General features: G+C 26.2%; 13 protein-coding genes across 16 annotated transcripts; 4 read left to right on the forward strand and 9 right to left on the reverse strand.

Moving 5' to 3' along the window:
• Nucleotides 1-2,063: 2,063 nt before the first annotated feature.
• Nucleotides 2,064-3,530, reverse strand: LOC128963858 (dnaJ homolog subfamily A member 4-like). The gene has a single exon (XM_054310382.1). It carries the CDS (start codon nucleotides 3,284-3,286, stop codon nucleotides 2,111-2,113), a length of 1,176 nt encoding a protein of 391 aa, XP_054166357.1. The 5' UTR covers nucleotides 3,287-3,530; the 3' UTR covers nucleotides 2,064-2,110.
• Nucleotides 3,531-8,229: 4,699 nt separating this feature from the next.
• LOC128964093 (5-hydroxytryptamine receptor 1-like) lies at nucleotides 8,230-11,941 on the forward strand. Its single transcript, XM_054310650.1, has 7 exons — nucleotides 8,230-8,404; nucleotides 8,491-8,615; nucleotides 9,763-9,934; nucleotides 10,103-10,831; nucleotides 11,072-11,102; nucleotides 11,240-11,345; nucleotides 11,639-11,941. Exons 2-7 carry the CDS (start codon nucleotides 8,526-8,528, stop codon nucleotides 11,939-11,941), a joined length of 1,431 nt encoding a protein of 476 aa, XP_054166625.1. The 5' UTR covers nucleotides 8,230-8,404; nucleotides 8,491-8,525.
• Nucleotides 11,942-15,836: 3,895 nt separating this feature from the next.
• On the reverse strand, nucleotides 15,837-23,741 carry LOC128963962 (transmembrane protein 41A-like). The gene is made up of 4 exons (XM_054310514.1): nucleotides 23,644-23,741; nucleotides 16,524-16,686; nucleotides 16,102-16,402; nucleotides 15,837-16,016 (listed from the first exon to the last, which is right to left on the reverse strand). Exons 1-4 carry the CDS (start codon nucleotides 23,739-23,741, stop codon nucleotides 15,847-15,849), a joined length of 732 nt encoding a protein of 243 aa, XP_054166489.1. The 3' UTR covers nucleotides 15,837-15,846.
• Nucleotides 23,742-25,099: 1,358 nt separating this feature from the next.
• On the reverse strand, nucleotides 25,100-26,261 carry LOC128963860 (AF4/FMR2 family member lilli-like). The gene has a single exon (XM_054310385.1). The coding sequence runs from the start codon at nucleotides 26,182-26,184 to the stop codon at nucleotides 25,210-25,212; it is 975 nt and encodes a 324-aa protein (XP_054166360.1). The 5' UTR covers nucleotides 26,185-26,261; the 3' UTR covers nucleotides 25,100-25,209.
• Nucleotides 26,262-30,715: 4,454 nt separating this feature from the next.
• LOC128963867 (uncharacterized) lies at nucleotides 30,716-35,024 on the reverse strand. 4 transcript variants are annotated; one of them, XM_054310397.1, is made up of 4 exons: nucleotides 34,508-35,024; nucleotides 32,215-33,395; nucleotides 31,598-31,711; nucleotides 30,716-31,523 (listed from the first exon to the last, which is right to left on the reverse strand). In XM_054310397.1, the coding sequence occupies exons 2-4, from the start codon at nucleotides 33,092-33,094 to the stop codon at nucleotides 30,739-30,741; spliced, it is 1,779 nt and encodes a 592-aa protein (XP_054166372.1). In that variant the 5' UTR covers nucleotides 33,095-33,395; nucleotides 34,508-35,024; the 3' UTR covers nucleotides 30,716-30,738. The 4 variants fall into 4 exon arrangements, with proteins under 4 accessions (XP_054166372.1, XP_054166370.1, XP_054166371.1 ...); XM_054310395.1 differs by having other exon boundaries at nucleotides 32,215-33,401; XM_054310396.1 differs by lacking the exon at nucleotides 34,508-35,024 and adding an exon at nucleotides 33,896-33,913 and having other exon boundaries at nucleotides 32,215-33,401.
• Nucleotides 35,025-39,204: 4,180 nt separating this feature from the next.
• On the reverse strand, nucleotides 39,205-41,736 carry LOC128964206 (S-adenosylmethionine synthase-like). Its single transcript, XM_054310767.1, has 5 exons — nucleotides 41,439-41,736; nucleotides 41,114-41,314; nucleotides 39,871-40,529; nucleotides 39,668-39,801; nucleotides 39,205-39,462 (listed from the first exon to the last, which is right to left on the reverse strand). Exons 1-5 carry the CDS (start codon nucleotides 41,551-41,553, stop codon nucleotides 39,360-39,362), a joined length of 1,212 nt encoding a protein of 403 aa, XP_054166742.1. The 5' UTR covers nucleotides 41,554-41,736; the 3' UTR covers nucleotides 39,205-39,359.
• A 1,333-nt stretch (nucleotides 41,737-43,069) lies between these two features.
• On the reverse strand, nucleotides 43,070-46,830 carry LOC128964094 (integrator complex subunit 2-like). Its single transcript, XM_054310652.1, has 2 exons — nucleotides 43,642-46,830; nucleotides 43,070-43,507 (listed from the first exon to the last, which is right to left on the reverse strand). Exons 1-2 carry the CDS (start codon nucleotides 46,657-46,659, stop codon nucleotides 43,070-43,072), a joined length of 3,456 nt encoding a protein of 1,151 aa, XP_054166627.1. The 5' UTR covers nucleotides 46,660-46,830.
• A 3,165-nt stretch (nucleotides 46,831-49,995) lies between these two features.
• Nucleotides 49,996-53,148, reverse strand: LOC128964198 (transmembrane 9 superfamily member 2-like). The gene is made up of 2 exons (XM_054310759.1): nucleotides 51,959-53,148; nucleotides 49,996-50,930 (listed from the first exon to the last, which is right to left on the reverse strand). Exons 1-2 carry the CDS (start codon nucleotides 53,121-53,123, stop codon nucleotides 50,032-50,034), a joined length of 2,064 nt encoding a protein of 687 aa, XP_054166734.1. The 5' UTR covers nucleotides 53,124-53,148; the 3' UTR covers nucleotides 49,996-50,031.
• A 2,839-nt stretch (nucleotides 53,149-55,987) lies between these two features.
• Nucleotides 55,988-57,712, reverse strand: LOC128964095 (glycerol-3-phosphate dehydrogenase [NAD(+)], cytoplasmic-like). Its single transcript, XM_054310653.1, has 2 exons — nucleotides 57,572-57,712; nucleotides 55,988-57,121 (listed from the first exon to the last, which is right to left on the reverse strand). The coding sequence occupies exon 2, from the start codon at nucleotides 57,092-57,094 to the stop codon at nucleotides 55,988-55,990; it is 1,107 nt and encodes a 368-aa protein (XP_054166628.1). The 5' UTR covers nucleotides 57,095-57,121; nucleotides 57,572-57,712.
• Nucleotides 57,713-58,226: 514 nt separating this feature from the next.
• LOC128964096 (NADH dehydrogenase (ubiquinone) complex I, assembly factor 6-like) lies at nucleotides 58,227-59,395 on the forward strand. The gene is made up of 3 exons (XM_054310654.1): nucleotides 58,227-58,390; nucleotides 58,456-58,699; nucleotides 58,793-59,395. Exons 1-3 carry the CDS (start codon nucleotides 58,227-58,229, stop codon nucleotides 59,393-59,395), a joined length of 1,011 nt encoding a protein of 336 aa, XP_054166629.1.
• A 158-nt stretch (nucleotides 59,396-59,553) lies between these two features.
• On the forward strand, nucleotides 59,554-60,570 carry LOC128964210 (leukocyte receptor cluster member 1 homolog). Its single transcript, XM_054310772.1, has one exon. It carries the CDS (start codon nucleotides 59,655-59,657, stop codon nucleotides 60,558-60,560), a length of 906 nt encoding a protein of 301 aa, XP_054166747.1. The 5' UTR covers nucleotides 59,554-59,654; the 3' UTR covers nucleotides 60,561-60,570.
• A 434-nt stretch (nucleotides 60,571-61,004) lies between these two features.
• LOC128964204 (mannose-1-phosphate guanyltransferase alpha-B-like) lies at nucleotides 61,005-62,876 on the forward strand. The gene is made up of 5 exons (XM_054310764.1): nucleotides 61,005-61,174; nucleotides 61,236-61,655; nucleotides 61,767-62,257; nucleotides 62,338-62,602; nucleotides 62,752-62,876. The coding sequence occupies exons 1-5, from the start codon at nucleotides 61,135-61,137 to the stop codon at nucleotides 62,850-62,852; spliced, it is 1,317 nt and encodes a 438-aa protein (XP_054166739.1). The 5' UTR covers nucleotides 61,005-61,134; the 3' UTR covers nucleotides 62,853-62,876.
• Nucleotides 62,835-67,386, reverse strand: LOC128964199 (protein ITPRID2-like). The gene is made up of 4 exons (XM_054310760.1): nucleotides 67,126-67,386; nucleotides 64,333-65,381; nucleotides 63,134-64,083; nucleotides 62,835-63,045 (listed from the first exon to the last, which is right to left on the reverse strand). Exons 2-4 carry the CDS (start codon nucleotides 65,336-65,338, stop codon nucleotides 62,971-62,973), a joined length of 2,031 nt encoding a protein of 676 aa, XP_054166735.1. The 5' UTR covers nucleotides 65,339-65,381; nucleotides 67,126-67,386; the 3' UTR covers nucleotides 62,835-62,970.
• Between the last annotated feature and the right edge of the window lie 558 nt (nucleotides 67,387-67,944).

Genomic DNA, 67,944 nt, shown 5'->3' on the forward strand with positions numbered 1-67,944 from the left:
AATAACTTTTATTAAAACAAAGTGTATGTTTGTTATATATTTTTGTTGATATAAACACTTTAATAGTGAAATAGTATATATCATACATCAAGTATTCAATGATTTTAAAGCCTTTCCTATACACATATGTATCCATTTAAACAATCGACCCGTTTTTGTTTAGTAAAGCGAAACCAATTCTTAAATCTATTTGAGACAATGTCTCCTAAAAGAGCTTTTATTTTAGGACTGTTATTGTGTTTCGGGTTCAGGCAATACCAGTTCCAATCGCATCATATATTTCCACACATAGTATGCAATATATAATATTCTATACATTAGATTTGAAAAATCATAAAATGTTGTCTTTCAAGACATTATAGTTGACTATTGAAGTGTCCTTTCTTTCTGATGCCATTAATCCTGTTATCGTTGACAGACAAAAATAACTCTAAAAAATATTAGGTCTGAGCAATCTTTGGGATCACACACACACACACACACACAGACATATATATATATATATATATATATATATATATATATATATATATATATATATATATATATACATAAACAGTATATATATATATAGACACACATAAACACACACATAAACACACACATAAATAGATAGATAGATATATAGATAAATATCATAGATAAGCGATTCATACACACATGAAATTTGACTATTTATGTTGTTCAACACATCCTCATAATAATGATTATTATTTTTTTATGAGTCTTATAATACATTATATCACTCATATGAATAAATCTATAATTTATTTCTAGTTTTTATATCTTTATATATTTGTTGACATTTTTTGACACAAGAATCTGAAAAGTGAACCACAAATACACTGTTTTAAGTATACATTCATTCTATTATTTATTTCATCTGATGTTATATTATTGACATCACAAGGACTTGTTATACACGATAACGAATGGATCAGTTAATTACAACTCTTGTAATATCACTTCACTTAGTCTGTCATTTGCTAACAAATTGTGAGCCATGTATTTCACATATATGTACAGTATATATAGTATATAAGTATATATATATATATATAATTACAAATACTATTTATTTAATTACAAATATTCTCATTATCCAATGTCATCACAAAAAAAACTTTGTATAAAACAATTTTATTAAATTAGATTATTAGTTGACTTTTATCTAAAGTCTTCATTACTTATTGATTCTGTTAGTTATAAATATTATATATATTTTTTGTTTTTATTTTGTTAATTATTTTGTATGATAAAAATGTTAGATATATTTTAACAACATTAAACTAATATATGTACTGCATTTATATTTCATAAATATGTTTAATTTGTTTTTTAAATACAGCATAGTGTATATAATTAAATAGTATAGATAAATTATCTCAAAATGATTTTTTAATGTAACATATTATTTAAAAAATGATATCAATTTTTAATTAAGTTAATATTTTTTTGATACGATATTTTGAATAATTTATTCTTTAAGTTATTATATCACTAAATAATCATTACTTAATGTTAAAATTTATGAAAAGTACAGTTTTTGACAATAGATGTGAACTATCAACGTATGTATGTGTGTGTGTATGTGTGTGTGTGTGTGTGTGTGTGTGTGTGTATGTGTATGTATGTATTTAATACAATGTCTATTTTTAAAATTCAACACTAACTTGTAAGTGCATTATGAAAGCACTAATAAATAAATATGAAAAGTTATATTATATTTATATATATATATACCGTATATATATAAATAATTATGCAAATTCATATTAAACAAATAAAAATCGTTTATTTCTTTATTATATTGTTGTAAACATTCGGGTTATAATAGTATTGTTAAAACTGTTAATCTAACCATTATTCTTGAAACCAAATCATAAATTTAATATTAAATAATTCTTAAATTTTTATTTTAAAATTTTATATTCATTTTATATTTTATTAATATAGTAAAGACAACATAATTAAAAATGTTTAATTAATAATATATTATAACAAACATCTTATTGATTTAATTAAATATTTAATTTTTATTATAGATAATAATTATTTCAATTGTCATTATATTAAATCTGTTAAACAATTATATAATAAAAATGTTTTTTTATTGAGTGGCGCATTGCATGTGTTGTTTGTCTTCATCGTCATAATCATCGAAATCAGTCTTTTGTTGTTCACTTTCAAAATCTTCGAGTATTACTTCTTCGACCGGTTCATCACTGGATGGCAAATCTCTGGATGTTTTATGGGGTAATATATTCTCCAATTGAGGCACAAACTTGGGATTAATTTGTTTGGGAAACTCCACCATAAAGTGTATAATGAGTTTTCCCTTTTCAAATGGATTTTTATGTCGAGGCATACCTTCATTCAACACACACTTAACTTCTCTATCTTTTATGACATCTCCGGGCAATGATTTCAACACTAGTGTCCGATTATCCAGAGTTTTGATAGTTTTTTTAAATCCACACAACGCTTCTGTTAGACTTAGATTGATATCAATTGACAGATCTTGAGTACCAATTATTTTAAAGACTTTATGTTCTTTCATAATCAATATCACAATGACATCACCGGCCACTCCATCATTAGGTTTCATATCGCCCTCACCGGTGAACGTAATTCTTTGTTCATTTTTCATACCTTTTTCAATATAAACTTCAAGAAGTTTAGTTTCTTTGCAAACTTTATTTCCATCGCATTGTTTGCACCGGTCTTTGTATGCAATTTGTTGACCACTTCCGTTACAATCGGAGCAAATTGATTGAAATCTGCGAACCATTCCGGGACCTATATATTCAATACCAATTTGCATACCATTACCGCGACAACTTATACACCGTGCGGGTCCTACACCTGGAGTTTTAATACCACTTCCTTTGCATTGTCCACAGATCACCTTCTTCTGTATCGATAGCTTACGAGTGGTACCATTATACAAGTCTTCAAGTGTTACACCCATTTTATAGACGACAGGTTTTGGACCTTTTTCTGAGTCATCGAAACCAAAAAAATGTTTAAATATATCCATCGGTGACGTCGATCCATTACATCCATCTTTAATGGCCTGTTCGCCGCCTTCATCATAGACACGACGTTTCTTCTCGTCGGACAACACATCATACGCCTGACTAATCAGTTTGAATTTGTCGCCTTCGTCTGGGTTCTTGTCCGGGTGATACTTAAGGGCTAACTTACGATATGCACGCTTCAAGTCATCCGGTGAACAGTTGGGTTTTACACCAAGCATTTCATAATATACCGTTTCCTTTACCATTGTATCGATAAATTTCAATTTAATTTTCTCAAAAAACAAAGAAATAATCAATGATTAGTTTGTTTGGTTACTATAGATTGGTTTAATGACTATATCAATGGATAATATCTGAGAATATGTTAGATTATATCAAATAATATATAGATATGTGTTTGACTTTAATATTGCACAGCATATCGATTATTAGTAATTAATTATCAATAAGTTTATTTTAACACAAGTCAACTACTGTATTGTAATATAATCTACAATATACTGTATTGAGTATATATTATAGCTTAAACTGTGATACACTATAATTTAAGCGGTAATCATACTGTACAGTATGTTCAGTACTTGACATTTATTTGTATGTATAATATAATACATGTATTATATTCTCATATATTTTAACTTACAAATTACAATATAGTACTGTACTGTAAGTATTATACATATAATACATGAATTAAATTTATATTGTTATTTATTCACAAATATGTTACAAACAACTATTACTTACTGTATTATAAATTATAATATCATACCTACTATTAATATTTAAATGTGTATTTTGACTAACAATTTAACTGATGGATGAAAAATTTTTGACATATAAATAGGTTTATGCTATTTAAATCTGGTCTTGTATTGAATAATCTAATATTAAAGCTTAATTTATTATTATAGATTTTGTTGTACTTAACATATTTAAATCTTACTAAATCCTGAATATTAATCATTAGTTATAAATTGGTGTATTAGACATTTGTTTATTTATTAATTTTGTTGTTTTTTTTGTAACTTAATTACAACTTACTATATATATATTCATTGTTATACTTGAAATAGCATATTATGTATAATTTATCAATTTATTAAAGTACGAATAGTCTATGAATGCACTGTATAGTCATAGTATAGTCATTATACTCATCACTTAATGTATAACCTCAGGACATACTGTACTATGACTGCAGTCATACATCAATGGAAACGTTGTATTAGTTTTAAATATTTATACATTTCTCATAACTTAGGAGTAATAAGTTGTTCAACAAAATACAATATCTTACAAATTTATGAAAATGTGGTTAATTATTATGTCTTAAATTTTTAATAATACATTTCATAAATTATATAATTTTTGTCGCGTTTTTTGCTAAATATTTTATTCTGAGGATTTATTATACAGATATACATACATATTGCATGTTTACAATGTAAAAGTCTTTTTTATATGTTATGTTCATCATTCATACGCCTACTTGAAGTTTTTTTTAATGTAAATCCAAACAAACAATTATAATATAAAAGTCACACACACACACACACATACACATACATACATCACATACATACACACACACATACATACACACACATACATACACACACACATACATACACACATACATACATACATACATACACACACACACTCTTTACATTATTATAATTTTCAAACTTTAATTTTATATTTTTCACACAAAAATTATTTAATATTATACTATATCTATATCTAATAGTATATATATATATATTCTAAAAGAATATTCTGTTAGTTTGTGATAAGTGATGTGAAATTAAAGACTATTTATAAGCATAAAAGCGTTGAATTTGTTGTGAAGAGAGTTGAGTTAGTGATTGTGTTAAGAGGTTGAGAGAGAGAGAGAGAGAGAGAGAGAGCTTTCAAAATGTTTATCTGATATATAACGTGACAAAACTATTAATATTCTTATTCTTCCATTTGAATTGAATTTCAAAAAGTTATCGTTTTTTTCGTCAACATATCTTTACTGAAAAAAATCTTTACTATAATCTAATATATACTGTAGTTTTATAAGAAAGATTTAAATGCCTTAAAAACCATTTGTTAAAAAAATGTTTTGTACCACAAATTTTAAAATTAAAATTAGCTATTTGAATAACAATATCAACTATCATTGTATCATTTGCAACAACAAAAATTAAATAGCAATATATAGCAATATATAACATTTATATAAGATTTATTTAATTTTAAATTTTGTTGCAATATTACTATATAGTAGTTAGACTTTCATACTCTACAGTTTAAGAAATATCTACCTATTTATAACGTAAATTATATCTAACATGCAATACTTGATTGTATGTTATTATTGTATTAAATTACTAAAATGTATTATATTAATAACGTTTTTTTCTATAATATTATAATATATATATATATTTCCTGTATTTAGTAAATATATTGATAAAAATTCTAGTGAAGGACAGCAAACTTTACTACCAATTGATTTGTGATATAAAGCGGAAATAAAAAAAAACAAAAAACAACATTTATAAATTAAATGGATTTAAACATTTTTAGTATTTACTACAACCAGAAAAGTGAGAAGTTTTATTTATAGTAAATATTTTTAAGAAAATACTATTAAAAGATTAGTTTTTAGTGTTAAAGTAGTAAAGTTTGATAAGACTTCAATAATACTGTATCTTCAATGTGTTTCTATTTATTACAACACAAGCAAACAAACATAAAAATTTACTTTTTATACGTTATTTTTTAAGTTTAATTTCAAAATATATAAATAACCAGTTGAGAATGCTAGAAAGCATTTTCATACGAACTCCTAATCCGAATTAAAAATTAAATTAAAATCAAATTACTCAGTATGACAAAATAAGTTCAACTATAGTCATGTGGGGTATCAAATGATTCAGTATGACAAAATAAACTCAACTTTAGTCATGAGGGGTCATTTTTTCAAAAAAATCCTGATCTATTATACCTTATTTTTGATGCTCTATACAATTCTTAACGTTAAAATTTTTACCTAAAATTTTTTTACTTGGGTTTACATTTTTTTTATGTTCCCAAAGAGATATCAAAATTTTAATGCTTATTCCTTTGCTTGTTTTTGATGCTTTATTCAAATCCATACTCAAAAAAAAATTTCATAAAATTTTTTTGACTTTGGCCGCCATTTTTTCTATGTTCCCGATGAGATATCAATATTTTAATGCTGATCCCCTATACCTTATTTTTGATGCTTAATCTAAATCTGAAGTCAAAATTTAAAAATTGAATAAAATGCGGACAAAAGGACGGAAATATAAAATTCAGACACGTATTCCTTTCAGGAGTTCGTGAAAACTTCAAATTTAATTATTTAAATGTTTGAATATTTTATAGTATTATATTACTAATTTTGTTTTTGGTATTATGTACTAAATGATGTACTATCACTAACATTAAAATTTTTTGAAAAATAATTTTTTAATAATTAAATTAAATTGTTTTCCACATAATACCCATTCATATAAACATTTAGTCTAATAAAATTCATTCATAAATAATCAAAATCTTGTATAATTAAGTATTTTTAATATTATTATAAATTTAATTTATATTAATTAAATTTAAATGATTTCATTGTTATATTGCTAATAATATGTTAAATATCTTTTGTATTATTTTTACGCTTAAGTAATTATTTTTTAGCAAATTTTTAAGACAACAATTTTGATTTTAAATCTATTTTTAAATATACAAAATATAACAAAATTAAACTTTTATTTAAAGCTCTAATTGTATCTATAAAATCAAATTTGATTAAATAGTATAAGTTAGAAATATGACCGATATTTTAGTTAATTTTAAACAATAAAACTTAAAAAGACAAAAGAAAAATTATATTAAGTTAATTTTTAAGACAATAAAGTGTAAATATATAAAATATATAAATAATAATGAAGTAATTAATACGATTTGTGTTTATTTAAATATTTTCACTATTTTATTAAATAATTTTATGAAATTGAATACATAATAAATAGATTATATTTTATATTAAAATTAATTTATGGGTATATTTAATAATTAATGTAAATATAATTTAGATACAAAAATGGTATTTTACGAGAAAACATAAATATTGTAATACAAAACAAAAACGTTTTTTGATTAAGTTTTGAATAAATATTTTTTGCTAAATAATATTCATCAGAAAAAATTTGTGAATATTTTATTTAAAATAATATTTTGAATAATAATTTTTTGGTTCAAATCTCAGACAATATTATTATCAGATATATGTATACAGTATTTAGTTTTGTTTTCCTATAAGTTTTATGAGAGAGAAAAATATAAAAAACGATAAAATTGTGTCAAATTCTTAGTCGTTTTCATCCTCTTCTTCTTTTTTACTGAAGAAAAAAATATTAAATTTTATGAAAAACTATTGTTTGATCAGAATATCAGTGAAGTTGATGACTAGGTTTCACCAGAAATATAGAAATACAACAGAGATTTTCAAACATATCTTTCTCTTTAATTCAATCACAACTTTGTCAGTATTTAAAGAGATATGAATTAATAAAAAAAATGTTATATTGATTGAATATTTGTGGCCATAAAAAGTTTTTATAGTCGCTATAGTGTGTGTGTGTGTGTGTGTGTGTGTGGCTGTCATTGAATTGATTGATACTTTTCTGATACTGTGTCCTAACATTTAATTCACTATTGACCACTCATTTCAGTTATTTCATTGATTTTTATTAGTTTATTAAATCTATTTTTCTCTAAAAATTAATTTTTTCATTTCAGAATAAAAATCTTTTAAAAACAGAAGAAGAAGAAGATATATTTTGAGGAAAAAATATTTTTGTTGTCCACATATATAATAATAAATGAAATAAATCTGGCTTTTAATTTGTAAACAAGTATACACTCAATAATACATTACAGTATATTGTAAATAATTTATCAAAATATACCAATAAATGAAAAGTTTGGTATAAATAAAATTAAGTTCATATTAAATAAAGTTAAAGTAAAAGATAAATCAATAGATTAATAAATAATATATTATGAATGAGACAAACAAGTAAACGAATTGTCCAGTTGTATGGCCTGTCCTTAAGCGCCAGACAACCAACCAATGGACAGCACAACAAATAACTCAATAAGTATTACATCGCAAATACTGTCGTTATGTGGAGTCAATGATACCGACGCTATCGATGCCGAAGATATTGTGACTAATTTGGAGACCGAAGCCATCACTGACGGCAATCTAACGCTCAGTGAAATCTGCAATACTATCGTTAACTACACATTTCAAGACACCGAAGAAGATCTGTTATCTCCCCGTCAGTCATATTAGCATTTTATAAGACAAATCAACAAAAATTTAAATAATTGGTTTTAATGTCTCCATATTAATGCCCTTATATAGGACTCGAGGCACTGTTAGTCGCATCATTAGGTTTCATGATTGTGGCCACAGTTATCGGTAACATTTTGGTCTGCCTTTCGGTAGTTTTGGTCCGTAAACTCAGACATCCATCCAATTACTTACTCGTAAGCATTAAATTTATAAAATTGTAAACAAATTATTCATAAAAATGCCAAATAATCAAAATATTATATCTATATAATATAAATATAAAATAAAGATAAATATAGACTATATTTATCTTTATTTTATATTTATATTATTCATCTATAGTATCCATGACTATTCTAATAAGTATAAATACATATTTATGATAGATAAATAATAATAATAATGTCAATAGATTTACTATTGATATAATTTTGACAAATATATACACACTATGTATCTTATATAAAATATTTTTACAATTTCTATAATATATAAATATAATGTTAATATTTAATACAAATATGTTTAGTAAATGTCAATTAATTAATTCAATTTTCTAGAACATATTATATTTTATTAAATTTCAAATTTTTAAACTACAATAAAAATAATATTGAATAAAAAATAGAATATAAAAGTTTAAAAACTGAGAAAATATTTTATTTTATTATTTTTGCTGTCATTTATATTATGTTGTGATAAAAAAATACACATAAAAAGATTGTCATCTAAAATAATAATAATAATAATAATAATAATAATAAATACTTATACTGTATATATTAAAAATAGTTGATATAAAGTTATCATTTCAACTTATATTTTTGGTATCAAAATATTTTTATAAATAATATCTTTGGGAATTTAAGTCAAAAAGTTTTGTGTATATATAAATGCAAACACTTTAATCTTTCAAAAAGCATATCACATCATTACATCTCATATATATATATATATATATTGTATATAATATTATGAATAAAATTATTTGAAATTTATACCAATTTTCGCTTTTTAACAAATATATACTTTTTTCTATTGATATATTATATTTAGGCAAATGCTATTTATATATTTAAAACTGGTAAAAAATGACTTACAATTTAAATACGGATTTTACTACTAAATAAAAGCAAACATATATATAATATATATCAATATTTAACGATATTTATTGTATAAAAAATAAATGAGATGACAATGAATAGCAATTTAAAATAAATTTGTTTAAAATGGTTTATTAGTGAAAGTTATATATCAATAGATGTATATATCGACGATAAAATACTTATTATAAATATAATGCTTATGTTTGTTCACATAATTATTACTATGGCTTAGGTATCTCTAGCAATATCTGACTTATGTGTGGCTATTCTGGTGATGCCATTAGCACTTCATTATGAACTGACGGGAACCTGGAATCTGAGTCCAGCTATTTGTGATCTTTGGGTCTCATTTGACGTGACGTGTTGTACCTCATCTATCCTTAATCTTTGTATGATCTCAATTGGTATGAATATCTATTAATAGCTTTTATATCATATATAATAAATAATTTCAAAGTATGTAATACTATGTAAATTATGTGTATAACAAACATTAATGAATATATGGTATTAGATATCTTTTTGATTAATTATAATCACTAATAATGTCTTTATTGTGATTAAACTAAAAGATCGTTATCTGGCGATAACCAAACCGCTCACTTATGGTGTGCGCCGGACAGCCAAACGTATTTTGTCATTTATCGGCGCCGTATGGGTGGCCAGTGTGTTGATAAGTATTCCTCCGTTACTAGTGTCAGGCAACGAGCACGGCACTGATGAATCGGCCACCTGTGAAGTCAGCCAAAACATCGGTTACCAACTATACGCAACATTGTCCGCCTTTTACATTCCGCTGTCTGTTATGATTGTCATGTATTACAAGATCTATATCGCAGCCAAACGAGTGGTTGAAGCGGAACAAAGAGATCAAAGACCGAGTACCACAACAACGCCAAATACAGCCGCACTTAAAGCACAGTTACCATTATTGAAGTGTCAGCAAAACGACAATCATATGAACAAACTAGACATTACTTCTAGTAATACAAACAACGTCTGGACGCGAATCAAAGGATGCGATTGTTATGAAAATACTCAAAAAACGGAAACAATTGCCATCAATACAGACCAATCCTCAAAGGGCTTAAAGATATTGAAACAACAAACAAATGGTATGTCCAGCACAGGAAGCGCCGTATCCACGACAGCACTCGCATCTCAAACATCATCATCTCTGAGGCCAAACATTGAATGCCAACAAAAACGATGGTCAGACTCATCAACAATCAATGCCAGCTCTGTCTATAAGAGAAGAGCATCAAATGCACTGCGAGAGCGAAAAGCATCGTTTACTTTAGGTTTGTCTTCATTTTTATGCATACTCTCCTCGACTAACATTGTTACCAATTATTTGCCATATTATCTGATTTTGTTACATAAAATATAATACTACATAATGACAAAACACAGACACACACCACGCTGTTAACCACACAACTGATCCAAACATATTGATATTTGTCTAAATATATATACCTTATTATGTTTCACTTAATTGACTAAAACATTATTTTCTTTAAATGGTTTACTTTTCATAGGAGTAATAATGACAGCTTTCACTGTTTGCTGGTAAGATTGTTCACAATATATATATATATATATATATATATAGATTACAATTAATTTTATTTCTATGGTTAAAGCCGTAGAGTAGTGTACTTTGATTGCTAATAATTTATATCAATTATTACTATAATTATTTAAAGGCTGCCCTTCTTTATATTGGCTCTATTGAAGCCATTCTCAGCATCGGTCGTACAAATTCCCAGATTTGTTTTGAGCACTACGTTATGGTTGGGTTACGCCAACTCTGTATGTATTACCTTATATTTATCCACTACTTTACACTAATACTGTATTATCGTCTAAATGCCTCATATACTGTATAATACAATATTATATATTAAACAACCTTATAGTATATAAATATAAATTATATATATATATAATAAGATGCCTTTCCATTTAATGCTCTTTCATAATAATAATAATAATAAATAGCAAAAATTTTTAGATAAATAGTCAAACAAATCATTAAAATACTTTTATATTCTTATTATTCTTATATTCTTGAATCCCATTTATACGACACAACCGTCCAATAGATGTTGAATCCAATTATTTACGTAACATTTCATCAGGACTTTCGCCGCGCATTCAAATATCTTCTGTGCCTACAATGCGCTACAATGGGATCACGGCTTCGGGCGGAAGCTTATCAAAGCCAATACGGCACCGAACGGGGCCATTACGTGGCCAACGAGTTCGCCGCCAGCAATGCCGACAGTTTTACGGACAATAAAAATATGATTCATTATAAAGATGAGCGAAGAAGTACTGGTGGTCTATGCAGTAGTAGTGTTGACATCATAGCAAAGGATAGGATGCAAAATGAGGCAACACTTTGATGTCTTCTCAATCGTTGTTTTTTCTAAAATATATACATTTTTATAAAAACAAAAATAACAAAAATTATAGTCTACTAAATTGAATTTTTGTTTCATTTTTTAAAAACTTTATATATCAACAAAAATAATGAATATAAGGTTCACAACAAATACATGTATAAGGATTCATAAAAGTCATTACTTTATAATTCAAAATCATTATTTCGTTTAAAATATTAAAATCAAATCTAATAAAATAATGCAAAAAGTGCAGTGATTTCCAAGTGTTTGCACACATAAACTATTATTTTTTAAAAATTAGAGTTAAAAAAAATAAAAACAATATATTATTCAATTTTTTATAATTTTTATGATAGCTTTACGTTTTGTTGTCAGTTATTAAAAAATATGATTTTATTCTCAAATTTTATTTAAAAAGTCATTTATTATATTTTGTTAGAATTTAATTATATTTAGTTTGAGAATCTCATGAGAATCTTGTCTTATAATTACTTATTCTTGAGACAACATTTCAAAAATTTTTTGGATATTATATTAAATAAAATTAACAAAATAATTTTGGCCAAAAACATACACATTATTTTATTAGTTAAATTTTGGGTAAATATCATCATCATTAAAATTATATTATTTTTTTAATTACTGAAAAAGTTTTTAAAAAATTAATTTAGTTTTTTTGTTAGAAAATATTTAATTTATGTAATGTAAACTATAATAATAGTATTTGTTTTATTATATTTATTTTTAAACAATGATCAGTATTTTTAATAAGTTTATTATTTAATTTGATTTTATCATAAATAAATTAAATAAACAGTAAATATTTAATAAGCAAACATAAAATTTTGCATAAAATGTGATATAATGATATATAATATATGTATATAATAATATTATATTACAATAAATTAAATGCATATACATTTGTATATATATTTATTTGTTAAGTTCTCCTAACATAAAGTAAAATTCATAAATTTAATAAATGATTTTTTTATTAAGACACATATATTTGATTGTAGTTAATCTTATATTGTATTAATATTAATAGAATATATCTATATCTTATAGATATATTAAAATTTAATAATAAACAAAATCAAATATTTTTATTATATAAAGCAATAAAATATATGAGTTTTAATATTTTTAAAAATCTAAACTTTTTTATCTAAATTATTGGATAATATAGTTATTACAAATAGAAATTTTAATGATTTTTGTTTACCAATTAATAAAATATCATAATAATAATAACTATAATAATAATGACAATTAATTTATTTATCATAAGATATAAAACATTTTTATTTTTGACAACAAATGTCAGAGATTGTGGCCAATGAATAGGATGTCATATAAATAAATGACATAAAACTGTAAGTGTTTGGCACCTGTATGTATACAGGTTGTATCATACTATATATATCCAAAAACAACTCAACACATCCTTTATTTCTTTATAATTAATTAGTGTGTTTTGGGCTAAAACTCAAATAATACAATACAATATCATAATAATAACTATTTATTAATAATTCATTGTTTTCTACTTTAACGCTGTTTATTATTATTACTAATACTATTGTTATTATAACTTATACAGTATTTAATGATGTTATATATTTTTGGTGATACATTAAAATTTCATATAAACCATTGTTGTTTTGTGCTTAAATTAATAAATTATTTCTATAAAATTATGATACATAAAGATAATAACTTAAATGTTGTAAATGTACATTAATTTTTGCTATTATATATATATATTTCAAAATTTTTCATATATACAAAATAGTTCAAATTGTTATTATTAATCAATGCTTAATTAAATTACAAATATTTTGTACATTAAAAGATCATCAAACAATCTGTTATTTAAAATAATTTATAGTAATATAATTATTCATTATATACAGTAATGTAAACTTATGTTGAAAAGCAGGGTATAATTAAAAACATTATTGCCTTCTCAACTCATAATTGTGCTAATAATTAACGTTATGTTTAAAAATCAAATTAAATAATTTACTTAAAAATTTATTCTATATAAAAATTACAGGATATATATATATATATACAGGTACTATAAAGTAAAGTACATTTATTTTCAAATACCAATAGTATAGATACATACAGTGAATTTTAAAACTATGTATACAGTATATCTATATAGTTTATAATACTATTAATATCTCGAAAACTACCTACTACATATAAATCAATTTTAGTGCTGTTTAATTTAATTTATAGACAGACTCACCCGATTGATGAATCATAAAAATTATTTTAAACATTATATGTAATTACTTTTTTAAATCAATTTTAGTTTAAATTTAACAGTTTCAGTATTTTGTGATTAATTTTCAAAGATTTTCAAATAATCATATAATTTCAATTATTATCAATTAGTTTTAATTAGTAATTATAACTCATGTCTATTAGAACAAAAATAATCTATTTAAAAATATAAAATCTATAGTTTAAAGAATATCAATTTTTAAATAATATTTATTTTTTATATTTTAACCATTATCTTTTATACCAATTGTTCAAAACCAAATTCAATAGTCATAAATAAATAGCTTAGATCTAATTTAAAATATTTTTATTTAAATATTAAATGTTAAAAATTTTAAGTTTAATTTAAATTTATAAAATAAAAGAAACCACATTAAAATCGGTTGTTTTGGAGATATTAATATTTTTATGTTGATATTTAGATATACAATTAACTGTAAGCGATCATAATTTTTAAGCTTCAAATCAATCAATAATAACCCATTTTTGTCTCATAATTCACTTATTATTAAAATCTTAACGAATCTCTCGACCCAAACGCCAACATATAACTTATATACACCTCTCTTGAGAATATATAAACAAAATTCAAAATTCAATAACATTTCATTGATAACTCATATGATTTAAGTTATTCCTACTAAAGAATAAATTTACAAAAAAAATCTGTAATATCTTAATATTCATCAAAATTTTATTTAAAAAACATGAATTTTGGGCCAAAATATTAAATATAGTGAATATACAGTATAAAATTACATAAAATATATGTATAACTTTTGGGAAATAAGAAAAAATTCATGCAAATTTTTAGGACCATATTTTTGTGTTGGTTTATTAAATTATTCTGGAAATATGTATACGTTATAAATATATACACTATAGGAAAAGTCTAGCATAAAATTTGTGCTCAATTGATATTATCGATCGCACCGATAGCTTGTTTGCCCATAGAATCGACAGTTGCCACGTATAAGACTCCGGTGAATCCTATTTTGCTTTTTTTAGTATTATTATTATTCAATGCTTTTCAATACTTTTTCAATATATAGTATAATATTATACAACAATTTATTATTCTAGTCATTATTTTTCACAACAGAAAAATATAAATATAAATAATTGAATATTTTTAAGATTTTATATTTGCTATAACTTTCCTTTTTTGGTAGTTGTTGTTTTTATTTGAACTTCTAAATCAAATTTAATTGTGTTTTTTTCAATATTATTAAAGCACTTTTCCACTATAGATATCAAAAATAAATAAATTATATTTTATATATTAATTTTTAAACACAGTAAAAAGTGTTTTAATAAAATAAAAATATATTATACAAAATAGCATTTATAAAAAATAAACAAATCTATAAAATAAAAATTATTTATTATCCAAATAAATTAATAAATATAAATGTGATAAAACACACATACACACAAACATATAATATGTAATTGTACATTTAAATTGTATAAAAATAACATCTATTTGTTAGAAAATTAATATAATAAGTCATGTATTGTTGATATATGTATATATATATAAGTTTGTTATTAAAATAAAAGAATTTAAATAAAAATTAACTGATTATACAGTATTATACTATTCATTGAATTTTGTCTTTTTTTCTTTTAAATAAAAATCCGGGCAAAAGAGCAATCATAGCGATGGCAATCAGTTTAAGTACAGTCGATGTGTCCAACACGTCGTCTAATGACTGTAATTGTGATAAAATAGATCCCGTTTGGACACAAACAAAGTTATATGGCATTAGACCTATTTGTTATGTCATATGTATCATAAATATATATGAAAAAAATGTTATCCATTGATATTATGCTAATATAAAGTTTATGCAAACCTATGAATACAGATATGAAAAATAGATGAATAGGTATTTGAATAATAGGCGACGCAATGTTTAAAAACCAATTGGGAGTCATTGGAAACAATCGCAAAAACAGTAATACATAAATAAGTTGTGATCTATTGGCCATCACTTTTTGATGAAACCATTCAACACGTTTCGGGAAATACCTAATCACATAATGTTTACCGGAAATGGCAGACAATGTATAGCAAAACGATGCGCCGATTGCCGTCAACAGACAACACAATGGGAATGACAGCCAAACACCATAGAGAGCACCGGCCAATAGATTCTGGATATTTACAAATACGGTACAAATACAACAAATATTATATTAAAACACAATAATAATACCATTTCATTGATAATTGTGGGCAACAAAAAAGGACATTAGTTGTTGTTATGTAACTGACCAAAAATAGTGAGCCGGGAATTGCAAACGTTTGTTTGAACAGATAGGCTGAACAAAACAGTATAAAAACATATGTGCCGTTCACTTGACTGTAAGCCATCAATAGATCCGATAGTTGTTTCAATTGTGTCAGACTATTGGGAAATCGCAGTGAATCCGATTCGCTTCAATCATTTCAATACATATAAAAAGGATATAAAAAGATATAAATACCAAAAAAATCAATACATTTTTCATTTATGTTTAGATCAAACATTTAGATAATACCCTTAAAAAGAGTTTAAACAACTAAAAAGTCAAGTTTTTATGTTAAAAAGCATATGTTTTCTGAAAATGTATAATAAGGATAGTTTTTACACAATAAAAACATTCAATTTATTAATTTTATATATAAACAAGTAAAACATAAGTTTAACATTAAAAATATATATTATCATAAAGTTATCATTGTAGACACTAGCAAATGTTTAAAAATTTACAATATTAATGTATAAATATTACAATAAATAAACGCATAATGTAGATATTCAAATATACTATATAAAATTATTTATATAAAATAAAAATTACAACTTATTTATAATAATATTAAAACTAAGAAAACTATAATATCCTAAATTTATATTTACTTGTATTTAAATTCATAATACATAATATAAATTTATATTTTGTTACCACATTTTTATTATTAATAAATATATTGAATATTATATTTTCCAATAATTTATCAAATGAGCCAAAAACAAGCTTAATGTTGTAAATAATAAATAATATAAATTAATATGTATGTTATGTGATAAAAACTATCATCAAGAGGATATATACAGTAATATATCATCTAAATTAATAATATGCTTTAATTCATAATAAATACTCTCAAAAAATCAATGTCAACACTTATTTGATGACATGAAATGACATGATTAGCATTAATATGTCATTTGTATAATATATATCACTATTACCCGCTATTAATAGTACAGAAAATATTTAATTAATAAGTTTGAAAAACAAAAGTTTAATTAAATACTAGTTTAATAGGAAATGCCTGACATAAAAATCAATGACTTATTTTAGACAATCGTTTTTTTCAAAAGTAAAACTCAATGTTTCTGACTATAAGCTTAAGTAAAACAAAACATAATTGATTTTACTTAAATGACAAAATTGCTTGTCTTCAACATTATACTTATAATAATTACACACTAATGGCTTAACAAACAATTTATTCCTTAAAATTATCGCACAATTAAGACAATCTTCATGTCTATACTATCTATCTGTATATAGATTACAAATGTCTAACCAATAAAAAATGCTAACTAACCAATCGATATCAATATCACGTACAACACATAAAAGACATTTTTCAAACTTTCAATATTTATAAACAAAAATATCAATAATTTTGCCAAAATTAATTTTTTTTATTTACATTTAGAGTTTAGTATAATAATCATTATAGGAAAAAATATTAAAGTAATAAACAAAAAAAAATTCATAAAATATAAATCCTTTTTGTTTTCATTAGATACTTCATTTATTATAATATTTAAAAATTATAATTAGTTTTTTATGATAATATATTTATTCTAGGCATAATAATTTTGTCATAATTACTGTATTATGATATTCATAAAACCTTTATAAACTAAACACTATAATCTATTCAACAATAATATTGATTAAATATTTATGAATATTACATAAATATAGAGCTAAAACTAAATCTCATTTAATAAAACTAATAACTATAAACAAACTCTAATATTATAATTCAAGCAATTAATATATTTACAAACTTTTAGACTGACCGAGTAATTCAGTTTTTTTTTAAACAAACAAAAGTAAATAAAACATTTTAGTCAACAAATAGCCGTTTGTTAAACAAAGTAAACAATTATCGTTAAACATATACTTTTTATAATTATAAAATCTAATTACATTTTTTAAAATGTTAACTAATCATAAATTATAAATAAAGAATTACATTCTAAATTTCTTTTATAACATTTAAATAAAAAATACTAGATTTTAATATATTTAATATTATAGTAACATGTGATACATATTTTATATAATCACAAAATTCTTTTTAAAAATAAATTTCAACTTTATATTTATAACTAAATTTTAAAAAACTAAATATTTGATTATAAGTAAAAAATAAGATACAATTCAAACAATAAAAAACTAAGAAATAATTTATTAAAAATCAAGATGTTTTGTTTAATGTAAAAATTTTTAAATATATAATTTATGTATAAAAACTAATCATTATATATTTTTAATGTAGTATTTTTATCTATTTTTAATATCATATTTTATCATTAGTTATGCTTAAATAATTGAAAATCCTTTTTTTAATTGTCTAAATTTCTATCAAAATATTGTATTGTATAATACAGTATAATATTTGTATTATATATTACTTTCATTTTGCATAATAAAAACTTGTCAATTATACTTATTAATCATTGGTTTACAATCTTTAAAATACTAGGGATCGCAATTATAAGAGACGCATTCATAACTACATTTTTAAATTAATTTTTTTAAAAAGTTATTGAAGTTTAATTAATTATTTATATGTCATTTGATTCTATAATATCTCTTCATTTGTTATGATAATTTTGAATATCTTCAGTAAACCACTTCTTATGATTTTAAATCGAAAACCCCTTCGATTACCATTTTGGACCCCTTCACAAATTTTGATTTTTTACACTCAAAGAAGTGTTAGATTAATCAAAGCAAATAGTAATTTAACAAAGCAATATATGTTGAATATAATGATATATAAAAGGTTTAATTTCATTTTATAAATCCGTTATTATTTGATATAAATATAATAGTTGCTATATTTTTGCATATGTAGCCCATAGATAAGAAGTAAAAGTAGATAGTACTTAAAGATATTATACATATCTTTCGAAAATTGTTGGCAAATGTTATTTAGAATTTAATAAATAAAAATATAATATCTCTTTTATTTATTTTCAAGAAAACTTGTGAAATAATTTTATAAATTCATACAATTTTTCGATTTTAACTTTTGATATTTTTTATGAACTTTTTTTGTCTTCCACATCTACTCATTCATCTTTTTAGTTTTTTTATTATGTCTGACAAGTCTTCACACATAAGGCTTTAGAATATATTCTATTAATATTTTTGTCGGCCATTGTTTCTATAATTACAGGACAATATATGTTTTTTATGGCATATCTGCCTTAGACGTCATGTGACTTTAACCCATGTAAAAGATTAATAAAAAGATTTATCAAAAATCTTGAATAAGACAATTATAGACTAATGATGATTGTACTTAATTGTAAAAAAATACAATTTGTAGATAACACATGGGTCACACAAAAACAAAGTTACTTTATTATATATAAAATGCGTCTCTTTCAATTGCGAGTACCAGTATAACATTTTTATACAAGTAATTGCCATTAATTTTGAAACAAAAAATACATTACACTTAATATATATTTGTTATTATTATTATATCAGGGATAAGCAAGGTTTTTTGATTTAAAAGGTGGTATAGAGTGGGTATACTTTTTATTGTATTTTAAACGACAATTATCTCAAAATTTTAAAATTCAGGGGTCAAGAGAAAATTCCTAAAAATTCCCAAAATTCTCGTGTAAATGGAAAGATGATCCCAGGAAAGTAGGAATATTACCAATAAATTCCTTAAATTTTCGAATTATTTTCTAAAATTAATAAAAACTATAACTTTAATTAAATTTATAAAAGTAAAAAATAATTCTGCCTTTAAAATGCAAACTAAATTTAAAAATTATTAAATTTTACAGAATATTTAGTTAATATTATCTTAATTATCTTAAAATAATATTCTAATTGTAACATAATTACATTTTCGAACAAATATATAATTATTAAGTTTTTCAGTTAAATATTTTTATTAAAATAATATTATATACTTATATAAAATAGTAAAATTAGTATTAAATTAATTTTTAATTATTTTATTTTTTCTGTTAACTAATTCTTAAATTGATAATATTTTATTTTGAGTAAAATTTAAAAATAAATAATTTTTGTTAAATGTAAAAAATAAAAGTAATTTATAAAAAACATTCTTATATAAAGTAGATATAATTATCATTATTTTAATTATCTTAAAATAATATTTTATTTGTAACATAATTACTTTTTTACCAGTTATTAATTTTAAACAAATAGAGGAAATTAGTTTTAAATTATCAATCATTTTGAATATATTTTATATTGAATACAATCAACTAGCACAAATACTTTTTTAGATATTAATTTAAATAAAGTTTGCAATTATAATCTAATACAGTAGTATTTTGTATCTAATTTATAAAACCATTTGTATAAAACAATTTATGAGTTATAACAGTATCTAAAAAGTATTTGTGCTAGTTGATTATATTCAATATAAAATATGTTCAAAATGATTGATAATTTAAAATTAATTCACCGAATTCTATCAAGGTATTTTTATGTATTAATAATTGAAAAATCCCAATTTTCATATCAAATGTAATCTATGAATAAACTAAATAATTTCAATAAATTTCCTCAAACACGTATCATATAAATTTAAATTATATACAAAATAGTCTAATCAGAATTCCTCTAGGTTTTATTGTTTGTATATGACATATCCCTGTCCTCACATACCTGTGCTGAGTTACATGAAAACTTGTATATCATTATAATTTGCCAGAAATTCCAGTTGCAAGAAAAATTGGTTGCAAACATATTAATATCTTTATATAGTTATTAAGTAAAAACGACTCTTAGCTATTTCATAATTTTATACTAATTATAGTAATAATACTGTATTTTTAGATCTTTTAAATAATTTTTGTCTTATTATTTAATTTTATGGTAAAAATATTTATACATCAAAATTATCTGCAAATAAAGCATATAATATTAGTGCAATAATATTACAGTATTTAAATACAAAAAAAGTTAAATAATATATATAAATGAGAGAAACAATTCAAAATTATTCTCTAAGTTAAATACAAACAAGAGATTATTTTTTTATTTAAACGTTGTTTATTTAGCTGTAATTTACTATAATCTAATTAATTTACTCATAATTTTTTAATTCTGTAAAATTTTTCAAAAAAATATAATTACACATGAATAATATTTTAACTTTAATCTATTTATAATAATAATTTACTGATAAAATACATTACATTGAGTGTAATATTATTTCTTATCCAAAATAAATGTGATACTATATATTATATAGTATATAATGTATTTTTATAATTTATCAAATTATTATTTTAAAATTTGATTCATATATAGAAATTTTTATGTAATTTTTCGTATACATTTGCTAATACAAACATAACCCTTATATTTTTACAGAGTTTTACTGATAAAATCCATAAAATAGACATTTAATGTGTTTCGGAATTCATTGAAAATGTTTTTTATAGAAAATGTTTGTTTGATTTGACTTTTATCTCTGAAAATGTGTTTCCCTTATAACTAAACAAAAAGAAAAATTCAGTTTTTTCCTAAACATTCATGTGTTTTATTTACGCTATTATTACGTATAAAATATAATGTACTAAATGTATGTATTGTTAGTAAATATATATATATATATATATTGTGTTTTTATATCATAAGCCAAAATGTCATATTTTATAGACATTACAAAATTTTATCATTCTTTAAATTACAATTAAATTTATATCTTATTTACTAAAACTTTCTCTATTTTTTTAAATGTCTACTTTTTTAAGGTACAACTATTCTACTATAACTATATTAAAACTTTAATTCAGTTACACGAAAAAACTCTTACTTTACTTTTAAGAGTAATTAAACAAAAATTTTGCTTAAAGGCATTGTAACTATTACTATATTTAACATTACATATGAAATAATGTTTTATACAAATTATATGATATAATATGTACATAATATGCAAATTAAAAGTAAGCTTAAGGGTGGCTTATGCTCTCTAATACAATAATATAATTAATGATATAAATGGTAAGTAAAGTTCATTAATGGATAAAAAGTTTTTATTTATTGAATGAATAAGTTTATATGTAATGGAAACATTTGGTAGATTATAATTAAATTGTCAATACATTATAAAGCATAATACCATTAATACAAATTAATACAAATAGTTGCAAATATTGTATTAATTTTGATAAGTTTATATAATACTTTGACTTTTGTTTTAGCAATTAAATTGTCTACTATATAATTATCTTTTTGTATAGTATTATATCAGTATATAAAATATATAAATTATGTTTTTCATTAAAAAAACGAAATATATATTTGTATATTAAATATTTCTTAAAGTCAATAATTCAATAAATTCAACTGATATACACATGTATATAAAAAATTTTAGTTTACTAATTTATATTTTAATATTATACAACTTATATGTAATTTGTATGTTTATAAAACAAAATAATATTAAATAATTAACATACAATTGATTATTGTTTCAATCCTTATAAGTTATAGACTATAACTAATATATTAAAGTATTTATACTTTTGGTATATTTTCTATTAATTATAAGACAACTTAATTGACACTAATTCTGTATATAATACAAAAAACAAAAATAGCATTAAATAATTAATAAAACACATAAATAAAATATAAAAAATAATAGCATTTATAAAATTAGTTTAACTATATTAAAGTTGTTTTGTGCCTTTACCTAACATACCAGTGCTGGTGGTTAGTTGGGTTAATATACCGGTGCGCTTGTTAATCACATTAGAATATACATTGTATAGTATTAGTACAATTTAATTTAATAATAACAACAAATAATTAGCATGCTTAAATGCTTAAATCACTTTATGTCAAAATTAAACATTTAATTAACTTAATGTTTATCTAATAAACAATTTAATTAAAAAACAAACAATAAATCAAATCTATTGCTAATGTATTATATTATCGCTTATCACACAACGTGTTATGTCATGTTTTATTGTATTTATTAAATAATATAATTTAAATATTTTATATATAAAAGTATAATTAAACTTTTATTGAAAAATAAATTATTTTATTTGAAATTTCATATCAATTTGAATAACTAATACCTCTTATGATTTCCAATGTTTGGGGCGATTGTGACCAATAGGTAGAGCCAACCAATGCTTAACATTAACACTGAAATCGGTATCAAAATTGTCCGCATTATTGATAATAATATACTAATTAATAATAAATTATTTATTAATAAACTTTAAATATTTGAAACCAATTTAAACAAAATTTGCAAATAATAATAATAAATACGGTTATCAAATATTATTATTATTATTATTAACAAACAACGTTACAATTTTGTCTTCAATTATGCAACCCTTGGGAAACATTACATCATATTATGTGACTATTATATAATGCATTGCATTCAAGAAAATAATAATAATAATAGAAAACATATGTTTATATATATTGTGTGAAAATGTTGTTTGTGATTGATATCCACATCACATGTTATATTAATAGTACTGTAACTGTAAATTGAAACAAATTATATATATTTTTTAATTTTAATAAATTTTAATATTGGTATAAATTTTATAGTGAAGTAAACCGTAAAAATGATGATAAAAATTAATTATAATAAAGTTTATATTATATAAGTATATTATAAAATAAAAGTTTTGTATGAATGAATAATTGAAGAGAATTTACATATAGTTTAGTAAATCTATAAAATAATTTTTAAATTTTTTTCTAAATATAACAGTAACATTTTAAATTAAAAGTAAACTCAAAAAAATAATAAAATAATAATCATAAGATTAACTTACCTAGACAATAAGGATGACCTTGCACTAATCATATTATTTTCAATTGATAATTTTTTTGTTTATCAAATATGGTTGTGTGGATTTAATTTTAACTAAAGTATTAATATTGACTTTTATAATAATAATTATTATGTACTTTAATCCCGATTATATTATATTAATGAAAAATAAAAATTAATACTTTTTATAAACTATTAAAAAAATAATTTTTATTTGTCAATTAAATATTTATAATATCGATAAGAATATATATTATAATTCAATATTTATAAATTACAGTTATAAATGTGTTTTTAATTAACAAAAATTATTTAAATATCTAAAAATAACATAAATAGTATTCATTTTTTTGATTGTAAAACAAACATTTTTAATGGCCTATCGATATAAAACTTTCGATATTTATAATTAATATTTGTAATAAATATACTGTATATATATATATATATATATATATATATATATATAAATAAAAATAATTATAATAATATAATTACAAGTGTGTATAAATAAAAAAAATAATAACAGTTGCAATTAATCAATTATTTTAGTGAAATACATCATTAATTAGTGTATCACATAGTATCTAAAGTATATAATAATCTTAATAAACAATAATTATTATTTATAATTCAATTAATCTATATACAACAAAAATTATTATTATTACACTTAATTTATTATTATTAATAAGTAATCAATTGATTAATTATATACACAATTCATATTACATAAAAATAACATCAATGTATGCACATTACAGCATTTCTATATTAATTCATTTTCATTATTAATAATAATATTAGTCATATATTATCTCAAAGATAGAAAAATATCATCAAATCATTTAAGGATCTGTAGTCCAGATCTGACATAATGGACTAAATGATCAAATGATGAGTTGAGACTCAGAGATCCGCATTCACTATCTAAGGCTACAAAAAATGCTTTACAAGAGCCATACTTTTCAATGAGATGGTCAGCCTGTGACCACAAATCATGTGCCATATGGTATTGTTGTAATAAAAACAATTGTTTTTGAAAGGCATTCCACAGTGTGGACGATATGGTAACCATATTATCACTTGTCGTTGCAATCATTTCTTGACTTGTATTTTGTAATATCTTATTGTTGTCGCGAATCTCTTTCGATTTAATCCGCGATAACTTTAGATATAGTAATGATTGACATCTGTATGACAATGTTGTCAACTTGTGGTCAGTAGTGGGCACATCGGCTGAGTGTTGCGACCGGGACTTAGAAAACTTGTTAGTTATGGTTCGGATCAGATTCAGTGTTTCCTTATACATGACACACACTTTGTCGGGTTCGTTAGCCTTCTGTTCCATAGCATTACCGGTGAGTATAAAATAAAGAACTGCTTCCAAGTATTTGCACGTCTGCACAGTTCTATCAGTCTCTTTATCGGCCGCGTGTTTCAGTCGCTTAGCGGCCAATAGAAACTCGTCGGGTTGGCCAACACTCGGTGAGATCTCTGGAGTAGTTCGTGTTGATGTCGGTGGTGTTACATTAGCGACGGCTGTCGTTAATATGGGAGGTATTGGAAGTGATGGTGAAGATGTGTTACTCATTAGTGGCAATAATTGTGGCGGAGTGGGTGAGTGAACCTCTTGTTTGACACTTGTTTGACTAATGGGATTATTAGTGGCAAACGTGTTATTATTTTCTCGTACGATTGGAGGAGTGGACGACCACAGACTTGTGTCCAATCCATTGCGCAAATCATTGTCTTGTAATGGTTGTCCTCCTTTCGATGACTTACTTTTAGTTATATTGTTTACACTATTTTTAGACATTTTCGATGACTCTTTTGATTCCTTTTTCTCTTTTCTTTCATCTTTTGTTTTAAAATCTTTATTTGACTTTAATTTGTTTTCATTTTTAATTTTCACAAAATTATTATTACTATTATCATTATTATTATTATTAATTTTATTATTAATTTTAATATTATTATTGTTGTTTTTATTATTATTACTACTGTGATTATTATTAATATCTTCATTAATAAAGTTTTTATTGTCCTTAGTGTCCATATTATGATTATTAACGATTGGACTCATGTGACCGTCATTACTACTGGAACTACTGTCAAGATATGTTGTCTTTCCAGGGATTCGCTTCAAAAGTGTCAACTTTATCGACACAATTAAGTTTTTTGGTGGAAACGAATTGTCGATTACATTAATTTCTTCTTTAAAACGTTTTTGCGGTGATAATACTCTGTCCATAGCTTTATAGTCGCTATGTTTTTCTGACTTCTGTGAATGTGTTTGTTGTGAATTGTTTTTCGGTGTCATCATCTCTGGTGTCTTTTCCCACCAATTATTTTGGGAACTATCGACCGATTTTTTATAATTGTCAATCACTTCATCTTTAATATTGTTTTGTATTGATTTTCGTCGCTTCTTTGTCGGCGTTGGAGTCGATATAGGTGTTGGCGGAGACAAACTTACAGAGCTTTGTGACGTCGAACTTAGACTACTGTCCGATACGTCTCCTTCGCCGAGCTCTCCTTTGGCCACTCTATCAATGACATCGATGTATGAATTCGGAGCACTTGTTTTATAAGATGAATTCGTTGAGACAGTGGTCGATGTGGTCGTCGTCGTTATCTTCTTATCCATGAATGTCTCCAAATCCCAAACAGCGATCTCTGGTGCCTGAGCTGTCTGACCTGTCTTTGGCGTCTCTTGTCTTGAGATTGATATCTCTTCTTGTTTGATACTTTCCTTATCCGTCTCCTTATGCACCTCCTCTTCATCGCTCGATTCCGATGATGAAGAAGAAATTGAAGACGAATTACTCGACGAATCGGTTGATTCTGAAGAGCTGGTACTTCGTCGCTGTTTAAGACCTTTAGCGCCATTTTCATTGTCACCTTTCGATAACTTTCTCTTTTTGCAATTCACTTGTTTCGAGAAAGAATTATTGAAAGACTTTTGGTCGTCAAATGTTCGGTCACTTAATGTTTTATCACTATTGCCGTCATTTACGTCTCTGTCTCTGTTGTTTCGGTCCATTTGCATACCTCCTCCACTCCTTTGATATTCATTATAACTATTATTATTTGAGCCGTAGTCGTGACCGTCGGTGTTATTCATTGCTTTTAAGTATGGATTTTGGTTTCCCTCGTTGTCGTCAAAATCGTCTAAATCGGTGATCGGCGGTAATGTCCGTTTCATTTCGGACAGAATCTGTTCAATCTTTGCCTTATGGCCTTTGATGCGAGTGATCTCACGGGTCGATATACCGAGCAGTGGCTTCGGGTCATTGATAAGCATGAGTTGTACCGAATCGAAGTCACCTAAAGTGGATTTGATCCGTTTGGCCGTCTCGTCATCGGTGGCCGACTTGCGTATCGGATCGCCAAACAATAGATTGTTGTTCGTCGACGACACTGTTGTTGGCTGAAGATGTTGTCTTTGACTTCTCTCCCTTTCCCTCTTCTCTTGTCTCTCGCGTTGCGAAGACATTGCAAACACTAATGAAAAGAGTTTTCGAGACAATTGTGTCCAAAGAAGATAATTAACAAAAAAATAATTACAAATTCACTAAATATGTAAAACACTTATTATTTCTCAAATCAAATCACATGTCTCTTGAATTTGTTATCTTTTAGTTTAGTTTACAAACTCAATGGTCACATGTCTTAAGCACTCAACACAACATCAACTCGTGGATCAACTCTTGATGTCTGATATCACAATCGTCACAAAAATATAGCAAAAAATAAACAAAAATTTAATAAATAAATAAACTATTTTTTAAACAGTTTTCACAGTTAATGACAAAATTATTAAATGAAAAACATTTTTACAAATCAATTGAATAATAATTATTTTTGTCGTCAAATGAGTTGTCAATCAATATGTGTCTCACATTTGTGTGACAAACATATCAATACATTAATGGGATAATCACTTATTGAATATAAAAATAACTGCAATGTCTTAATAGTATATAACTAATAATAACCCAAATTATTAATATTATTATTATTATTATTACTACTATTTAGTATTACTATTATTTTATTATTATTATTATTTTATTATTATTATTATTATTATTATTATTATTATTATTATTATTATTATTATTATTTTATTATTATTATTATTATTATTATTATTATTATTATTATTATTATTATTATTATTATTATTATTATTATTATTATTATTATTATTATTATTATTATTATTATTATGACTGTCGACAAATCATTACTGTAAACACATATCGTATTAATATTATATTTACTCCAATTATATTTAAGATTCATATATAACGTTACTTTTATATTACAAACCCCTTGACGTTAACAAAATAATTATTACTTTTTAAAAAATCTTTTTCTAATATTCTTTTTTATAGATAATCTCTGTATATATATATATATATATAATTAAATTATTTTTGTAAATTAAAATGAGACAGTTAGTTTATTTATAATCACATAAATAGAGCACAATTATGCTAACTTAAGTAATTTTACATTAAATAATCTATGATTATAAAAAGTTAGCATTATAATTTTTAATAAAAACAGTATTAAACCATATAATATATAAATACATTTATATATTATATTTAACATTCATCTCGTTTTTAAGTATGTATCAAATATACTAGATTACATTTATATATTAACAGATTAACATGGTACTTTTACCATTTTATTTACAATACTTATTATTAGTCCATTAGTTGAAACCATATGATATTATACTTTATATTAATATAATCTAAAACAACTTGTTTATAGCGCTATCTTGATGTCAAATTATTAAATTATATTTAAAACTTTTTGTAAAAATAAAATTGAAACATGTCAATTTAGTGAATTAATGCAAATCAACAATTATTTTATTATTATTTTGCAAATTAAGATTTCTTTATGAAGTAATTTTTATATAATTTGTATCTTTAAAATAAATAAAATATTTTTTATAGTTAATTATCTTAACTTGTTTTTTAACAATTGTTGTTAACTTATTTGAGGTAAAGTAGAGAATATGATTATACTGTATAATAATGTTAATTAAAGAGAGTATCTTAAAACTCGACTGATTTCGACTGCTCGACAATCGTCTATTGATAGTATATATTAAATATCTGGTTAACTATACTTTAAATGTAAAAATGACCAAGGGCATTATTATAGATAATTTTACACTCAACATTATTGTTATTGGTCATTTTTGTATTAATTGTAAAATAGCATCGACTGCTACAACAAAAATAATCATTTTTTTCTATCAGTCTATACTATTATCTAGTTAGATTTACAATTAATAAAAAATGACCAATGACAATAATGTTTAGTGTAAAATTATCTACAGTATAATAATGCCCTTGGTCATTTTTACATTTAAAGTATAATTGACCAGATATTTAATATATACAATCAATAGTCGATCAGTCGAGCAGTCGAAATCAGTCGAGTTTTAAGATACTTCTCTTAATTAAATAGTAGTTTACATAAACTTATCATATATTAACCATTGATGTACTATAATGTGAAAATAGTAGTACCATATCTACCTTTAGTAGTTCAATAGTATTGTATATAATTACTAAATTTATCTACAGTTTAACTAAAATGTGATTTATCATAGATTTACATTATTAATACATTACTTAATATTGTAAATTATATTATGATATTTAATAGCAATTAATAACAAAAAATTAATTTTCTTATCCATAGATTATACTTAAAAGCCATTGTCCTTAAATGTATAGACAAACTGATAGCAAAGAAAATAAGGTGGTCTTCATCATTGATATGAGTAGCATATAGTTTGGAGATCCCAAAGACCTTGTGTTTAGTAGAGGAACAGTAGATTGTGCTTTGAAGGACATACAGGCCTTTAAGTGACGTCAGTTTTCATATCGCGCTTACGGTTTAAAATAAGGTACCAATTATTTCTGAAAAACTAGTGTCGAGCCCTTAGGCCGACCGGTACCTCACAATAACCCAATACATAGTCGACCCAATAGTTAGTGTTAATTACCTCAACAAATGATAATTGATGTCCAGTCACATACTGGCGCTCTTAGCTCACATACCGTCTAAACTCTATTAACATTATTGTACAAAATTTTGACTTAAAATTAATTATTAAATAATTATAAATACATTAGACTAAAGCATTAAACAATAAAACAATATGAATAAACTTTTATCATTATTAATAATATTAATTTATTATTATTATTAAAATTATATACAATTTTTATTAACATTATTTGACAAAAATAACCGGTAATTCATTGAATTATTTATAACTACATTATAATTATATTATAAATGATAAAATATATTAAATACAATTATACAACTAATTTACATTAAAATTATGGTTAAGGCATGATTGTGATAAAAAATAAACAATTAAAATATAGATGAGTAATGATTGGACACTATATGATGAACGATGAATGGAAGATGAATTGGCGATTATCATCACAGAGTTGTCGTCGTTGTGATTGACACTATTGACACCACTGTTGAGAATACTGTTCTGAATGAATTTCATTTCATCAAATGATTGGGCGAAACGGTAGGCATTATTTACATCTTTCATCCCTTTTATGGCCGACTCGTATATACAGGAGAGCCGATAATAACCATATAATTCATGACACAACTCCTCTTTTAGTTCATCATCTTCAACATGAGTGTTATCATCACTTTCATCATCACTGTTGTCATCGTCACTCACAACATCTGATTTATAATCAGTCATAGAATTGTCCGATGATTTGGCTGATTGTCGGACATCAACTACATTGTTATCACTTAAGTCAAAACCGGCTGAACTTAAAATATTGCGAATGTCTATGAGTTCCCTTTTAGGACAACCGGTTTTGCACAATGAATTTGAACTGATAGAGTTGAGCACTAATTGTTGTTTGACTGTTGAGGTGGCCGACCGAAACTTGATCACCACATTCAGATGCGACGAGTTTTCAAATTGACCGATATATACACGAACACCGATGTGATCCAAATGTATGGTCACAACATTATTATTTGACGATTGGGTAATTCGCACCAAATTGTTTTGGTTGGCAGTACTGCCGTCTAAAAATGTAGCCGAAGGCGTACCCATTAGCTGACCTCCTAGTTATTCATTAAATATAACAACAATTATTAGAAAAAACAGTGTCTGAATGTAATATTATAATATAGCATACCTTGATTCGGCTGACTGTCCGCTTCATACAAAAGATCACCTAAAATACCACATTTATCAAACTTACGAATGAGAACAACCACTTTTGTCACACCCGATACCTGAGGATTTGTACCTAAAAAAAAATCACACAATTATTATTAACAATAAAGCATTATTATTATTATTATTATTATTATTATTACAATTAGAACTTAGAATTAGAACTAAATATAATCTAATCCTAATCTAAATGACATTAAACTACCGATTCTTGTATATAAACAACAAAAATATTTTATATATGTTTTATTAATAATATATGTTTTGCTATCAAATTATGTTTAAACTTTAAATCCCAATACTATTCTTGTTTAAAATGCTAATTTATCGGAATTTAATAGAAACTACATTTTACAAAATATAATTAATTATTATTTAAATTATTAATTATTCACGACATCTACTTTTGAAAACAACAATTTTTAATACTTTTTATATTACAAATACTAAATAACTGATTATACAGTATTATCAACTAATAAGACCTGTGTTTTAAAAACTACTTTATCGCTATATAAAACTGTAGTAATTTAACTAAATTAAAGTATATGTAAAAGTAAATTAAATTATAAAAACCTTTAATTTTAGAGTTAGTGATCTGAACGGTGAACAATGGATGATCGATGAGAGGCCAGGCACCCAAACATTTGCACGTTTGATACACATTGTTAAATGTCCTTAAATGTGGATCACCATATATTATACATGTTAATGGTGGTGACGGTGGTGTCGATGGTTTAGATGTGGGCGCAGGACTTGGAGACACTGAACTCGTGCCAAGTTCTTCGTCTTCATAGACTATATCCTCGCCTTTAATCGGAAAATACTTTGTTTTCATATACATATCGTTATCAAAACGTGTGTCGCGATTGACCCGACTTCTTGACCGCGATCGCGGACTACTTGTAGTTCCCACGCGTTGAGTTCGATGGTCTGTACGCACATCAATAGGCGCTGACGGGTCGGTGTTTATCGTATAGTTATAAGCGGCAGATAAACACTGTTGCAGTACTTCTTGTTGCTCGAAGATTGACTGTTGAGTCATGTGATTATGATTTGAATTAACATTTGTTTGGCCGCCGCCGGCCTTACGCTGGAACTGTCTGACCGGTTGTCTGCGAATGGGTCCGGAAAAGACTACGTGTGAACAGTTTCGCTCGTGTTTCCACGTCTTCAGCAATGTTTGCAAAGTATGAAACTCGAGATTTCCGCGACACGACCGGCCAATCGACTTCAAACAGTGCTGATAAGCATCCAATAAACCACAATATTGTTGTTGTTGATCGCGAGTGGCCGTCGACGCCACCGATTGTGATGTCTGAAGAACCGACGAGTACTCGCGCGAACACATGTCCACATTGCAGGCCATCGTTGCCGTAATGACAACCGCCAGACATTGTAACACTTGATACCATAATAGTTGTGTCGTTAACATCTTGCGTCTCAACTTCTTCATTATGTCTTCGCCTATATCTTCAGGGATTAGTCTCTCAAGAAATGATAACAATAAGCGACCAAAACTTTATTCATATCTTATCGATGACTGATTTGTTTGGCACTAACTATGTATCCAATCAAATGTGATTGACGTTTGACTGTTTAATACTTAAGACATTTGTGGTGACACTCAATGAGTGGATTTGTTGATACAATTTAATAACACAATCACTCAATTGATTTACTTTTCAAAAATCACAACAAATCAGCCATTTTTGCCATTCATTGCATTCAATACTATCGATAATCGATGTCAACAACTATTGCTGTCAAATGAGAGCCAAACAGTGTATTAGACATTGGGTTTGACTTAAAGTAATTTATAGCTTATATTAGAGTACAGTATAGTTAACTGTTAGGAGAAATCAAGTTTGTATATACATTGATAGTTATCTAACAAATCTAACCAATGATTCAATTTATTATATAATAAGTTATATACTATTATATAATATTATATGGATATATAGTTTGATAATCACTATTTAAAATACATAATCTATTCAAACAAATGTTTATTAAGATATTAAGATAAGGTTTACGATAAAAGATATTTGCTTTGAGAGTAGTATCGATGGGAAAGAGAAAGTGTGAACAAAAAGTTTTGACAAATCTTATCTATAGTCTATAGATAAGCATTTTTACGACTAATCATAAGCACAGTTAGTTATAGTTGAAGTAATTTTCAATCATTTTTGGTGATATAAACAAGTGATGCGACAAATCGGAAGTGTATTTCAAATATATATATATTTAGTACTTATGAGAGACAAGAAAAGCAAAACGAAATCGATTTTAAATAACATATAAATCTTTTTTCAGTAAATACTTGAAACTCAATGAAAGTTATTGATTACATCTAACAGTTCAGTACTATTCAACTAAACATTTGTTTTAAAAGTTATTAGTGTCTAACATATGATGTAAACCATATTTTTGAATTGCACTTAAACACATAGTTTACAAGTTTTGTTGTTATTGAAGTTATAGTAGAGAGAAACTTGAGTTTTTATATATTACAAAATTATATTGAAAATTATTTAGCTATCAACACAATTGTTTAACTTAATACAATATTTGATATATAAATTATATCATTATATACTGTGCTTAAGATTATAAAAATATGGGAAACACTAACTGATAGTACAGTATAAGTGCACATATGATAAATAGCGGAGCTATTGATGATTTAAACTGTTAGCTAAACGTTTCTAAACATAGATTTTTTGGATTAAATTTTATGGATTTACACAATTCAAGTGCTCAAGTGTTTGGCACAAAGATTTAGTTAGAAAAGAAAATAACATTAAATGAGTTAAGCAAAAAAAAAGATATAAAAAGTTTAACAAAAAAATAAGCTTTTTCTCACTTTTAGGGTGCACTCCAATGTATAATCTTAATGCCGTACGACTAACCAACACTCCAAACACACTATTAAACACTTGGAGCCAACAAAATAAAATGAATCACTAATGTCTTAAAATATAAATTATGTCCAAAACAGTGTCTGTAATAAAGATTAGTTGTAATACAAGTGATCAGTTGTGTTTAAAGTCACAGATCTCTCTCACACTTTTGGCAAACTAACTGATCGCTTATAAAGTTGGCAGTAAAACTCATGAGGCTATGCACATACATATAAGCAGCACTTGGATAGATGGGCTGGTCTTCACACCTAAACTACAAAACAAGTTTTGTAAAGCTTTAACACCTTTTGAGTGAAACTTCTTCGGACGGCGACGCAGACCCCTCACCACAGCACTCATAGGCCTCAGAACTCTGGACACCCCATCGTGAAAGATGCTATGCTTAGTATGCTATATGAATGCTGTACTGATGCAGGTGCCAAACTACATCAACCAACACACATGTACGAGCTCTCTCTCTCTCTCTCTCTCTCTCTCTCTCACTCACTCACTCACTCACTCACTCACTCACTCACTCACTCACTCACTATAGTTGAGTTCAATTTTTGCTTAACTTATTAGTGATTTTTGTAAAATACTGTCCATAAGATTTACAGATCACACCCCATGTGATGGTAGCCTCCGGTTTCACTCTATTCAAATCAAATGAATCATTGCTTTTTAAATGTATATTTCCAGTAATTTTTAGTTATTAAAAATATTATATGTAAAGTTTAAGCAAATTTAAAAATTAAATCTATTATTTTATTTTTTAACAATTTGATAGAATAGCAAAAATTTAATTGAATGGCATATATATGCAAAAAAATAATTGCATAAAATATTTGCAAAATGTTTTTTCTTAATATACTTCTTGTTAACATTAAAATAAATGTCTAAAATAGTTAAAATATTTTATTATATAAATAATTTTTAATAACTTAAAGCCATGAAGAAGGTTTCAAAAGTTAAATTTTTTTTTGTAAAAAGCTTTACAAATGTGAAAAATTTGAACATAAAATGGTAACAAACAGTAACATTGGGTATAGAGCTCTGGTAGGCTTTGGTTTTGAAAATAAGGAAAAATGTTTTTCACAAAAATGTTTTGCCGTAAGTTTGAAGGGAAATCTCATTCACTTATATTATTGAGAAGTCCAGTGAAATGTGTTGTACTGTTGTGTTGTTAAATAAAGGCACGAAAAAAGCCAGAGATATTGGGGAGGACTGGGAGGAGATCAACACATTTGACGAGTGCATAGATGGGTATTGTGAGCGTGTATTTCAAGACATAAATATGTGCTACAAATGCTAAGTCCATTGCAAAGGGCTATTGAAAGGACAGTCCTATGGTGTCCAGTGGTGTCCAGCGATAGTGTTAGGCTTCAAATGATTTGACGGCACAGCTGTATAATAGGTTTATTGATGCGGATTATAATCGGGTCAATTGAATAAGCGCACCGGTATTTTTGCCCAATAAACCAGGTGTGAGATATTTAGCCACATTCACAACTATCACTAGTAATAGTTATATTATAATATGAGAAAAATGCAGATCTTATTCAAACTATACCATTGAAATATATATTCATTTTTGAAGAAAACTATTGAAATGCAATTGCATTTCAATGTATTGATGAGCGGGTGTTCAGTGAAACCAATTTGCAGCTCAAGAATCAATACAAAGAAGTCAAATGAATGCTATTTGAGACCATTTTGGCTGAGAGACCCTTTGGGCTCATTGTGCCAAATGATTGCTAACACACTATCGCATCGCACCTATTATTTGTTGGCCAAACATTAATAGCAAATATATTGCCATAAGATATTATACCTGTTATTTCATTCTCAATACTATACAGTAGGCCTTAAAAGCATCTAAAATGACATCAAAATACTATTATATATAAATTGCTGTTAAGGGCACTGGCATTGCACCGGTGTTGGCGTTAAGCTGTCAAATGTTATAACAAGAGATAATTTTGTCACTAACTTTTACCAACCAAACAAATGCCTATATTTACAAACTAAATATATTTAAGCCAAGAAAGATAGGACAGGAAATTAAAGCTTAAAATCAAATAACAAGATAAACACAATTGTAAATTGTTTTGGGGATTCAGGTGCGATGGGCTACCAAATTTGTATGCACAGGTGTGTGTGTGTGTGTAAGTGTTTGCGTGTGTATATAATATCATGTGTTGTAAGCACAGGTATGCCACAGAGGTGTGCAGATGACTATAATTATCGTAAATTTGTTAACTTTATATTCTTCATATTACTTATAAATTCGTGCATATAATGTGTATTATTTGTAATACAATATATGTTTTACATACAGTATGTACAATACAGTATATTGTAATTTCCCTGAATTTTCTACATTATAATTTTAAACATAAAACACAATTATTAATATATGAAAAATGTTATTATTATACACTGAATACAGAATCATAGGATATATAATAATTGAAAACCCTAGTTTATGTAAATAATAATTTTTGATTTATGGTTTAATAATTTAAGTTATTAATTGCATACTATTTATGATATTATATTTTATTATTTTAATTATTATATTACCAATGATCAATATTTTATTACAGGTATTATAATACAAAATAAATATCTAATGTTTTCAAGTAATAACAAAAAATACAAATTTTTAACCAAATCCATATTTATTATTCAATTTTCTAGAATGTATTTCCACTAAAGCAATAAACTTTGTGATACATAACAATAATAACTAATAAAATTTTCTCACTTTTTTCTGGTCTTTCAATACTAAACAAGACTCAACTTTGAATTAAGTAAAAAAAATGTTTAAATGAAAGACATGAGAAAAACATTTTTGTAATATAATGGGAATTTGTCTATTGATTACAATACTTATAGAATATATATATAAATGTATTTTACAGCGTTTGGTGGGTTCGCACACTCATACCTGTGAAGATGAATACCTATTTTCAGTACCGTCTAAAAGATTACTGAAATTAGTGTTTATATATTGAAGATTTTGGGTTTGTCTAAAATCCTGTCCCGTTATTTTTTCATTCAAATACAGTAATACTGTAACAGTATATATTCATTATTAAATTAAGAAACTAAAAAATTCATTATCACTATTTAAAATTAATAATTAAAATAATCTAATGAAATGAAATTATTGTAATTTAATAAATTATTTTATGTACTTAAACTTTTTTTTTAAATAAATTAATTCAATCAAACATTCAAATGTTAGTTAACTAAATTAAACAAAATAAAAACAAATTAATAAATTTAATTTTTAAATTTAAAGACAAATTGATATTTTTAAAAATCAATATCTAAGGTTTGGTTCAAACGGGACGGTATTGTAAATAACGGGAAAAGTTTGCGATCACATGAAACTGCTTTGATTTGTGTAATAAAAGCTAAGACACAGCGGGATATAACCTGTAGTGCGCTTTATATATATCTAATACCCGTAACACTAATGTGACAAAAAACGAGAGGAATTGACGCCAGACCTCAACAATGTCTCAGACGATACTCCTATTGAAACTTATATTTAATTATTTTTGACTGTAATAACTAAATATATAAATCTTCTAAAAAAGTTATAAAATATTTAATTTTAATATAAAAAACAATTATAATACACTGTATTAAGATTTTTAAAGTTGATGTTACAAATTATAATAAAAATTTTAAGTTTAACTTAAGTAAATTGTAACTTATAGCACCAATTATTTAGTTGATTTGTGGACACTATAGTGCTTCGGTATTGACTTACTTGTTAGTACCACTTCATGAGCACAAATTGCAGTCATACAGCTTAAAGCACTGGTATGTCTATAACCAGTCATTGCTATTAGTGCTATCAGTGATAGATTTTTTGATAAATGCCTAATATATAATGTAAATTTATAAGTAAATTTTATTATTATTATAATAATAATAATAATAATAATAATAATAAGCTTTTATACCGAAAAAGTATAAGTGAGTACCTAAACACTAGTGTACACAAATCAACTAAAATAATTGTTTCTATAAGTGCTATCCACGTAAATTAAACTTACAATTTGTATTATATTATAATTAACTATTAACATGTATATATTTTTTAGAATTTATTGTAATTGTACTTATGTTTTAGTTTATTTACAAATTAACCTTGTCAGTATAGTATTAACTTTAACTTATAATTTGCATAATTACTATAATAGTCACGTTTAATAACAACTATCTAACAAGCACAATTAAAAATTTTATGTTTTTTATTAGTACATATAAGTACATTTTTATTAATTTTATTTAAAATTAATTTGTTTTTTAAATGTTAAAATTTACTTGTATTATACTTCTACAGTACTTATTATATAATTCTAGTAAAATAATGTGATTAAAATTAATGGAATAAACAATGTATTTGAAGTCAATAAATAGATACAAATAAGAAAAGTAATAAAACATTTAGAGTATCGGTAATTGTTAATGCTTATAATAAAATTTAATTAAAATAAAAGTTATGTTAAACTATTTAAAAAATCAATCAAAATAGAATTAAAAAAAACTTTTATTGTGTATACAGTAATAAAACAAAATACATATTCAAAATAAACTTTCAAAAAATATTACAGATAATTCATATAAACTAAATTTAATATGAATCATTATAATTTGTATGGATACAATAAAAATTATTGCTATATTATAAAACTCAAAAATTTAATATATTGTCTAAACAATTTTTAAAATGTATATAAAAAATCATTTCGATTAATGTTTTTTTTATTAAATAATTAATATTTTGTTCAATCATCAAAAAATCAAGTGTTTGGGAACTTCCCAGGGAAAGTCTACGCGTCCAAAGTGACCGTAAACACTGGTGCTCTGGTATATCGGCTTCTTTAGATCCAAATCCCTGTTATATTAAATCAGATTTACAGGTAATTATGAAAATAATATAAGTTTACTATTAAACAATTATATCTTCAAAATAATAATTAGTGCTATAAACTTATTTTTAATGTTAATTTAACAATGAAATTGCATATTTACAAAAATTGCTTATCATTAGCATTTTAATATAATTACGAAATACCGTAAGTACTAAAGGGATGACTAACCTAATGATAATACCGGGTCTCAAATCAAAGTTGTTTTTAATGATATTAACCAATTCCTTCTGACTCTTTTGGGACGTTCCGTAAGTGAATACAGTTATAGACAGCGGTTCGGCAATTCCTATAGCGTATGACACCTATTATAGACAATAAAAATTTATTAACATTTTATACGCTAATCAAAGAGTCAGTCATTGATGTCAAACCTGGACCAGACATCTCTTGCAAAGTTCCGATACCACCAACGACTTGGCCACCCAACGGGCCGCATAAGCTGCAGATCTGTCCACTTTAGTAGGGTCTTTTCCAGAGAAAGCACCACCTCCGTGTCCACCCCAACCACCATAAGTGTCGACAATAATCTTGCGACCAGTTAGACCTGCATCGCAAGCTGGTCCACCCAAAACAAATTTACCACAAGGATTAATATGATAAACAGTCTTTGTGTCCAAATATTTTTCGGGAATCTCCACTTTTATAACTTTTTCCATTATCTCATTTCTGAGAAAGTCTAGCTCAACGTCATCCGAGTGCTGGATCGACACTACAATCGTATGGACTCGAACTGGAATGGCCGCACCATCTTTGAAGTGATACTCACAGGTCACCTGTGTCTTAGAGTCAGGTCTGGCCCACCAAAACGTACCATCTCTTCGAAGTTCAGCCATCTTTTCATTTAGTTTTCGCGACAATACAACTGTCAATGGCATACACTCATCGGTCTCATCGGTTGCGTAGCCAAACATAAGTCCCTGATCTCCAGCACCGATATCTTCAATGTTTTTGTTTACGTGAACACCCGAAGCTATTTCATGGCTTTGTTTATCCATTTTTATTAAAACTTCACAATTTTTGTAGTCAATTCCTATTTTTAAAAAATAATTATATTTAAATTACCTGTTATAAAGAAAACCACTGAAGGTATCAAAATAAGCAATTATTATTTTAAATGAAATGTTAAAATTCTAGCCCTTAATATATTAATGTTATAACACTATAATTAATCTTTTTAAATTTAAATTATTAATCAATTTTAAACATCAAATTTGATAATTATTAAAATACATAAAGAATATATAATTTTAAAAAATAAGGAATTTGTAAAATTGAAAAATCAAGTCATTTATACATACAGTTTATAAAAGCAATTATTAAGAAAAATAAAAACTACTGTAATTAAGAAAATCATTTATAATATATCTATATATTAGCAAATCTAAGAGAAAAAATTAATATTTTTATATTCATCATTAATATAAACGATTGAATCCTTGAATATAAATACATTAATAAAAAAAATGTTACAAAATTGTTGTAATATGTTATTTACATTAATTATTATCATTAATTTTAATCATTTTTTTGTGTACTTAAATGTATAGAATTTTTATTAAAATAAAACTAATTGAAAATATCTTAATATTAATTTTCACAATAAAAATGTATTACCTTTTGTGTGGTCGTCGTAACCAATCTTCTTAACCGTTTCGCGGATAACCGAATCTAAGTCCACACTTGCAGTGGACGTAATCTCACCGAACACTACAATAAGTCCTGATTTGGTGGCCGTTTCGCAAGCAATCTTCGATTCGGGATCTTGTCGTAAATAGGCGTCCAGTACGGCATCGCTTATTTGGTCACACATTTTGTCTATTTAGACAAATAAAAAAAAATCATTACAATCAAGACATTAATCAATTGATCCACAAAAACCCAATTAGTAATACAATAGTTGATATATAGACAAATGAGTCATCGGATGGTCAATACATACCGGGATGTCCTTCGCCTACCGATTCCGAACTAAAGAGGAATGTTTCCGAAATGGCCGAATGTCCGTTCGTGTGGCCATTAGTTTTGCAGCCATTAGTGGTAATCTCTTGTGACATATTCTTCTACTTTCACTATTTTTTCTTCAGTTAATTATATCTGTGTTTCAAATAATTGCTAAACAATTAACAAATTGATAGCAAAAGTGCATTCAATTAATTGTTAGCAATAATATAGTAAAGAGAGAGTGAGAGACATGTGTTTACAAGCGTTTAAAGTGTTGTTTGAATGCATTGAAAGCATTGATTGACTTTTATATTAATTCAAAGCCAATGTCTATCCAGTGTTTAACTGACGTCATTAATACATACAATACTTATACATAACTTTTACTCATTATATTCAATAATTAAATTTACAAATAAAATAAATTAATATTAGTGTATAATATTTGGAAAATTAAGCATATTCATTCTAGTATTATTATTATTATTCAAATATTACCATGCATATTTTTTATATATGTCATTATATGTATAGACAAAAAGTTAACAGAGAAATATTTAAATAATCATAATTACAAATAAAATTACAAAACACACAAACACTTACCTATTGTGTAGAATATACGATAGTGTTATATAGTGATTGAGTATTTTATTTATATAATATAACAGTATATACTGTAGAAGATTATAATTAATAATAAGAAAAATATATTCAAAAAATGTTTTAATAAAAATAAATCAAAATTAATATTTGATTATTAATATATTAATTTCCATTAACTTGCATTTATTAAAATTAAATTATTATTATAAAATTAATTTCAATTTTTATTTTATACCAAAAGTAACCTATAGTCAAGTTTATGTATTATCTCAATATTGTAATCTTTATAAAAGTATAAAACAAAACAATTAATTTTTATTTATACTTAAAAGTTAATTACAGTAATACAGTATGTTATGATATGAACTACAGTATATAAAAAAAATGCACAAACAAATTAATATATTTATTATAAACAAATTTCATAAAATAAATTGCAATTTAAAGTATACTAAAACAAATATGTAATTTATTTATTTTTTAGTTAAATATTTGTCATTAATAATAATTTATTACAAATAACTGTATGTTTAACATAAGGCACAACAGTGTATACATACAGTGACTCAACAATTGATGGTTTATTAAATTCAATCAAATATTTATAAAAGAATTTAACTTTCATTGCTTTTGATAATATTTTATCTCTTTTTTATTGATTTTGATAAAAAATATGAATAACACAAATGTGACAAACAATTTGGCATTTATTTTATAATTATTGCTTAAAAAATAAAATTTAATACAAGATATCGACAAAAAAAATCAATTTTTACAAATTTGATAACTATATACAGTAATTAATTATCATATGATAAACTCAGCTGACATTTATTTTAATTTACAATTAGATTAAACTAAACTTAATATTTACTTCGTTAAAAAAACAAAACAAATTCAACATTTAACTTATGGAAATAATTCAATTTTAATTACCGTAAAATTACTTAAATAATAATGAATATTACGGTAACATAAAAATAAAATAATAATATGAAGTATTATAATTAAAAAAATATATAATTAATAAATCTTTTTAATGAATGGTAGATCTGATAAACTTATAAATGCTTTTTGAATACATAAAGAAAGTGAGTCTTCAATGGGAAGATTGGAAAAATGGTCGTTGAGTTGTTGCCAATTAAGACATTCAAGTTTTTTGTTGTACTGTCTGAGAGTGGCCTCGGGATACATAAAGTGCGAAGAAGTCGAGGCCAAACACGACATATTGATTTGTGACAATTGAATCAATAGTTTGACGGCGTCTTCGCAAAGTAGAGGAAACGGTGCGCACATCTGGACGAGCGCTGGTAGTATACTAGTGAAAAACGGCGCCCTTTTATCGCTGGGCAGTACCGATACGAGTGTGACCGCAACGTTGAAACACAATTTAGATACATTGAATGATTTCGTTATTGAATATTGTTTGCATAAATGGGAGCATAAATTAATAGCAAATGCCTAATAAAAAATAAGGAAACAATTAATTACAAATGAGTTAAATTTAGACTCATTTACCTCAAGACAACTATCTATTTTTAATTGATATACAAAGAAATAAGGAAATACCTATAAATATATTTTTAATTAATTACCTGTTTTTGAAGATCCGGTTGTCCTAATAGTTCGGGTATAAAGTCGAGACAGATATGCATTGACGGGATAGCGGTCACAACTAGCGGTAAAAGTTCGCTGTCATAGCCCTGAAAGTGAACTAATTTTGCGATATTTGTATCACTGATGAACACTTGATGCAAATGACTGCATATCAATCCCTGAACTTCACGTAAATTAGTTAACAAATTAGTGTCCATTTCCTCGGGTTTGGCGATACAACACTCAAGAAGTATCTGAATGGCAGCACTTTCTTGTGCTGTAAGCAAAGCTGATCTCAACTCTTCTCTATCTTTTTCTTCGTCTGGAGATTTGGACACTGTTTCCATTAGATGATGGGACAGATTTATGCGCGAAGCGGCCAAAAATGCACTCAACATATGTAACGTAATTTCCATAAGTTCGGCATTTCTGAAGATGCGTTCATCACATCGAAGTACATGCAAAGGATCGGACATTATGTCACTCCACGTAAGCGACTGAGTCTTCGGGGCGAAACCAAACAGTTTGGGCCTCAAAACATTAACTGTCATCACCCATAGTTTGCGCGGAAATATTGAGTTTAACTCAAACCATACTATCTTTGCTTTTTCACATAGTTTTCGTGGTGTCGACCGACAAAATAACGATGGTAGTTTTAATATAAAATCGGGAGCTAATGGCCAAAGATGGGTCTTCGGCAAAGTCATGAGGCGATCCAATTCTGAAATTATAATCGATGGCGAATTGGTCTCAAATGAGTTTTCAAATAGTTTTCTTTCTTTTTTTGTTGAAATCTGTTGCGATTTATATGTCATCTCTTTTTTCTTATGTGAAGATAATTCTGATGACAACCAGTCTTTGACGAGACACAGATGTGGATAGTGGTGAGCAATAAGACGCAAAAGCGGTGATGTTATCGCACCGTAATTTTGTTGATCATATCGGGCCGATTGGATCAAATAAAAGATGGGAATCTGTGCTAAAAATTCTGGCGAATACTTCATTATCTTTCGTTCGGTTGACGAAACATTCTTTGAATGATATGTCAGCCGATTATCTTCGTAAAGCAAAACAAAGTAAAGAAGCAACAGTTGCGATGTCAGAGGACACGAAACAATAGTATCATTAATGTCGTTAAAATCAATTTTTTCGTCATCGTCTTCATGTGAATAAACTTTATGTCTGAAAATCAATAGAATCTCTTCCTCAGAAAACGGTTCGTTTGTCGTATTGGACGCCACCTTAGGATTGGGATGTATGATAGAGTTGACATAGATCTCAATTAGGGGTAAAAATATTGTATGAATCGGTGCGACGGCATTACATATTTGCTTAAAAATCCAGTCTTTTATCGGAACTTTATGTTTAGTAAAAGCACGGCTTTTCAGTAATTGGTAGATACAGTGAACGGGTAGAAACCCGGCCACTGAACTGTTTAGGTTTTGTGTGACCGGTACTTTGACGGCATGTGTGGTCACTGTTTGATCAATAAATATTTCTTGTGTGAAAATCACTTTAATTCTATTCATATTATTGGTCCGGACGGGTATTTTGATGCCCAGAGTCGATGATACCAACTCACCGATTGCGGGCAATTGGTTTGAATGAAAATGAATTGCAATCAATAGTAACATTTCACCGAACGATGACTTGACATCAGTTAAGCGTCCAAAATAACTTTCCTCTTTGACCAACCATTTGATCCATTGAATAACTTTGCTTTCATTGTCAGCGGAGCTGATCAGTAAAGGTGATGATAATATCATACAGAGTCCTAATGAAACAAATCTTATGCCAATTTGATTGGCCGGTGGCCGACATATTATCAATGAAATCAATGCGTTGGTCTCTTCATCAGTAAACTTCATGTTGGCGATGGCGCGCAATGCACAGTACAATCGGATCAAAACACAGGCATCGGAAACACCAGACTCGAGACTACCTTCCGATTTAAGTCCATTTTCGACCAATAGATTAACACTTTTCAATAGTTCCGAACGGAGATCTATCAAACTTGTTGGTCTCATTTGTTCCATACATTTCTGACCACTTCGGATATATTGTGAGAACCAATTTCTTATCCTATCGTCATTACCCAACAAAATACCGTTAATAAAGGACACGATATCGGTTTGTGGCAAATAATCGGCTGATTTATGTTTGTTTTGAATGTAATCTAATGTCAACATAATTGTAAGGCTAGGCATTCGGCACATGTCGACGGCCTCTGACCTTACAGTCAACGCGTCCGACGGATTCATTTGACATAACAGTCTCAGTGCTGTCATTCGGGTTCGGCCACAGAATGACTCGTCCTCTTGTTTATCGCCGTTGTTTAACAGTGTGAGACAAATATCAGCAAAACTATCGGTAAAATTGGCGGCAATTCGGCAAATCAAAGCCGTACCGTTCTTCACGTGCAACAAAGCTTCGATGACTTCATGTATAAGCAAAGTATTGGGTAATTCAGAAATTGCAATACACAGTACATCCGACACTTCATCCAAATAGACTTCATTGTCGAACAGTTCCGATGGTCTGAGACCAGTCACTGGTTGTTGCGTTTGGTAAACAGTTTGCCGAACGAAAGCCATCAAAGAAATCAATTCACTCAATAAGAGTCTCAACTTCTTGATGCCATCGCAGCGCTCAAACTCGAGAGCCAAACCATCGGTGAGCGCCGATATCAACAGCGAGTCATTGGCCGCAACGCCCACTTTGAACCGCAACTGTTGCTCTTTACGGACATCCATTTCGAGGGCATGAAAGTCGATGGACAACAAGTGGACGATATTATTAATTACTTCAATACCCGACAACATCTTCTGGATATTTTTACGCTGCTGTGACCAGTGGTCACTCGTGTCCAGCGGTACGCACCAACCCATACGTACGAGTGTCGGCAAAATGGGTCGAATGGCCGGTAAATCCAATCTCTCGATTGCATCCAAATCCAGATCACGAATCACACAATAAGTCTTTGCCGACGGAATCAGCTTTTCGTTGACCACAATCATTGTCTGTCTGTTTGTGTCTTAAACTATCACCAAATTCATAGATAATGTCATCATTGGATCAATTGATTTCACAAAACAATAATACCTTTTAATAATCAAACAATTGTTTCATACAATCATAACAATAACACCACAAGATGTCACCCCATTTGGTCCATAAGTTTATACAATATATGACTAAATTATAATAAATATTAAACTTATTATTTGTGAAACAAATTATTAAATGTTTTCAGTTTTGAAATTAATGGAAAAAAATATTAATTAAAATTTCAATTTATTTAAATAATTGATTATATTTTCTATACATTAAGTCTTTAAAAGATAATTGCATTTCAATACAAAACTTGATTACAGTATGTATTGAATGATAAAATACATATTGTATTATATAATCAACTTTTAATAATAAGAAAGGTTTTTGAGTTTTTATACAATTTTAATTATTTTTTATAAATTGTAATTAAATTTAGATATTTTTATAAAATATTTATTTATTTTACTGAAATATTTATGTGAATCAAACAAATTGTAAAAAAATTTACAATCATTTACTCTATAGTGATATAGTTTTTTGTTTGTTTGCTAACAATTCTATATTTTACGAGACAATCAAAATAAATATATAACAGAATATTATGTTATTATTATTTTAAAAATTTATTTTTATTACAATAGTATATTTGATATACAAATCTATTATACTATAATTTTTGTGTATTTATATGATTTACTATTTATAAACTAAAACAATTAATTAACAATTATATTAGTTCTTTAAAGATGACCCATAAAAATGATAAAAGACATGTTTATATTATAGCTATTCTCAGTTTCATATTATTTGTGATATCAATCTATTACTTTTGGGTATCATTTTTTGATGCCAACCGTTTGCTTACATTTTCGGATATTATTTGGAGGATTGCAGTAATTACCCGTCTATTGACTGCACTCATCGGATATATCTCTGCTGTCCTAAACTCAAACAAACTGTTGGCCACAACTCTGGTCTTCACAGCTGCCGATCTGTTATTTTCAATATATATTTATTGTTTTTCTTTTAATAACGGTTTGTACAGTATATAAAAATATATACAACAGTACAATACAATACATAAGTATTTTTACATATATAACAGGTTTAATGTTTTCAAAATATATTAAATTAATTTCTAGTGAAAGATGAGTATAAAAAACATTTGAATTTCATGTCTAACACTAACATAACACATGAATTTCAAGAAACAGACTGTTATTTTACGAAAACATTTCGCCGAAGACTTTTAGAAAATTTAATTTTAATCAGTTTTTACATCTATTATATCGATTCAATAAATAACTTATTCATACATAATTGTCATCACAATTGCCATCAAACCATTGATATCGTCCCAACAGTTCATCCAAAGTGGAAGCTATTCTTCTTGAGCACTGTTCACGCCTTGCATTCATTACATTTGTTTTTGTCAAAAGTTTTTCGCGACGACAGTCGTCAAGAAGTGATCCATAAAAAAGATTTTCGATATATTTTTTTGTGGACTCTATTGGCTTATATATCATTGTTTGTGGCTATTATCGCACCGTTGGGTTTGTTGGTCTGTAACAAAAAGTTTGCGTTTAATCTTTTCATTTCAGCGGTAATTTTGTCGACAATAACCAGTTTTGTCAAATTCATTATCATAGTTATTGACGGTATATTTTGTTTAATTTAAAGTATATTTTAAATATTAATATTCAATATTTATTGATTTATTGATTTATTTACAGAAATATTTAAAAAATTGCCTGAAAATGATTATTATTGTAATACTGAGATTACATCAATCGATAATTTTAACTCATTATTTGTTGCATTAATTGTCAACCGGTTTATGATTGAATTGCTTTTATCACTTTCAATGGATAGTAAACTAAATGTCACAAAAAATACAAAAACTAATACAACTAATAATACAAATAGCAAAGTAATTATGTAAATATTATTTAGTAGTTTTTTATTTAATAAACTATAAATAACTATAATATAAAATAATATAAAATAAATAATATAAAAAACTAATAAACTTAAAAAATTTAATTAATATTTAATAAATCTAATATTTAAATAAATTAAAAATAATATATTATATAAATAAAATTAGAAACATGTTATAATATACTTACAATTTAGTAGAGTATATTAAGTTTACATAAAATATGAAATTTGATTACATCTTAATCATATCTAATGGATTATTATTATTATTATTATTATTATTATTATTATTTCTATTGTTAACAAATTGTATTTTTAAGTTATCTACTCTATACAAACATCTATATTTGTAATATAATTATAGAAATAATGAAATTTATTTTAAAATAAAGTTGTTGACCAAAACCATATATACTGTGTGTATAAATATAACTTTATTACATTATATTTTTATCACAAAACATATCATAATTATCTGCATAATATAATGTTAAACCTATTATTATGCTATTTTAGTGAGACAAATAAAAATTAATTTCAAAAATTTCAAACTAACTGCTTATACAACTATAAGTATATATATATATATATGAATGTAAAATATTTATAACTTTTTTCTAGTAAAACACTTCCAAAATTACGGTTTTATTATAAGTAACCTTAAATTACAATAATTTTTTTTAGTAAAATTTAAATTTCCAACTCAAATATAACAGAGTTATACTTTTATTGATATAAATTAACATTTAATGCATAAAATGAATTCATAGACGAGTGATTATTTAGTACTCTTATAGTTAAAAACATTTTGATAACACTTAAACATAATATACCAAAACAATTGTATAAATTTATACAATTATACAGTAAAATAAAAACAGTGTATAAAGTATAAATAGTATTATTGTATAAATATTATATTTATTGTATATCAAAAACTGGTAACAATAGGTGTATTGCACTTAACAACAATATGGACTAAAATTTTATAATTAATATTTTCAATATACCTGTAAACTCTACATAAGATATATTTAAAATTAATTATTTTGCTAATTATTTTATCAAAAACTTTTATGTATATCAATAAATCAACAGTTAATCTGTTAGCAAATTAAAAAATATAAAGCACAAAAAATTATATTGTAATTTTTTATTTAAACAAACTTTTATTTATGTATTTACAAAATAAACTTTTATGTCATTAAGTTTTTACATTTTTCACTTTTCAAAATTAGGTAATTATCAACAGTTGTAAACTTTATTTATTTAATTTATAACTTATGACATACAAATACCATTATATAAAAATAAATTGAAAATTAATTAAATCTGCGATTTTTATAATAAAAATACAATTAATATAATGTTAAATAAGACAAACAAAAGGTCAGTTATGTTGCCTCAGGAAATGTCGAATAATCGATATCAGTGTTTGGCTTATTTAATGAGTATGTCATCCAAATGAAGGCAAAACTGGTGATAAAGCCTATCGTACCGATCATTGAGAACAGTAGTACTGATAATACGAGTGCAAAGAAGGTGTATAGCAATCCGGAAATCAAATCATCGATGATAATAGTGGTTGCGATAAAACAAATACAATGAATGAGATAATAGACGGCCGCAAATCCGGTGCCGAGATATGCCCGCCACCACCACTCGTGGTTTTCATCCATTATATTAAGATATGTCGCACAGATAGCCGTTTGTATGCATATTGTAATAGACGCTGAGGTCATTATAAACTCACCCGAATTGAAGAACGGGTAGTTTTCTACCATCCACACGGCTATGAATGGGAACAATCCTGTCATCATCAGATAAATGGGTAGCATATTGTAAACACTGGATTTCGGTATGTCTCTAATATTGGCAATCGGACGGAGCGGGTACTCAATAGTTGTTTGATAATTAAAGCCTAGGTATGCGCCGGCAAATGTTAATGGCAGAGCTAACCCAAAGCTGATCAGCAAAATAAATAACGATGCGGTCAGTCCTATTGGAAATGCCAGACTACTTGACTGTTCCATAAGCAAGAAATTTCGGGCCAAAAATAGTACGGCCGTCAACATTATTGGATTCAGAGAAGCCGTCAATAAACAGTTGTACTTCCATTGTTGACCACCAAAACTTTTGTAAAAACGGGATGAAACGTAACCACCGATACCACCGACAAAAAGCAACATCAAAATGGTGGCCAAAACTATTAAGACCAGTGATGTGGAAAAATGGATGAGAAGTGCCAAAAATTCAACCACACCTAAGCAGCATATATATTGAACACCAGACCCTTCAATATAATTGAAATATATTTTAAATTTTTTTTAGGTGACTATAAATGTTATTAAAGTGTAATTAGTGTTTAAAAATAACACAATTATAGACTTATATGATATTAAATGACTAATTTTTATGTAAATATTATATTTGTTGTAAAATTCATTTTTAAAACCATAAACAAATTAACTAACTCTATGAACCATTAATTTATTGTTTTATTGTATTATATAAAATTATATATTTTTTTAAATACTCAATTAGTTTTAAGGGAAAGTAAGTCTTTTTAGTTTTTCAAAACTAATAGATTATTTTATCTAAATAATCATATTATACTGTATTTAAAAGTCATGTTTAATCAAATGAATCTTTACTTCCTATTAATATATTAATAAAAAAAAAGTTTTGTATATAATTTACTCTAAAAATTCATATAATCACTGTATATATATATATAATTATTTAGTTTTTATTATAATATTGAATTTATTTAAATATATTTTTCTATGTTAAAACAAGCAAATTGTATTTATGATTTTTTCAGTTATAATTAATGCTCACTTAATAATTGAAAAAAAAACAATTTTCTATTATAAATAAATATTGAAATAATTTTTTTTAGTTGAATACCGTAATTAAAATTTGCATAAATATTATTAAATAATAAATTCCTAGATTTTTGACCAAATCTTGTTTTATCATATATACTGTATTTAGTTACAGGTATATTATGTTTTAATAAAACTTATTTCAAATTTAACTAAAATGAAATTTATGTCATATTTAAGAAAAATGTTTTTTTTATATATAATAACATTTACAACTTACGTCTTTCAGCATTAAGGTTAGCCTTATTTCATAATAAAAATTTATACTAAACATTGAGAGAAAACTATTCATTGTATATACAGTATAATTATAATGTAATGAATACTAAAATAAAATAATATTATTTGATTCAAAATCATTTTTCATATAAATAAAAAACTAAATAAAATAATCAAATGATAATTAAATAATTTAATTATTATCATATCTTACCGATAAATGAGGAAAACATTAGCGGATATTTAGGACTTCTAAAGATATCATTTGCAATGGACTGCCAGCCAGAGTTAGGATTAGACAATGGCTTACTATTGATCCAACCGAACAGTTCGTGTTTTGTGAGAATAGTTCTCGAAAAGATGAAAGTGAAGGGAATGGCCAACAAAATAACAATTAAAAGAGCGGTTAATATAAACCATTTGCCAGAGTTTGCATCGGAAAGTGTCGACAATAGTTGATTCCAGCGTTTGTCAGATCCGGTGGTATCATCTCTGATAAATGTAACGGAATAGGAGTGATAGACAGTAAATGCGGACGAATAGTTCAAATGGTTGGGTATCTCCAGAAGCGGTGAGTCGACGGCACAATTCTTGAAATTGTTTTTCTCGTGGCGTATACTTCGGGGTCGGACTTTGATAGCTGTAATGCGACCGACTTTATCACCCAAACTGTCGCCCCACGACTTTCCCACTCCGCTCTCGTAGATAAATGTGAAGTCTAAATGATTAAACAAATAAAAAGTATCGGTTTTGGTGTCGCTTCGCTTTTTGATTCTCTGGTCATTAGGATTTCCGTTTGTGTCCACATAATAGCCTACTGGAGCGCCAACATAACAGTCCAGTGGATTTTGATTGAAACACCAGGAAATGGGAAAATTATCGGCAAACAGATGAAGATAATATTCTTTATTCATCAGCATTTTTGTGACACTTAACCGATGGATGTCAAAGATTCGGCTCAAATCGTAAGGCCGTTTACAGAGCAGACGGCACTGTTCGTTGCGGAGGAACTTTATGTCATAGGATGTCCTAAATATTCTGTCATCCCATTCAATAAAGTCAGACTCAGAGTATTCAAAGCCCTCAATGGACGGACAAAAATCAAATTGATTGTATGAATATGGTATATATGCCCGTTCCGAGTCCAGTGTATTGACATAAATGGGTATCTGAGTGGTACAGTTGACTTGACTGGCGGGTGCAGTGACGTTAAATTCGGTGGCATTTTCTTTACAATAGATTAACGGTTGCGATGGGGTAAAGGGTTGCGGATATTTGAACCAAATATTATATTTGATTGCAAGACAACAATTGCAGGCATAAAACAATACAATCGAGAAGGCATACAAACGGGTGGTACTCCCAGTTGTCGGTGTCATTGTCCTCCTCTTCAGTAGGTTATGAAAACACTGCACCGCTTTTCTTACACTTTTCAAAGCATACAAATATACTAATCTTACTATAGATTCAATTGTTATATTTAAAACCTATTATATATATAGTATTATATTATGAATTTGTAATTTAAGTTTTAGTATAATATAAAACTTTAGAAAAATTTTTAGAAAATAAAATTAAAGTATTTCAATAATTTTTCCGAAGTATTATGAAAATATTTATGACAATAATTTGACAGCTGTATAGTAAATCACTTTTTCAACAACAAAAAAACTAATAATATAATATACAAAATTTTATACCACTAATGGCTTAACATAACTACAAAATAATTATATTAATAATACTATTACTACTAATGAAACATTTTTTTAAAGACACAATATCTTCACTGCAATAAAGCCAGCAGTGAAATGAAAGTTTGTGTGTCGGGGGGACTATAACTATGCAAACATTACATTAAAATTTATTTATAAAACAGAAAAAACTTGTCCAACAACTATCACTCAATGAAAATTTCTATTAATAATATACACCTTAATAACTAAATTTATTTATATAACTGTAAATATTTGATTCAAATCTTTTTTTATTATTATTATTTTTAAGTACTCTATTGTATGTGAAAGTCTTTTTTTCTTATTATTGAATACATGTATGTAATGCTCTTGTGATGTAATAAAATATAATGATCTTAAAGTGCACTCTAGAAGTGCACACATTTTCAATAAACTATTGAAACCACAAATTAAATAACAATAATAAGCAACAAATAAATATTTTTATAATATCTTTGATACTATTTATCATAAATTTATAATTAGATGTTTTGTTAAATGTAAAAAAATCATATAAAAAACAATGTATAATCTATTAATAATTTTTAGTCAGATTACGGGTAAACTATAAAAAAATTAATAAAATTTTATATATTATAAATATGTTTATTATTAGTATTATTATTTAAAAGTAATTATTATATTTATAAATAAAATATGTTTAAAAAATAAACCAAATTAATCCATATTTACCAATTATGCTAATTTTTAAAAAGTAATCTTTTAATTTAAAATTTGCTAAAAATATTAAAATCCTAAAATTATAAGATCATTATTATTTGAATTAAATGCTCAAATATAAAAAAGTGTTGATCGGATAATTTTAAAACAAAACATTACTATAGTAACAAAAATTTGATTTATTTGATGATTAATGAATATAAATAAAAAATTTATTATCTTGATTTTTAAAAAATTGTAAATAAATTTGTTTGAATGATAAGCTTTAGTTGAAATTATTTATAAAATCATTTTAATGTACAAAAATCACAATATTATTATTTCATATATTCATATAAATAATTATTTATTATATAATATAAATTATTTATTTGTACAGTACATGTACTATACATTAAACCGTAAATCTAATTGTTTTTATTTTTTTAAAGTATTAATGATTTTTATATTTTATTATTCCTTTAATTTTTTCTCATTGATTATATCAAACAAACAAAACATTTAAAAATGAATAAATTTTATGAGAAATTTGATTATCAATTCATTTGATTGTTACAAATATTAAGAACCAAATGAATTGTGAATTAATTAATAAAACTATTTGAATACATAAATGTATTATTAATATTCAATAATATATATAATATTATTATTCAAAAGTTTTCAAAAAATATAACTTATATTATTTGGCACTTTGTATTTGTATTGATATAATGTATATTAAATGTTTGGTTTGGGACAGTCATACTATTAGCTGTAGAAGACGTTATTAAATAGACCACAAATTCAATTGCGTTTAAGATAAAGGTGGGTTGGGTTAGTCCATGTGATAACAAATATTTTTGGTGATTACGATTAGGTTGTACTCCAAAAAAAACTAACAAATTTTAATATTATTTTATTTTTAATTCTTAAATATTTTATATCATAAATTTATATTTAATAATTAAGTGTTACATAACACAATTAATTCATAGAAATAATTAATTAATTAAAAATACTATGATATTAATCTCAAGTTGGATAAGATAAATGAAATCATAATCCCATTCCTCCCCTACAAGTGGGCGATTCATTCATCCGATTGTCACTGTCTTTCCACTGGTCGGGTGTCAGCACTTGAATGGCGAGGGCGTGAATACCTGTTGACAATTGCTCTTTGAGTATATCATTAACCATACGATGTCGCTATAAATGGATAATTATATACGAAATATATTTTATAAATAAAATGTTAAATACTTTCAACAATTTAATTATATTATCAAACCTTTAATGTGTTTAAGGATTCAAATATTGGGGAAACAATTAACACACGAAAGTGAGTTTCAGAACCTTTCGGGACGTTATGCTTATGGCTCTCATTGATTACACGGAGATATGTTGGCTAAACAATTGATATTTACAATCATTTATAGTTTTTTTATTAACAATTTATTTAGGTATAATAAAATGATCACAATTTGCATTAAGTTTAATACAATGATTGTCATTTTTATATATTATTACAAATAAATAATTACAGTAATAGATTTTAATAACTAATAAGTAGTCAATTGTGTAATTTATACAATACTAAAATTGTGCAGTATCAAATAAAATGAGCATAAAAATATCAATATAACAATCAATTTGTAAATTATTTAGAGAATCATAACTAAAAAAAAGACTAGAAATTAGGAAAAATAATTTATTATTTAAGTATAATATAATAAATTATTATATCAAACAAGTTATCACTGCAATCAATTGCTAATACAATTTAATGGCATTAAGTAATTATTAGTTGTAAATATTTTAATATAAATAATTAATATTAAGTTAAATCAATGTCTGGTTTGTATAGAATTAATGAAATCTTTTGGATTCATAGATCGGTTGCAAATACGATAAATGGATGTAAAAAATGGGAAGTCTTTCGATAGATTCTTGTGTTCCAACAGCTTATGTACGACATGTGCCGTATGCGGTCCCTGAAGTTTTTGACCGCCCAATAGTTGTCTCTCAAGTAAATCAATTGATTTATTTGAGTTAATCAGTGCTTCGCTAACTCTTCGGTTTCTTCCACCAAAACTGCTGGCAATTGTATCGGCGATACCGCAGTTCTCGAAGAATGTTGACAATTGATAATTAGGATGAAATAGTTGGACAAATTTAATCATTTCTTTCAAACCACACGATAATACAGCAGCTTTGGTGTTCATACCAAATCCAAGACCATCTGAAAGACCGCACCCAATGGCCACTACGTTCTTGAGGGCACCACATATCTCAACGGTTGGTCCGTCCTTACAAAAAGACACTTTAAAGTGATTGCACTCAAATAGTGATCTCAGTATTGGTTCCCAATTATTGTTATCAGTAACCGGATTAACAATCGTAGCCTCGCTGTACTGTCTCTGTGCCACTTCAATGGCTATATTAGCACCAGAGAGCACACCGACCTCAATGCCCAACATTCTGTTGATTATCTGTGAGGTTAGCTCCAGATTGTTGACATTGTCCACATGTATGCCTTTAATTAGCGATATACCGATCGGGTTGCGGGTGGAGACTATGCTATCATTGATTTGTAAACAAAGTGAATGAATGTATTGATGTGGGATTACAAATATTATTATATCGCAATTAGTGACCGCATCGCTCAGGGAGGTCACCGGTTTGACATTTGGCGGCAGTTTAATGGCACTCAAATAACGTATATTTTGACGGGTCTTCTCTATAATTAATCTCAAGTGTTCATCCCTGACATAAAAGATGACCTCTTCGTGGAACAGGTGTTTGTTGAGAGTAACGTTATGTCCAATGAGATCTGCAATAGCCGTACCCCAGGCGCCGCCGCCCAACACACTAATACTCTTACGTCGGGAACAGTCGTTCTGGTGATTGTCTGTTGAGATTACAGCCCTAGTCTTGTCTATTATTGAAGACATTGGTCTCACATTTAATTCTTCTCTTAACTAAATAATTTTGGATTTTGTATAACAGATCATCATTTTAAAAATAAAATCAATTTATTAAAAACAGCACAACTATTGCAACTAATATATATATAATTGATTTAATGATACAAATTTTAATATTTAAATAAATAAATTATATTATAAATTCATAAATATTAACAAAACAAACAAACATTATATACATTTAATAATTACCAAAAAAATAAAATATAGTATTTATAGTACATCTGTATATCATTATAAGCAATGATCAAATAAAACGTTTGGGTGATCAATGAGCATGGTACATTAGGCATATGAAAACTATAAGCATGCCATTTCTAACCAAATTTATCAATATGACCAATCAATATGAAAAATTAGCATGATAAACTATCACAATTGACTACTAAATTTTTAAAAATCATATCATAATTATAGACAAAAATATGAATCAATGACCCAAACCTTTAGGCTATCTTTCAATTTGGATGTAATGATGGTCTCAATGGACTTTCGGGAAGTATTCAGTGATAATATTGTTATAATATTATTGCCAGAGATTTGATTTTTTCTCGACAACACATTTTTGTTGATTATATTTACAATCAAATTGTTTTTCAATATTATTGCCATTAAAACTAATTATTAAACAATTAATATATTGTATTATTATTTTTTTTTAATTAAATAATCAAATTATAATTAATTAATTAAATTTAAATAATTGACTAGCTTATAAGTGTAATATTTGATAGGTTAATTTATATAGTTTAATAGGTCAACAATCAATAATGTTTGTATTATGTATTCAATCAACTATGAAATCAATACGTGTGGACAAACATTTTGATTACTATTTATGACGTTAATTGTGAACATATGGTCTCCTATTTGATTGCATTACAGTTTGTATAATATAATGTCAATAATAATTGTTTTATTTTATATAATTAATACATGAAATTGCTTTAAAAGTGATGTTAATTTTGAAATGCATTTAAATATATTTACTGTATTTTAAAACATAAAATTTAATATAATTAACAAATATTTAAATTAACAAAAACAACAATTTCATTATAAATTTATTTATTACTTTAAAAGAAAATAAATTAAAATAATGTTTGTATTAAAAATCAAAGTTTGTCAGCAAATAATTAATTCACGAAATTTGCAAACTTTTAGTAAATGTTTGACAAATCAAAGCAAACTTAATGTTAGCGATAATCGGCTAAATAGTAGACAACAACTATCACCGCAACACTATTGTCTCGATTGTGTTAAGTATGGCATCAAATGTGTGATCAATTTTATTTGATGACAATATATTTTGTATCTTAAACTTGAAGGAGATATGACTTCGAGGGATATTTGGCCACAACTTTGATCAAAGACTCGGCCGTCCGTCGCTCGGCTTTTGCAGTCAAATCATTTAACGCTCAGTTATCACATGTGAGGGATATGACATCAACAGACCTGATGGCACAAATGCGTCTTCAATACTGGTCTGAACTAATTGACGATATTTTTTCCGGTCGATCGCCAATGACTGCAGAGGACACCAATGAACCGATTGCTTGTGAATTAAATCATGTATTATATTTCAAGAATTTATTTCTAAGATTTCAACATTAATCATATTTTTGATGGATTAATATACAGTATATATCATATTTATTTGAATAGTTAGCCATCAAAACCAAGACAAGTAAATATTGGTTCAAAAAGTTAATAGAAAGCCGAATGAATCCGAAAAGTTTAAGCAGTTTTCCATTTGAAACACTGAAAGAGTTAGAAAAATACGGCGATTCGTCCGTAACTCCCGTTTATTATATTATCGTCGAGTGTTTGACAGCTTTCGGTAAAGTGTCGGCCAATGAGAGGCTGAACTACGATCACATTTGCAGTCATTTGGGTCGAGCGCAGGTCATTGTCAATGTCTTAAGAGGTATCACACATAATGCCAGATATAATCGCTGTTATATACCCACGGATTTGCTCGTAAAACATAAGACAACTCATGAAGACTTTTTAAGAGGTAATCCAACCGATAATCTCTTAGAGTTATCCTATGACTTAGCATCTGTTGCTAACCAACATCTGGATGTCATCCGAAAATTACTTCAACAAATTGATCGACAAAATCGACTAATATTTTTGCCAATAGTTGCCAATGAAAATTATTTAAAACGATTACAAAAAATCAATTTTAATATATTTAATGAAAAACTTAGACAACGAAATGGATTTTTACCATTTATTTTGTGGTATTATTCAAAGCGTTTATAACTAAACAAATATATTTTTTAAATGTAAAGTATTTTAGTAAAATTATTAACAAATAATAGTAATAATTTAAAAGTAATTAACTAATTAATGTAATTAATGTAAAAGTTTATAATAAAAATAACTAAATAATAAAAAGTTAAAATAAGCGCTAAATATAGTCTATAAGTCACGTGACTTGTATTGCTTTTGTATTGAAAACAAACGATTGAATTATTGAATCAATAGTTTATCACAATATTAGTCATCGCTGACGAAGACTATGAATATCTTAAGACATAAGTCATGGCACGTAAGGAATAGAAATAATATTGAAAGAGTTCGCAGGGATGAAGAAAATGCCCGCAAAGAAGAGTTGGCTAAACAAAGACGGGTCGATGAGGCCGAGTGTGAGGCAAGAGTTACACTTCTTCGGCAACGACGAGGACTCACTTCATTAGACACTGCCATTGATTCAGACAATAGTGACCACAAGTTGGGCGTCTTTAAGGATGTCGGAGACAAAATTGAGACCAAAAATATTGAACACGAGAAAGAAGTTAAACAAGAGAGAGATGAGTTCGAGACTAAGACAGGAATATTGAAGTATTTGGTCGACAAAGACATCGATGGCAGCAATAATTGGTATTTGGAGTCACATGAGAAACGCATGAAACTCATTAAAGATGACAATGACAACAATGATCTACAAAAACAACTCAAAGATAGTAAATTGAAACACATGAGTGATCCACTTGAAGTGATGAAGAAATATTTGGATCAAATGAGAAGTAAAAATAATAATAATAATAAAAACAGTGATAACAAAAAATATGATAAACGCAAGGATTTAGATAAATGTAAAAATAGTATTGAGAAGAGAGAGATACAGAAGAAATCAACAAAACATAAGAAACAGAAACACAAGAAACATAAGAAAAGAAAACGTTATTCAAGTGACTCAAGTTCTTCGAGTTCTAGTGAAGAACGATCAAAGAGGTTGTCCAAGAGTTTGGAACAACTGAGAGCCGAACGACTCGAAAGAGAAAAAACTGAGAGACAGAGGGCTCAAGAGCTGATCTATGGTAAGGAAGTGAATAAGGAAGCAGTGGTTTTGGACGATAGACTTCGCACATATAACTCACAATTTAATCCAGAGATCGCCCGACAAAAAAGCGATAGATTTTAATTACATTTTATTTAATTGTATATAATGTACAAAATATTTTTTATCATCATATTTAATAAAGTCCTAATATTTTATTTGCAATAATTTTATTAGTTATTAATTTAAATATTAGTAATTACTATAACTTGCATTAATTTAGTTTAAATAAATTTATTATTATTATTATTATATTATATTTTAAATTTAACATTTTGTAAGATATGTATCATATGAATACAGTAAATATTAAATAAGTACATTTAAAATAACTTTTATCTATTAAATTACTTTAGATTAAATAAAATAATCGTTATATTAAATAAAAAAATATAGTATTATAAAATAAAATATTAAATAATTACTTTTAACTAAAATTGTGATAAAACAGCAAATTATTATTAATAACAGTAATAGAAATTGAAAAGTTATTACATATACTGCAACACAAACATTGTTTTTATGTTGTAATCATATGTTATGTATTGACTGTAATATGACTTATGCTATGTTGACGTGTATTGCTTTAGACGTTAGTTAAGTACAAACTATTTGAACCAATTGATCCCAACGGTGATTGACATATTTGACAACAACTATGTTGAAAGCTGTCATACTTATGGGTGGACCACAAAAGGGTAATTACCATTGTTGTCATACTTAAGATCAGATGATATATTGTTTGTTATGTGATAATAGGCACCCGGTTTCGGCCCATTTCATTAGATTGTCCGAAGCCACTGTTCCCGATGGCCGGTCTGCCGATGGTTGAGCACTTGATTAAGGAGTGCTCTACCGTTGATGGCATGAAAGAGATATTTCTTATCGGATTTTATCCGCAACAGACATTCACTCACTTTATTGACGAAATGATCAGAAAATATAATATTAGTGTCCGATATCTCCAAGAGTATCAACCCCTTGGAACCGCTGGAGGAATCTATCATTTTCGAGATCAGATACGTATTGGAGATCCAGAAGCGGTTTTTCTCATCAATGGAGACGTTTGTGGAGACTTTGATTTAAAAGAGATGCTTGACTTTCATCGACGACTTCCTAACGATAAGTTAATCACAATTATGGCCACAGAAGCCACTCGACAACAATGTTTTAATTATGGTATGTATTGATTACAATATTATTTGTAAATTTAATTGTAATATACATTATTTTTGTTATATTAATATTTTGTTATAAATATCTTATTTTTATATTATAATTATTTGATAGGTTGTATAGTCGAGAATAAAGACAATCATCAGGTTCTTCATTATGTGGAGAAACCGCAGACATATATCAGTTCAACAATTAGTTGTGGAGTTTATTTGTTTCAAATTGATTTGTTTTATCGCATCGGAGATGTATTTAAGAGACGTCATGAGGAACAGTCAGCCATCAGTTATAATGATTCAGACGATATGCCCAATCATAATGGTGTGAACGGAATCTTTGGCGGTGACAACATAAGTGAATCCATTAGTTTAGAAGAAGACTTATTGATGCCTTTATCACAAACTAAGAGTGTCTTTGTGTTCAAAATATGCCAGCAATGGTGGAGTCAATTAAAAACTGGCGGTTCTGCCATATATGCGAACCGCAATTATTTGAAAGATTATCGCAAAACAAATGCTCAAATTTTGGCCTCAAATTCAGTAAACGGACCGAAAATCGTGGGCGACGTCTATATACATCCGACCGCTAACATTGACGCAACAGCTACTGTATGTTTAGACTCTTATTGAATATGCTATTATATTACCGTAATCTAACTTTTTATCAAATTAACGTATCATTTGTATAGATCGGACCAAATGTTAGTATCAGTGAAGGCGTCAAAATCGGAGCCGGAGTTCGGGTTAAAGAATCAATTATATTGAAAAATGCTATCATTAACGATCACGCACTGGTATTGCATTCAATTGTTGGATGCAATTGTACAATAGGTTTGTGGTCGCGGGTCGAGGGAACTCCATGTGATCCCAACCCGAATAAGGCTTTCGCTAAGATCGATAATCAGACGCTTTTTGATGGCGACGGCAAACTTAATCCGTTGATCAGTGTTTTGGGTAATTAATATACATTTACTTTTGTATTAACAATTTTAACAATATATAAAGTATTTATATGTATATAATTTTATAAATAATATATATATTTATATTTAAATTATTAACAAATTATATCATTAAATATTTTTATATCTTTTCCATCGAAGGTTCAAACGTTCAAATCTGTTCCGAAATAATCGTTTTGAATTCAATTGTTTTGCCATTTAAAGAGTTAAACAGAAGTTATAAAAATGAAATAATACTATAATAATAAAAGCATAGTTTTTTTAAATAAGACTTAATTTATATAATTTATAAAAAAATAAGATTATATTTTGTATATTTTATCTAAAACTCTGTATGAAAATATTGTTGTGAGAAATCGCTTAACAATTGTCATTAAATTTTGTAAAACCAATCTTCAAATACAAGTTTTGTTGTTCATTGAGCAGTTGCTTAACCTAAATGGTTGTATTAATTAAATTATTAATAAATTAATAAATAATATATAATATATAATATATAGTACAGTACAGTACAGTACAGTACCTTATTAACAGTTTCAATGAATACGTGTGCCTGAGGTATGAAAGACATATCCACCACATCGTAAGTATGGATGAGTTGTATGTGACGATTCAAAAGGACATCCATTTCAACAATCTCTTTATGAATGCGTTCTCGCAATTCATGGATCTTCTGGACAATTAAGAGGTCATCTTCATTAAAATCGGTTGTTTCGTTATATTTGTAATTAGATATCTTTGCCAATCTTAGCGATTGATGTCTATAAAACTCAAGAGACAATCTAATACTTTGAATGGCGACAACCAGTGCCGCCTCTACTGCTTTATTGCCATCATTTTGTACCACAAAATCACTATTAGTCTGTGAGAAAGCGTTTCGTTTATCAATCATTTCTAAATGATAATCATTTGGATCGCTGGCCATCACTTCATTATTGCCACTGAAAACAGTTCCAATCAATGTGTTAGTACTCGACGACAAGTCCGATGACAATTGATCACCAATCGATTGATCTAAAATACAGTTTTGCCTCTGTATTTGTTTTCGTTTGACAAACTGCTGCTGATTATAGTTGTCATTATTATAGATTATATTTTGTTCATCTGATTGCGGAACCACTTCCATAGAATTATCATCACTGGGTACTGGAGTTGTAGCCTGTGGTGATGGTGAAGGAGTTTTTGGGAAAGCCAGAGGATCACCATCGATGTCCAATTTATACGATTTGGTTCCAATAATAAGTCGTTTTGTGGTCAGTTTGTTTGGCTCATCCTCTTTGCCCTGACTTTCCAAAAATTTACGATTTGCCGGATTTAATATGCTTTCCGTTTGAGACGACGATTGAAGCAATGAATGGCAAGAAGAGGTGATAATCTCCGGTAAATCCGTTTTCATCAACGATTCTCTACTATTCATCCTTTTTCTTAATCGCTCACCAATTCGTCCGCTACTATAACTTCTTTCTCTATAATCTGATTTATGAATATATAATTTGTGTGTTTATTTTGTATGCAATTTCTTCGCAAATTTGTTAAATAAGTAATCATTAAAATAGTAAATCTTTACAAGTCTTATGAAAAGAAATTATAGGATTAGAGATAAAAGCCAATAAAGAATCAGTCATTGGAATAGCCATTGAAGAAAAAAATTGGATAATATAAGAAAAGATATAACCAATAAAAATCAATCACTTTTAATGTCATCAAATTATATTCACAAACCTGCTGTAGTTGGAAATGATATGGGAGAGGAATGACTCGGAGGAATATCTTGTAGTCCATAAGTAGACATAATACTATCACTGTTGACTCCTTTGGCATAGGAGGGAGATTCAAGAAATCGTTTCGGTATTCTATTGGCCGTCTGGTCTTCGGGAATATAACCAAAACCTAACGCCAAAAGCAATTCTTCAGGATCTTCACGTCTCGATTCGAGAAGTGATTCAATACTTGATATACTGGACATTGAAAAGTCTGAATTAAAACTACTGTATTTGCTATTCATTGCTATCAAATCTCTGGTTCTCATATTTTGATGTCTTCGTCGGTTAGCGGCATCCCTAAGCCTTGAATGTAATGTTGAATGCGATGTACTGGCGGTTATGGTATCAGTTTGTGGTTCATTGGGTCCGAAAACATCATCGTGTGTTTGAGCAATACTAGTATTGTTACTGATATACCCGCTATCGACCCATTCCCTCACTTTCTCATCATTAAAAGCAGCCATCAATTGATCTCCAATAATACTAAGTCTTTGATCTCTTAGTTGTTTAATAGCCTTAAACTTATTGTCAATACTTATATCGCTTTTAATTACTTTAATTAATACTTTCAGATAATTTAGTGGTTGTGTTAAACCATAAATTGATGATTTATTTGTTGCAATGATCGATACATTTATATCATTTGAGATTATTTTATCAATACTATTGACAAATAAATTACAATCAAAAAGTTTATTAACAACAGAGCTGTCAATTTGTTGCAATTTTTGACTTTTATAATCCAAACTATGTCTCCATTTATAAATAGGTATTTTTGAACCTTTATTATTGAGATTCACCAATCGTTTAAAAATTGTTTGACAATTATAATCATTAATAAAACGATTAACGTTTGTATAATTTAAACAATTATTATTGAAATTATTGCCAACAAATCGAGGAATTCTTGAGGTTTTATTGGAAGCACTTATTAAATGATAATCATTTGTTTCAGTAAAACTCATAGATTTTACAGTTAATAATAGATTGATTTAATTATAACATCGTCTTTAAAAAAAAATAAATATAATTTTATTTATATTATTTGTAAAGTATTTGTGATTATTATTATTATTATTATTATACAGTATATTGTTTAAGTAATAAATTTAATGATATAATAATAAAATAAATAGTTTACACTATACTAAAAATAATTACATAAATAAAACTTTTCGGGTTTTTAAAACGATACCACTCTGTGTTTTAAATTATAAATATATATATATATAAATGTAATAAATTATATAATGAGTTGTCATTAAAATGATAGAAACTTTTGAAAAATCCAGAACTCATTTAAAATAGATAATAAATATACAAATGCATTGGCAAAACATAAATATTTAGTTTGAAATGAATCGCTTAACTAAACTAAAAATAAATAAAAACATTAAGTGATATATTGGTTTTGAACTTTTAAAGTTTTGCAATTAAATTGTGTGCACACATAACCTTTGGCCTCAAAGTTTTGACACCAATTTTTTATAGTTAACTAACAACTATTTATAGCAATATAATCTGCAATTATATATACATATATTTTTCTTTATTTATACATAAAAGAAAATATTACATTTTATTTGTTTTAACAAAAACCATAATATTTCAAACGTTTCAATATTTTTAGGAAAAGTATACTTAAAAAAGGAAATATATATATATATATATATATTAAATATCTATTTTAAGTGAAAATATATATCAATAAATGTATGAAAACATTGAAATTCAGTCATAAGTCAAAACATTATCAGAAAAAATTGTGAAACGAAAGTTAGTATACAATAAATATAATGTATTTTTCATACGCTTACACACTATAAGCCTTATAGATATATTAAAGCGACTGAATTATGATGTGTTGTGTGAATATATTACTCGCAATAATAAAATAGATATGCATTTAGTAGTAGTAATAGTTGTGAAAAAATAGGACACAATTTTCTGTTGCCTTTTGCTTATTGATTATTACATTATAAATCAAAATAAAAATAAAATGTTTCTCCGATTAAATCATATTATATTTACTTTTTTGTATAATAGAAAATGATATAAATAAAGCAAAAATAACTTTTGAATTACATTAGCATTTATTTTCAAATGTCAAACAAACATAAAATCCATTGATTTTGTGCATTCAATAGATATTAAGTCCCAAACAATATAAATAAATAATATTAATATACATTTTTCCAAATATTCATAATATCTTATTAATCAAATTATTATAATATAAATTTATATATAACTTGAAATATATCATAAATTTAAATAACAAAAACTACTAATAATAATTCAATAAAATATAAAATGAATTTTTTAAAATATATAAAATGGGCACAAATTTACACAATAGGAGGAAATATTAATAAAAATTTATTTAATTTTTATTATACGTTATATTGCATTGAATATATCAAGTATTGTTTATTACTATTTATTTTATATAAGATATTTATTTTAATAGTATTAATATACTGTACATATATTGTATATAATAATAAATGATATGGAATTATAAGTTAATACATTAAATACAGTACACTATAAATAATATAATATATGATTTTAATTTACTGAATTCAATTAATTTTTATAAGCTATCGTCAAAAATAAATTAAACGTTAATATAAAAAAACTACATTTATCTAAATCACATTAATATTACATATAAATTGTGTGACAAACTCTTGTGTCTCTATTTTTTCAACAATCTTATCGGTTCCTCAAACAAGAAGTAAATGCTTACCATTGAAACTGATTGCCAGTAAAAAAAAAATTGTCGTTTGATTTATGGTCTAAATATTGTTGCCATTCATTCAGTCATTATATACAATCAATTATATCAATCATACAAATGGAGATCAAAATAAATACATAAACAACACATAAACAGATAAACACATATAATATTGAAATAGAGAGGACTGACTGACTGAATGCTCTTATATTTATTACAGTTATTGCATGCAATTGTCGGATAGACCCGTCCCAATTGGCACTGGTAGTCTTTACCAATATGTATGTATTTATATACTGTATATGTATGCTCCTGAGCTTACATCACACAACACACACACAAACAAATATACTTGTATTTTATAGCTACCTAAACACGAGCTAACAGTGCCACACATTGACATTGAATTTATTAATGAATTTGCAATTTTTACAAACAAAAGTTTTAACAATTAATTTCAAACTCATATGCATTGGAAAAATACTATATTATATGACAATAACTTTTTTAAATAATAAAATTTTATGAATACATTTGTGATAATACAGGGCTTAATATAATAGATGAGATTATTTCTGTGAATGATTTGAAGAAAAAATTGTTTTACACTTGATTTATGTGTTTTATGACATATATAATCGGTATTACACACTGGTATAGAGCACTGGTATATATCAATACTACTATACACTACACTAATGCTCTGTTGTGTTATGTTATGTCTCTATACAGTGATGTCGAGGTTTGCAATTGGATTGAATTGAATTGCAATGATAACACACAACCAGAAATTTGATGATTTTGTTTGTCTCTCTCACTCACTCATAG

The sequence above is a fragment of the Oppia nitens genome, unplaced genomic scaffold (assembly GCF_028296485.1).
Source record: "Oppia nitens isolate AA-2021 unplaced genomic scaffold, nextdenovo-longstitch-racon4-pilon3 scaffold8_pilon_pilon_pilon, whole genome shotgun sequence".
NCBI classification, from domain to species: domain Eukaryota; kingdom Metazoa; phylum Arthropoda; class Arachnida; order Sarcoptiformes; family Oppiidae; genus Oppia; species Oppia nitens.

Bases quoted from the DNA above. Each gene is read 5' to 3' on its own strand.
- LOC128963858 (XM_054310382.1), bottom strand. From the start codon at position 3,286: ATGGTAAAGGAAACGGTATATTATGAAATGCTTGGTGTAAAACCCAAC.
- LOC128964093 (XM_054310650.1), top strand. From the start codon at position 8,526: ATGATTGTGGCCACAGTTATCGGTAACATTTTGGTCTGCCTTTCGGTA. The intron at 8,616-9,762 runs GTAAGCATTAAA...ACTATGGCTTAG, and splicing joins ATCCATCCAATTACTTACTC to GTATCTCTAGCAATATCTGA. The intron at 10,832-11,071 runs GTTTGTCTTCAT...TACTTTTCATAG, and splicing joins AAAAGCATCGTTTACTTTAG to GAGTAATAATGACAGCTTTC.
- LOC128963962 (XM_054310514.1), bottom strand. From the start codon at position 23,741: ATGCGGACAATTTTGATACCGATTTCAGTGTTAATGTTAAGCATTGGT. The intron at 16,687-23,643 runs GTATTAGTTATT...AAATGATTGAAG, and splicing joins AACATTGGAAATCATAAGAG to CGAATCGGATTCACTGCGAT. The intron at 16,403-16,523 runs GTCAGTTACATA...GTAAATATCCAG, and splicing joins TTCCCGGCTCACTATTTTTG to AATCTATTGGCCGGTGCTCT.
- LOC128963860 (XM_054310385.1), bottom strand. From the start codon at position 26,184: ATGTCTAAAAATAGTGTAAACAATATAACTAAAAGTAAGTCATCGAAA.
- LOC128963867 (XM_054310397.1), bottom strand. From the start codon at position 33,094: ATGAAGAAGTTGAGACGCAAGATGTTAACGACACAACTATTATGGTAT. The intron at 31,712-32,214 runs GTTTTTATAATT...ATTTTTTTTTAG, and splicing joins CACTAACTCTAAAATTAAAG to GTACAAATCCTCAGGTATCG. The intron at 31,524-31,597 runs GTATGCTATATT...ATGAATAACTAG, and splicing joins GGACAGTCAGCCGAATCAAG to GAGGTCAGCTAATGGGTACG.
- LOC128964206 (XM_054310767.1), bottom strand. From the start codon at position 41,553: ATGTCACAAGAGATTACCACTAATGGCTGCAAAACTAATGGCCACACG. The intron at 41,315-41,438 runs GTATGTATTGAC...TTGTCTAAATAG, and splicing joins GGTAGGCGAAGGACATCCCG to ACAAAATGTGTGACCAAATA. The intron at 40,530-41,113 runs GTAATACATTTT...TTTTAAAAATAG, and splicing joins TTACGACGACCACACAAAAG to GAATTGACTACAAAAATTGT.
- LOC128964094 (XM_054310652.1), bottom strand. From the start codon at position 46,659: ATGATTGTGGTCAACGAAAAGCTGATTCCGTCGGCAAAGACTTATTGT. The intron at 43,508-43,641 runs GTAATTAATTAA...ATTTTTTATTAG, and splicing joins AACCGGATCTTCAAAAACAG to GCATTTGCTATTAATTTATG.
- LOC128964198 (XM_054310759.1), bottom strand. From the start codon at position 53,123: ATGACACCGACAACTGGGAGTACCACCCGTTTGTATGCCTTCTCGATT. The intron at 50,931-51,958 runs GTAAGATATGAT...ATTATATTGAAG, and splicing joins AATGTTTTCCTCATTTATCG to GGTCTGGTGTTCAATATATA.
- LOC128964095 (XM_054310653.1), bottom strand. From the start codon at position 57,094: ATGTCTTCAATAATAGACAAGACTAGGGCTGTAATCTCAACAGACAAT.
- LOC128964096 (XM_054310654.1), top strand. From the start codon at position 58,227: ATGTTTGTATTAAAAATCAAAGTTTGTCAGCAAATAATTAATTCACGA. The intron at 58,391-58,455 runs GTATGGCATCAA...TTAAACTTGAAG, and splicing joins TATTGTCTCGATTGTGTTAA to GAGATATGACTTCGAGGGAT. The intron at 58,700-58,792 runs GTATTATATTTC...TTATTTGAATAG, and splicing joins TTGCTTGTGAATTAAATCAT to TTAGCCATCAAAACCAAGAC.
- LOC128964210 (XM_054310772.1), top strand. From the start codon at position 59,655: ATGAATATCTTAAGACATAAGTCATGGCACGTAAGGAATAGAAATAAT.
- LOC128964204 (XM_054310764.1), top strand. From the start codon at position 61,135: ATGTTGAAAGCTGTCATACTTATGGGTGGACCACAAAAGG. The intron at 61,656-61,766 runs GTATGTATTGAT...ATTATTTGATAG, and splicing joins ACAACAATGTTTTAATTATG to GTTGTATAGTCGAGAATAAA. The intron at 62,258-62,337 runs GTATGTTTAGAC...TCATTTGTATAG, and splicing joins ACATTGACGCAACAGCTACT to ATCGGACCAAATGTTAGTAT.
- LOC128964199 (XM_054310760.1), bottom strand. From the start codon at position 65,338: ATGAGTTTTACTGAAACAAATGATTATCATTTAATAAGTGCTTCCAAT. The intron at 64,084-64,332 runs GTTTGTGAATAT...TTCATAAATCAG, and splicing joins ATCATTTCCAACTACAGCAG to ATTATAGAGAAAGAAGTTAT. The intron at 63,046-63,133 runs GTACTGTACTGT...ACAACCATTTAG, and splicing joins TCATTGAAACTGTTAATAAG to GTTAAGCAACTGCTCAATGA.